At 44.9% G+C, this 72,089-nt stretch overlaps 1 protein-coding gene across 1 annotated transcript; it reads right to left on the reverse strand.

The window, feature by feature from the left end:
* Positions 1-12,208: 12,208 nt before the first annotated feature.
* Positions 12,209-55,982, reverse strand: RYBP (RING1 and YY1 binding protein). The gene is made up of 5 exons (XM_049827096.1): positions 55,750-55,982; positions 54,611-54,736; positions 17,216-17,392; positions 17,003-17,101; positions 12,209-12,831 (listed from the first exon to the last, which is right to left on the reverse strand). The coding sequence occupies exons 1-5, from the start codon at positions 55,779-55,781 to the stop codon at positions 12,579-12,581; spliced, it is 687 nt and encodes a 228-aa protein (XP_049683053.1). The 5' UTR covers positions 55,782-55,982; the 3' UTR covers positions 12,209-12,578.
* Positions 55,983-72,089: the final 16,107 nt, after the last annotated feature.

Genomic DNA, 72,089 nt, shown 5'->3' on the forward strand with positions numbered 1-72,089 from the left:
CACTCCGCAGACGTCCTTCCCCAAAGACCTTTTCCTTGGGCCCTCGGCATCCAGATGGATTGAACCAGATTTGCTGCACACGTGGCAACCAAATGAAATGGTTTCTTTGGCAACAATAATGAAAGCTCGGGGAAAAAAAAAATCTTGCTTTCTGTCTCATGCGACTTCGGCAGCCCAGGTAACGCAGACCGGGAAGCAGAGAAACTGCAAGCATCTGACTTGAATTACTGCCTCTGATAGGAATCAGACATGCACTCCAGCATGTCTGCTGCACGTTTATTTATTTATTTGGGGGCTGATTGATTTAAAGACTCCCTTTTGCCCGAGCAGCAGCATGGCACAATAATTCACTTGATCTCCAATTTATATTTCATGTTCAAATGAAGCATGATGCTTCTGCCCAGCACAAGACTAAGCTGTATAGGGCAATACCATCCTCGGCAGCTTCAGAGAACCTGGGCATGTACCGAAGTAAAAGCTGAGGCTGCAGAAGGGAGTAAGAACAAGATAAAAGCCCTGTTAAGCATCCAGACCGGCACAGCCAGGTCCACAAACCAAAACGGGGACTCACGGATCCCAGTCCCTATTCGTCCCCTTGCACGATGCTCAGTCCTGTGTTTTCCCAGTCAGGCTGTGTTTTCCAGCCAGGGTCCATCCCATCTCACCCTCTTCCCAAAAGTCTCCCCTCACCCCAGGGCTCCAACAGCAATCCAGAGGTCAGCGATGTCCAGCCCTGAGCTCTCCAGCCTTTTTGGGATGTTCTGCTGGAAGGTTTCAAGCCTTTTGCAGCTCAGCAGGAGAGAGCACGAGGGCTAAGTCATCCCCCACAACACCTACAATTTTGGCCCTGGTGGGCCATAGATTTCCTATTTGACCTTACGCCAACTACCCCAGCAGCTCTGGCTGCGGCGGGTGAGGTAATTGCACCTAATTAAGTCCCTCTGCGTTTCTGTCTCCCATATGGGGAAAGGATCAAAGCGCTCCCCACCGTACTGCAAAGCCGAGCGGGGCCCCACAAAGGGTGAGACAAGAGGGGTCTCCTGGGCTGGGGGGGGGGGGGGGCTGTCAGCCAGAGACCCCCCACTTTCCCCCTGCCAGCATCGCCCTTCCCCTGCGGTCCCTCAGAGACGTCCCCAGGTACTTGTGGCTCCAAGCAGAGAGACAGGACCCTGGGAATCCCATGGGAGAAATGGCCAGCAGTGACCCCCCCACACCATGTCCCATCACCCACAGGGTGCCAGGGGCTACAGGCACCTCCGGGCGCTTTGCTACCACACTGGTGATATGAAAAATAGATATAAACTATTTCAAATGTTTCTCCCTCCTTTTTACAGAAATTGTTACATGGAGCAGAGTTAAGATCTGCTATTCTCTGCTCTGCTTCCCACTTGGAAATACCTTCTAGAATTTAAGGAGGATAAAAATAATAGCATTCAACGGGAATAGGAGTGAGCTTTTCAGAAGGTGCCGTAATCACACAAAGCCAGAGCCCAAGCCCTTAGCCACTGTGAATAGCACTGCCAGTTGATCGCCTTCAAAGCGTTGTTGAATAAGGTCTTAGCCTCATAATTTAAGGGGATGAAGTCCTTCCTAAGGTTGTGAAGATTTGGGCTTTCCAGATCTATTATTTTATATTAACTTCTCCTGGACAGCCTAATTAGACAAGGGGGCAAGGGCTGTCTCCTCCTTCCCCCGTTATTCGGGGCCCTTTCTCCTCCCAGAAGAGATTTTATTTGTGCTGCACAAAAGATTTATCAACTGCCTTTATAGCCCTCCCTGCACTAAATCACACTCCTAATGGATAGCCTGAGGTAAGAGCACCACTGTTTATTTTATTATTTTTTTTAATCCATTGAATAGCACGGTTACATGCACACGGAGCTGGCAGGCTGAGCTCTGCCTCCCCCTCCTCTCCAGACAGCATGGTTTTAAGACTCCCAAGCGGTGTTACTTGCTCTGGCCAAAATCACAAGACGCAGCTCGTGAAAGCCTCAGCGGGAGCATCTCAAGGTCCAAACACTCATGACAGCCCAGGGATGGCTGGAGCGGAGAGGCAGCGTTCCCTGCTCACCTTCTGCTTTGGCGGGGGGAATTCACAGGGGTGTTACCAGCTCCGGGCTCCCAAGCCTCTGTCGCCGCAGCAACAGATGAACTCCGTCTTTCCCAGCGACTCCGAAATCATCCCAATGCAGAGGTTAAGTTAAAAAAACTCCACCATTTACCCCAGCCCAGATGTTAAGAGTATTGTTGTTAGTGCCAGATAAAGGTGAGAAAAAAAACCCCTAACCCTCACTTAAATCCAGTGATATTTGAGGTCTGCTCCACTATCCCAGCTTTCAGGAACGCCAACGCCCTTTTGGCAAATCCAGCTTGCAGGAGAACCCTTTAAGCACCAGAAGAGTCATTAATTCACTACAAATAAGCTGTTAATCTGCTGTTGGGAAAACATCTCCCGTTGTCCAGCAGGGCAAGGTGCAGGCCCCCTTCTTCCACAGAGACTCCTAACCCTGTGTAAAATACAACAGTCAACACATCAGCAAGAATAACTCGAGTGACTTGTTACAGGCTTTTCCCAAGACTAGGAGCGCTGCTGGTCCAGCTTCTCCTGGTTTCAGCCAGGAGAGCAGAGCTCTGGGAGCTGCATGTCCTGCTCCTTCCAGCTCCCGCTCCTCAGCCGGTGTACGGATTTGGGGTGGAAAGGGGCCACTCCGCTGCAGTCCTTCGGATAAAAAACTTTTCTCCACTGGTTACAGCTGTCTGGCAGAGCACGGTGAGCCCACGACACCCAGCTCAGGGGAATCATCAGCTCTACGAGAGCGCGTGTCAGTCGTCACGGCTCTCATCAGCATCCGTGCACGCTGCCCAGCCAGTCCTGACCCCCCTGGTACCGCAGCCTGCGCATCCCCCAGCCGCTGCACAGGCAGGGGAATCACGGAGTCACCACCCAGTTGTTCCAACTCATCTCCTTTAACTCAATCTTTTGATTGATGAAGTCTTTTGGCATATCAATCTGTGGGTTTTATAACTTCGCACAGAAGGAAAATGACGATTGGCATCTCTAATAGGACTTGCAAGAGGATAGATGGGCCCAAAAGCATAGCTGGTCCTGCCCGGTATGACAAATCGACGCAGAAAACAAGCGTAAAGGTTGGCAAATCTGTTGGCGAGGGGTGGCCATCTCCCCAAGCCTGCTCCGTGATTGCCGGAGCAACGCTGCAGCAGGGAGCTGCCGAATTCAGGCTCCTCTCCTGCCGCTTCAGAAGGTGCCCTGCTCGTGCTGCAAAGGCCAAGGGGACGGCAGACCCTCCTGGGAGCTGGAGAAGGTGGAGGCAGCCAAAAAAGACAGCAGCCAGGGCTGAGTCAGAGCCACCAGCCTGCACGCAATTCCCAAAACCTGGCACACACCCGGCAACCTCGCTGTGCACCCGCCTCTCTGGCTTTTTTTCCCCGCTCTGAGCATCGTCACAATTTCGGAGCGTTTGCAGTCAGGGGAGTTTCCCATCACTCATTTTTCCCGTGCCATTGTACTGCAGCGACTCCCAATGAGAAGAACACTGTCGGAGGCTGTCACACACCCATCGCACCCCACGTTGCGGCAACAATTCAACCCCTCAGGAATCGCCATATTCCTTTTCCAGGGAGCGTTTCTGCAGCTCCAGTCCACATTTTCCTTCCTTAACTTCGCACCAACAAAACTTCGGTTGAATAAGGAGAACAATAGGAGCAGCTAAATACATTTCCATCCCCTGCGTCTCCTGGTAGCAAGCACAAATCCTGGGCTTGCAGGGATGCTGCCAGGCTTTTCACCGGTTCTCTGCTATCAGGTTCGTTAATGTCTGGATGCAGCCCTAGCCCTCAGCCAAAGTCTCAACGTCTCACAAAGGCTGTGCAGAGAGATTTGGAGATTGCAGAGGATTCTCCCTGCTGGGAATGAAGATCAGGGACATGTGCATGTGAGAAACATTGAAAGATACAAGTCGTTTGCTCCTGGGCACAGGTACTCACTGGGCTTTCCCCGGCTGCGGGGCAGCTTCTCCGTCCAGGCTCCGCGAGCCTCTTCCAACAGCCATTGGGAAGTTTGAGGCTGACGGACATCTCTTCAAATCTGGGAAAAAATCTGGATGTGTAAATAAATTGACCCTCCCAGCGAGCAGCATCAGCCTCAAGCGCTAACCAGGTTCCTCCTGCCGCTCCGTAATTTTGTCTCTCTTGGATCAGAAGCAAATGAGTTTAATGGAAAGCTATGTTTTTCTTGCCCTTTCTTCATCTTAGTTTTATAAACCCCTTTGGGAAGTAAAGCATATGAACGGAGGGAGACAGCCTACTTGCTGCTGAAGTCAATTTGCAGAGTAAGACAGCAATAACCACCTAAAAGAGGTGGGAGAGATTGTTGGCCCTGTATATACTTGGCTCATGCTGGTGATTCCTCAAGAGAGTCAAAAGAGAGTAAACCCCTATTACAGACAACTTTTGACAAGTCACGCTTTTAAACTTCACCACATCTTTAGCCTGTCACATAGAATATCACTACAACCTATGTAAAATCCAGCATATATGTATATTTAAGATTATATATTACAGATTACATGTATTAGGTATTAATTTCTGGGTGAAGGCAGAATTAAAATCTCAGTGTCTCTCCTGTTTCTCTACACTATTCTGAGCTTTAATCCCTCCTAAAATACAAATACAAACATGGAAAACGCCTCCTGCCAACTCCATGCCAAACATCCCAGGCAACATGAATCATACAGCCCCGAGAGCACAGCCTGAGAAGGAACAAAAATCAGCTTTATTCATTCCCATTCTTCTTACCTGGGCAACCACGTGCTCTTTCTGCAGCGTGCCAGCTTCCTCCTGCTCACGGCGGTATTTTGTACCCAAATTCAGCTCCCAAACTTGTTTTTTCTAACACTTGAGAGCAACTTAGAGCAGCTTAAACACTTCAGACCTCCTCCCTCCAACTCCAGCCAGCTCCAGTAGCTGTGGCCAATTAATACTTCCTAAAAGCTTTTGATGTGCTGTTATCAAGTGTGTATTACACTAGGAATTTCATGGTATTTAAGTGAATGTTACCGGCATTACAGGCTTTGAACGCCTCTGCCTCACCTGCTGGCAGGAGGAAGGGAGGATTGCCAAAGCAGGGGAGGCAGAGCAACGGGGATTCTCACACCGTAACTTCCGAGGAGTTACTGTGCAGTTTATGTCCTTCTCAGAATGGTTTTGGAGAAGAGGCGATGTGCATGCTGGAACGGCCTCTCAAGTACGTCGGAACAGTTTTGACAACTCCCAATGCTGAAAAAAAGGAAGTTGGAAAAAGTTAGAGATGTTAGAAAGTCAGGAAACATTCAAGATCCTGGAAATAATAAATAGTCATGGTAGAGAGCAATTCCTCTCCCTCTCTTTTTTTTGTTCTTTTTTTTTTTTTTATGGAGACATAGAGAACAAAGAAGTATTTGTTTCTTGATTCCTCATCTAGGAAGCATAACTGGCTCGTGCCTTCTGTGTTTCCTGCGCAGCCAGGGCTGCCAGATCATTTACTGCTCCGCAAAGAGCGATCCCTGTTTGAGGAGCAACAGGGGACTTCAGGCAAGTACTGAGAGATTTGCAGTATGACAAGACCTGGCTGCAGGAAGACACTATTTTCTAGCGTCAGTATTAATATTAGGTGAAGACCAGAGTTAGGCATGGAGTGCTTTTCATTGTTATAGTCTTCCATGCCATAGGAAAGTTCTGCAAGTGGGATAATGGCGCTGGTGTGGCTTGAAAAGCTTTGATTAGGAATTTCTGAAACAGCCTTTTGATGTTATTGGCGATTTCTGCATGCAGCTTTTGCTTTGCTGGGACACTTAAATCAGCAACGAGAAAACACTGCTGAAGTTTCCGACGTCTTCCTATTAGACGGGTTCAGCTGGGATCAGCGTTAGCCTCAACCCTGTCTGGAAAAGGGCTCTGTACAAATACCAGGCAATCAGCCCTCAAGGTGGAAAACAGCAAACAAGCTTCACTGCCCCTACTGAGAGCTAGAGCAAAAAGACAAGCAAGACTTATGCACGTAAATATTCCAGAAAGTAACAGCTGAGAAAAAGAAAGGCAGAAAAGACCTGACATTTCCCTGTCCTTATTACAACTACAAAAGCCGTGAAGGAGTGCAGGTGTTGCAAATTGCGGCCATGCTCCCTCTTCCTTCCAGATCCTGCTGGTTTTCCACAAGCGATCAGGACATACCGGCTCCTCTGTGGCTCCCGGTCCTCCCTTTGAAAGGCTTTAAGCCACGCTCAGGCTCCCTGCTCAAGAGTTTGCACAGCCACGGCGTCTGCCCCACGAAACCCAGGCTGCCGGGGAGCATCGGGGTTTAAGAAAATAGTAAATGCATTAAATGCAGTCTCTACCATGCTTGTGTACTTAATTTTCTTTTTTTTTTTTTCTTTTTGGGGGGGTGGGGGGTGGAGGGAAAGAAGGGCAGGGAAAAAGAAGAAAAAAGGTCTGCGAAACAAGGATTCATGTGGGGAGACCTTTATATTAGTTTTTTAGGGGTTTGGTGGGGTTTTGTTTGGGGTTTTATTTTTACTTTTCAGCTTGTGAATCACAAGTGAAGTTTCACAGCTCTGCTCCCTTTGAAGTACTGCAGATTCAGGTTTACATTTCAACAACTCATTACACGGGGCTGCAGACACTTGCCTGAAGTCGAACATTTACACCCTGGAGGAGCACACTGCATCCCTTTCCTGCAGTAAGTGGTACCCAGTTTTCCAGCCAGGTTTTTGGGGGTTGGGTTTTTTTTTGGTCATGCAAACAAGGAAAGACAGGCAGTAGCTCTGCGATCACAAATGCAATTTCTTCTTGATGGAGCTGCCTCCATGAGATGGGAAGGAGTTTGCTCGCAGTCGGGATCCAAACACAAGCCCTGTCTCGGGGCACTTTGCTGACTCAGCACAACACTTGGCAGTCGCATTCCCATGGGATACAGCTGGACCAGGGCAGCCGTTCGTCACATCTGTCGTGTCTTTTGCAGACAACTTTTTGCTTCGGCCCCTGGAAACTCCCATTGCGACTTAAATGCAATAAAACGCTGCCGGTCATAGACAGCTCATCACTGCGAGGGCTGCGTGTCTGGTGGGTAAGGAACAGGCACAGCCGTGCCGTGGGTTCCTAAAGCTCCTTCCAGACCGCAGGGTGTTAGCATCTTCTCGTTTTAATCGCCCCCAAACTGCTGTGTGAAGGAGGTATGTCCAGATTTAACTAAAAATAGTTTAAAAAATTAGCTGACATGAGCCTTACAGCGGAGAGGGTTTTTTCTTCTCTCTCTCAGTTACGTGAGTGGGTGCTGATTTTTATAACGTCTATAAGTCTTAGAACAATTGACTGTTTGGCTCAGAAATAAGTTTACAAAGCCCTAAAGAGCCATGAACTAGAGCTCCCCAACCCCAGCTCCCCAGCTCCTTCTGTACTGCCTATAGGTACCAAACGCAAACTTTCCAACACAAGTCCAGTACATACCTTGAAGCAGCCCCGGGTGCCGTTATCCCTGCAGCCTTCGTCCTCCTTCCTCCACAGCTCCAGCACCGAACGTGGCTCTTGGCTCACGTGGCTCCAAGGGATGGGATTTCCAGGAGACCGGTCAACCAAAATCCCAGTGGAGCGGTAAGTGGGCAAGCTCGGCGGGTACCAGCGCTGCCACAAAAATAGTCGCTGGCTCCATTCAAGCCTCCACCTGGTGATGAAGGAGGCGGATTGCTGATGAAGACCATCGTCTCCGCTCCCCCCCAGCTCTTGCTGCTTTGTCCCGGCAGCTGCTCCGGCACCTTCGGCTGGTTGCAGGTTGAGGACCGGGGCCATACGCTCTTCGAGGCAAGGAGTGTTTCTCTACTCACTCGTCCGGCATGCCAAGCAAGTGCTTTTCGGGTCTGTAGAACAACCACTACCTTTCCTGTTTCTTCTTATTCTTGGCACAAAGAATTTTGAATCATTTCCCACTGAGGTTAAAAGCATTTAAGAGTCTGTTTGCACAGTGGTTTTTTTAAAGCGACCTCTAGTTGTAACACACGCTTCCCCTAGCATACACGAAAATATCCAAACGGCCTTTAGTTTAGGAACCGTCCTCATATTCCTGAGAAAAAGCTCTAGAGCAAGATTTTTTTTTTTTTCCCCTTTGCATTTTACCTGCTGCTTGGTTTTCAAATTTCAACTTCATATTTGAACAGTTACATCACACATTGCCCATCTCAGGTGGGGGGAGAAATATGAACTAGAAAGAGCACAGTAATTCACAACACTTTGTTTCCTAGGCAGAGGACCAAAATACTGCTTGCAAAATACCAGTATTTCTATGCTACAAAACTACAATTAGGCTCTCAATTAAATTTTATTAATTTTACTCATGGGAGTTTGTTAGCACAAGACAGCCGAAGGAACTCCCAAGGGCTCTCGCTAAAATCCTCTGCACTAAGCCTTGCCATTTCTGCAGCTATACAAAGGGGAAAAGTGAGTATTTTGAAGTACCAGAACCCAAATTCTGCAGACACATCCGCCACAAACTCTCTGTACATCGTTAGTCCCAGGGAACAAGCTGGATTTGCTCACTTGACTGAAGTTTTCTGTGTGCACAACCCTGTGTCTGCAGAAGTGGGGTGCTCAAGCAGTGGCTTACGGACAAGACGTACAGACTGGCAAACTGCTTCAACAACAGGATTCTTCGCTTTTTCTGAATGCTGGCATCTCCCAAAAAAGAGAGCTTTCAGATTTAATTAAATTTTACTATTTTATTTGTGAAAAAACTACAAGCAGAATTCATAAATAGACATTTCTATTTAAAGCAGGAAAATGATAAAGTGGCTTCTAATAACAGTCGTGCACATGCCAGTAACAGGAATATATTAACATCTTTTATTTGCTAGACAAAGAGCAGTGTCCAATATAAATTTCCCAAAAACATTTAAGACCTGTGAATTTCTGACCAGTTCACAAAACCACCATTGACACTTTAGCATGAAGATTAAAACAAACCTAACAGGACTGTCAGCTCTAAAGACTTTACAGAGCGGAAAAACTTTCAAAAGCGTTATACAAGCTGTCTTTCTGGGCAAATGAAAAATATAGCTCGTATAATACATTAACATAAAAATCCACAAGATAAGATTATGTTTTGACATACTTAAACAAGCATTCTATATTTGTCTCCAACAAACAAAGCTAAGGAAATAATGTAACCATCTTTACACAGTAAATTAAGGTTACAAGTCATACACAAGAACAGAACTGCTTGCGCATTAAAAACTGTTCAGCTCCATTGTCATACTCTAAATGTTGGCTCTTAAAACCATTCGGTTACATACAAGCAAAGGTTATTATATAGTCAGCAATTAATAAATTTTCAATAATTTAAGTTTATGGTAGAGCTTAAAAAAGTAGACTGAGAATGATCTTGGTAAGGCAGGTGAAAACATCTCAGTGGAAATAAACTCACGGAAGCTGCTGCCAAATTTTCAATCTGTCCAATTTGAAACAAGCAAAGTGTTCCAATTAAAATAAATAGCCTGGTGGTGTAAAATGCTGTCATTTTTCCTTTGCAGAACTACATCAAACTGAGCAAGTCAGGCAAGCTGTGTTGGTGTCTGTGTGTGTGTGTGTCTGTGTAAGAGTTGAAACTTCGCAAACGTAACACTGTGCTTTACTTACCTGCTTTCTGTGCCACTGAACACCATGAATCTGGTCCTTCCCCTACACTAGTGTTTTGGTTGGTTTGGTTCTTAAACACGCTCCCCACCAACAGCGGGATAACCCACGGACACCATGCGAAGGGAATCCCACCTGTGGACACATGCCGCGGGGATGCCAACTTCAGAAATTAAGTGTAAAAGCAAACGCTATCCTTCAAATCCACAACACAACAGCTACGGATGAGGCTGGGGAGGTTCAATGCTTAGCTAGCAATTTCTACTGAATGCAGAATTACAGGTCGCTTGTTCCAAAGAAATTTTCCCACTTATTTATAGCAAGCTACTTTATCAAGGAGGCACGGCCAGAGACAGATGTTACCGACTTTACCAGTAGCCATGAGTAGCTGGTCACAGCGTTAAAGCTTTTTCAACTGATCTACAGGTCCATTTTCACTTGAAAAAGAAGCAATTTCCTGGTACACACAATGCTTTTTTTTTTTTTTCTTTTTTGCACAAATTCCCAGATTCAACGAAGAAGGCAAGCGCACGGTTTGACTTGAAGCACCAGAATTAGCCCCACCGAAGCCAGAGGGACTCAGACCTCGCTCACATTCTTCGCTGGATCACGGCCGAGATGCACGCAAGCCTAATTGATAATGGATCATTTATAAAGCAGTGCAAAATATACAAGTTCAGGGGCATCTTCAAAAAATCTCTCTTAAAAAATTATTCCAATACATTTCAGTAAAATAAATAAATATGGCTGACCAGTTTACCCTCCCTGAGACCCTTAAAGGAATAGTAAAAACTGGAAAAAGGAATGTCTTTGCAATATCCCACTAATGTTAAAATGTGGATTGAGAAATTCATAGTATTTAAAACTATGTATAATAAATTGTCTTGATGCTCATAGGAAGCATCTGGTTTCCTTTGGTTCTTTAATAAATACTTTAAAAATGCTTAAAAAGGTAAATACAGCCTATACTGTGAATATAAGCAGAATTAAGTTGGGGTGCCCACGTTAACGTATTCGGAATAAAACCACTGCTGCAAAGGCACTGCCACTGCACATACCTTCGAGCAAGGGTTGCAATGGATCCCTTACACATTTCTGTCGCCAGTGTGAAAGGAACCTACGTCTGCTACTCAAAACCACACAGATTTTAAAAGAAATCTTAAATCAGTTGCCTCCACAAAGAGAAGTTACTCTTGCTAAGCAAATAATTCACAATACAACAAGCTGGCACAAAGTTGTTAAAATGTGGCCCTCTTTCATCATGCCCAAAAAGTTATGCATTTGATGTCAAATGAAGCCACAGCCTCTGCGCCCGAAATTACTGCAAAGCACCCTGGGGCCACTAAATAAAGATGAAAAGCCAAAGAGGTTTGGGTTTTGTTTGTTTGGTTTTTTTTTTAAAAAAGTTTTGTTCTACCTCTTCAGCCTAGTGTTTTAGCAGGATAATGCATGGAAGGTAAACTGTAAAGTAACACTAACAGGCCAGGAAAAGAAATTACAGTCTGAATAGCTTTAGAGCAAGAACGAAGGAGATGCTGGTCACGAGCATGAGCCACGCGCGTCGCTCACTTGCCAGCAGGAAAGCTTTTCCCTACTTTTGCTCCCACAGCAGGAGACCCAGAAGCGCCCAAACGCTGACAAGCCCAACGTTATCACTGGACAAAGTGCTGTTCGGAAACCACTCCTGGGCTACGGATGGACTTCAAGGAGAAGAGCCACCCCAACAGCACGGACGGGACAGACGGAAGGGGGCTGACGACCGACCCACGTGCCGCCGGCTGGAACAAGCACCGGCTTATTCCCTCAACCCGCGATCGCTCCCAGCCCTACGGCTCCCTGCTGCCTTCCAACCCAAAGCAAACCACTCCAGTTCTAAAGGTACCTCGGTCACTGGTTGCAGGTGGATGAAGTTCATTAAATCTAAGAACACCCAACATCTGTGGGATTGGCTATGCACGACATAGCGATGCTCATGTTACCAAAATACACGAATCCGTGGCATGCCAACACCAGTCTGGTTGTGAAGGCTTACGCTCCAGCTGGGCACGAACTGGCACATCACTGATCTGAGTTACCCTACTGGAAATACAAGCTACCTGGAGCAATCTTTTCTCATTTCAGATCCCAAGCTATAAAAATCAAAACCGTGTGTCCAGTACGTTTTAGCCATTGCTTAGGGAAGAAACGGGGAAGGAACGATAGAGAGAACGGGTCCCATCCAGGTTCGAACCTTCAGGAACACTTTTCACCTAAGACCAGTTCCATTTCAGTTTCAGTACTTTCACAGAAGGGGACTGTCCCAGATCTTGAACTGTTCGATTTTTTTTTTTTTTTTTTTTCACTTCACAGTGTTTCAAGCACCAGCGTTTCCATGTATTGGTTTCAAATAACCCTTTATATATATTTATTTATATATATATTTATATATAATTTATATCAAAACTGATAGTACACAGTATAACTGGAAGAAGAACTGAACTTAAAAAGGATATGTTGAAAGAGGATGGAGTTTGTGAATGCAATAAATAAAGCCCCCTTCCCTCCCCACCCACTCCCTACCCCAAAACAAAAAGTTGTAATGTTCATGGAAAATTGTGCACAGCAGATATTATAAAAAAGTAGATTCAGGAGCACATCCAATTATAAATGATTGTTAGGAAAATCATATAAAACAATGGAATACATAAAAGTGTCAAGAGTAATCGTTAGGGTGAGAAATTCCTTGGTGGCCAAATGCCCACGGCAAGCAGAAATTATCCTGGTTGCATCAGTAAGAGGTCGATGTCCGAGAAAGTGTGTGTTCAAGCACAGAAGAGGCTCTCCAGGATTTGAACAGCATGGGCAGGTGGAGTGTTTGAATTTCATACCCTGATTCATAGTTTCCACAACTCCATGTGCAATTTTCAGAAAGATTCGTCGTTGACTGCCGACATGTCCCCCTTTGGCGTGGAGGAACGGGACGAGCCCTTGTCTGTGCTCTCAGAGCCCGAGCTGCTCTGATTCTGTTGTTCTGATCCTGCACTGGAGGTCACTGTAGAAGACGACGTGGAAGAGGAGCGAGTCTTTTCTTTAAAGTCTGTGATGATTACTGTGACATTTCCCACTGTGACTGCCAGCTGCTGTGCGGTACTTCTGTCCACATTTTTCAGTCTGGGTCTAAAATAAATGAGAAAACATTTATAAAAAGGGTGAAAATAAATGAGAAAGGAAAAGCTTATTAGAAAAAGCCTTGGACAACAAACTCGGTGTGACTTGTCCTCCGCTCGCCTGCGCAGATGGCAATAACTGGGAGGAGAACCTAGGCAGCAGAGTACTGCACAGCGGAGGACGAAGGTTTGACCTTCTGCTCCCTGTGACAGCTCGGGCTGTGAGGGCTGCAGCAGCATGCTCAGCCCCAGAGGAAAGACCTGTCTTGCAGAGCTCTGCAAAGGGTGCTCTGCTGTAGACTTATCCCTAATCCAATTCTGCCAGAAAGGAGGACACTACAGCAGAGCCAAGGGGACAGGAGCCAAAAAGACCAAAGGATCTCCTCCCCAAGGGGCAGATGAAAGAGTTCTCTTATCTAAATTCACCATCTCATCATGTGCCCTGATGTTATGAGACAAGGCTGTGACTCTGCAATACAAAACCACATGAAAGCATTTGACCACGGCTCTTTCATTCCCATATTGGAACTCTGCAGCTGCAAACAACACAGGCACTGGGACAACTTGGCTTCTCTTTCAACTGCTTTGAGCTTATACAAATCAGATGCCCAATCAGCCCATGTATAAAATCGCTCAAAATGTTCCCTCTGGAACCAAGGCTATTGTAAATAAAATCCAGAATGTACAACAGTATTTCTTGCAGCTAGCACTTTTGGTTAGGGGAAGAAAAAAAATAAGAAGAAAAAAATCAAAATCATCAGAAAAGAACACACTGGTATTTATAGCTCAGGATTATCTCAGTAATTTGCATGCTGTGCTATCATTCAATTAGTAATGTAGCTAATAAGGGTCTAGACTCTAGGAAGCTGACATTCATGCACATTTCAGGGGCTGGTCCAAAGCTCTGATACAACAAACCTTGGACACTCCTCCAGCTACCAGCGAATTCTAAGTCAGCTGCAGCAACTGCTGCAATTTACAGCTTTTGCTCCTAATTAAGGGTCAGGCTTAAGCAGCAGAATATTCCCAACAGGGAAATTAAAAAGGAGAGTTTATACATCAGTGAAAAGTAGCTTGCTGAGAACTGCCTTATTCCAAGGGATGGAGGGAAGGTTAGTTTACTTTGGGATCAAGCTCCAGCTTTTAAACCAATCTGCCTTTCCTCCTCCTCGTCTGCAGCATGCTAGGCTAGTGCGGTCAAAATGAAAAAAAGAGGAAATTAAGTCAACTTTGTATTTGCCATGCATACTCAATGGCTTGCAGTGGTAACTTAACAAGGGGAAAGTCCTTAAGTAGTAGTTATCCAAATGGTATTCTAGAACTACACAGGAGAAAGTATTGAGGACGGCTGTACAGCTTCAAAAATAGAACAAATGCATTTCTGCAAACTTCCTTACCAAAAATGAAGTTACTCCACCAAAAATAGTATTTTGATATCTAACCTAGGAAGCTGCTTCAATTTTTAACAAGTACCACAGGAAAAGCATTTCTAATAGATAGAAAATACAATTAAAAACCTGCTGCATTGGGATAACAGTCAGTAAGACCTCCTACTTGAAACAGCCCCTTCGTTTACCGACTAGCCTATTCAAATCCATAGCTGTGCTCAGTGAATTCCCACAACAGTGAGACACACATGCCCACGCATATGCGTTGTACATACGTGCTTGCAGAAGTTGGCAAATTCAATGCGTAACCACAGGCTAGATTAAATGATGTCACCTTGTTTGTGGGTAACAAGAAAGGCCAGCTAGCTCAGCAAGTTTTGGGGTTTCCGTCAGCTTTCAGATAGCGTCTCGGCAGATGCAGGCTGCGCCCAAAGCATCAGCGGCAAACACAACAGCAAGCGTTCCCGGAAGCATAGTACGCGTACGTATTTTCCTCCCTAAGCCCCGAGTTCCTCTAGGAAACCCAGTTCTTCCTGTAATTTGCCTGGGTCATTTGTTTTCTCTTGTACTCAGAAACAGCCAAAAAAATGCTGGCCCAGATACTGAAACAGACCTTACTGCCTCCACCTTTCTACAGGGTTGAACATGCACTCCTGCTACTGCTCGTCAAAAAAGTCATATCTGGCGGGGTGGGGAATATTAAAAAAATTTTAAAAGAGTTCATATGGGCCTAAGCTGCACTACGTTCTGCCCAGGAAAAACTCAGTAACCTTAGATATAAGCCATGCACCAAGCACCTGAATGAAACTGCCCATACATCTTTAAGTGCCATGACAAATTAACATGGAGGGAAGCAGGGCCAAGGTGCAGAATTTCTTCACAGTCCTGCTCACAAACACATTCTCTACATCAGTTTTAGAACTGAGCCCTCCAACCATTTCTGCAGGGTGTTTTAGGGGTCTCTCCTGTGCAAAAAGAGCTGATGAAGCACAGATGGAAACCTCCAGACAACCTCTTCAGCACATACATACAATTTTTGCTTCCTATAGACGGCAAAGGGGTTGGCCCACTCAAGTAATTTTGCAAAATTAAACACACTGATGCTTCAACATTTATAGCTAAATAAGAAATGTGTTTCAAAACAATCAATCTGAAAGTGCACAGGAAGTGCATGGAATAAATGAAGATGCTTTGTCAGAAACAGGCATGGTATCCAAGAAGTTCAAACAGTATTTCTTAAAAATCCAGAGATCCTTAACAGACAACTAACAAAAAACCAGTTAAGAAATCTGGGCATGAAAAAAATCTGCACAGATAACTTGTGACTCCGTAAAAATCAGATCCTTTAAAAAGACTTTTGACAGCACTCCTAAGGTCAGTGAATTCCAAGAAAAGTCCCACTAAACACTTAAGATAGTTTAAGAACTGAAAGAGATGATGTATCCCTTAAAAATATCCAGATAGACCTGATGCCATTAAGGATTAATTAGGAATGACAAAAGCTTGCCACAAAACATGGACTAAAAGACTCTGCAGTAGACAGAGCGACTCCTTCAAGGAGTAAAAACAATTATTTGATGTAATCTATCAATTTAATATTATGTCATTAGTCAAGTGCATCAAGTCTCCTGCATCCTAAATCTCAAAATAAGTACCATTTCAAAAAACAGGACAAAAAAATTTTGCAATGAAGCCATATTTCTCTAATCAAATCAGGAATGGACACTTTGATCTTTGGGGGCTGAGGAAGAGTTAACAGCAGTCCCCGCAAACAGCTCAGTCTTCTAGCATAGCAAATCTCACACTGCTTTCACTACAATCAAGTCAGTTACCGTGTAAAGGATATTCACTCTTATTAAACATATTCATGTTATTATTTAAGAACTTCAAGACAACAGTCTTCTGCAGTCATGTCTTGCCAACCTTAATGCTAACAGCAGTGCAAACCATATTTTCCACGTGCTTTACAACTGTTTGCAGCTAACGAATATTACTTCGGTTCATGTGGCTTCACTATAAAATACTTATTATGGCACATTTTAAAAAGAGATGCAATTCTTATATAGTCCGCACAGGCAAAGTGCCCAGTTGAATTCTGCCTCTTGTAGCTCTCTAAGCTCATTAATATAAAAACTGCTTTTTGATGCTGAATTTTTGATTTAAGAAATAAAGCACAAGGCACCGCTTAAAGAAAAAACACCCATGGAGTATCAGTATAGGCAAGACTAGGAATAAACCTCTCTCCATAAACAGCTACCCATTTGAAACTAGACAAACATGAAACCAACCATTCATGCTTTTTGTTGATAGCAAGATTCTAGCAAATCTGTTCATGCAGTCTTTTAATTCCCGTATACTTGGAAAATTATCTTCACAATTAGGGTGACAGAATTGCAGATAAGGAAGTAAAAAAGTAACCTTTGTTACTGCTATCAAGCAACGATAAGAATTTGACAGACCACTACGATTGCTGGTTAATGTTTTTCCCCCACGGTGTTTTACAGCCAAAAGCATTACTGCCCAATTGACAATGTGATTATTTTAGCAGAGAACCAAAAACTTAGTGGACAACAGAACAAATATTTCCAGTGCCTGAGTATGTCCTCGCCAGCAGAGTGTTTGAGCGCTTGTACATGGAGAAGGCTCATAGCCACTGATGGTCTTGCCATACTGACACTGGCAGATCCTGTGGGTTAGACAGTACTCTGTCTCTGTCCATAAAAAAAAAATTAAAATGTCTGCTACTTAACACAGTTGTCAGATACTGAGAGCTTAACTTTATACTAAAGTTACCTTGAGGTGTGATTTGAGTCGCTGGTCTTTGTTGTAGTATTCCCAGACTGTATACTGTTCGCTTCACTAGGAGGATCTTTCACAATATCTGACTTTGGTCTGTAAGAATTGGAGGGAAGAGGGAGAGTATGATGTTAGTTTAACTGCACAATTAATCAACGCACAGTGCTACTGAAACCACTCAGCATTTGATAGTGCATCCTTCAAACTTACTTAGTCTTCTTGTTAGCGTTCTTCTTTGTAACACTTGGACTAATTTCCTTCTCTTTGTCAGGTTTTTCTTTGTCTTGTTTTTCCACTTTCTCCTTCTTCTCCTTTTTAGGCGGTGGTGGGGTTGCATATTGCTGGGCAACTTGTTGTGCCACCAACTGAGAGTTTATTCTAGGTTTTCTATAATGACAATAAAGAGAGAGATCTATAGTCAATTTTACACAGTAAAAATGACTTCACCAAAAGCAGTATGAAGATTTATTTCAGCAGCCAGGGAAGAATATTCCACTTATAAAGAACCAAATGGATGCCCTTATTTAATGTGAAGTACTACTGCTGCTACTGAACAAGACAGAAATTTTAAAATTAAGAAATACTCCAAACTGCTGTTTCATCAGTTTTAGCCTCATCTAACATTCTTAAATATAATGGTCCTTTTCTTCCATCCATGTCATGAAATCACAGCCAATTTGGGGGGGGGGACGATAGTGAAAAAGCAGCTTTCAATAAGTTGCCAGCCACGCACTGTGGCTACACCTTAAGAGAAGGAACAGAGAGAGTGATAAAAATAAGTTTCCTGATAAACATCAATCTCATTCACACCATTCAATTTAATTTTTCAAATGAGCTTCTGGTTCCCTGAAGCAGCAAACCTCGCACAAATAACAAAGAACAAGAGAAGGTAACTGAGATGACTTTGTCCCGAGGGCTGGGACCGAAGCTCACTGGCAGGAGCACAGAAGACAAGCGGGCATTCACGCTTCCACGGGGGAACGGCCGTGCCAGCCTCCGACACACCGTCTTCACACAATTGTCTGCAGTCCCCAGCGGTGCGTGGACAAATACACAAGAAAACTGTCCTTCAGAGACTATTTCCATTTCAAATTACGACTTACACAAAAAAAATAGCTTCACATGTAACTGATACCTTGGTTACTGATCCTCAGAGTCTCACAGAAATTTGTACCTTCCTCTCTTCTGCATTCCTCACCAAAACTCTCACCTCCTCTCAGCTTAACAAGTCAAAACCTCTCCCTCCTGGCCTAGCATATCACAAAGCAGTTTATACTCTGAATACTCCAACTATTTACAATCGATTCAGCCCCTTCGACATGCCAGAAAGATCTATGCTCCCTACATCCACACAGCTTAGAGGGGGGAAGAAAACCAGGTTATCAACTCCATTAGTCTTCCATTATGAGCTGAATACTAATTGCAACAGTTGCTCAAGCTTGCCCATAGATGTTCTATTGGTCATAAATACGATTCAAATTTTCTATTTAGATCAGACTACAACAGATTGTCAATGAAAGCAGTACACAAGTTTCATCAAGTCTACAACTAGAACACAGAAACCCAAGGGTTTCTGCTGCAGAGCTCTGTGCCTGCACCCAGTTTTTACTACAAACATCTAGAGACTTTAAGAAGCTACTCAGTGGTTTCATGTGTTTTAAAAAAAAAAAAAGTGCAAAACACTAACTGCTCACATGTAACATCCACATTTAGAGATGATACAAACAGAACACCCAGAAAAGTTCTGCTCCCTATCACAGGAAAATCCAAGTACCTAATAAGCCTCTCTTGGCACTGGTTTTCTGTACAATGGTACCAAGATGCTCTTAGTGAAGCCACATGTACCCAAATATTTCATTTCACTACCACAGCTTATTATTATAAAGTGTATGCAACAGGTTGTAATCAGGCCTCTGACCTGTCTCAACACCACTGGCATTTAGATTTTTCACCCAACATAGAAACTGTAACTCATTTTATGCTACCATCTGCATACATTTCCAAGTGAAAAAAGATGACCTGGTCTTCAGCCTTAAATAACTATGATGCTGAAATGTTTTGCAGATCAGATCAAGCAGTTACCTGTTCCACAGAACAGTGACGATATTTAGCATCCTTGCATTTAAAGTCCTGTACACAGCAATTTCTATCTGTATGGCTGAGAATAAACACACAAGTGTTTTGGTTACATGGAAAAAAGATTTTCAGATTGATACAACAACACTAAAAGGCAACAACAGTAGCTTGTCTCAAGCAACCTGCTAACCGCCTACTAAAAAAAAAAGGGGGGGGGGGGGGGGGGGGAGGGAAGAGATAAAGTGTCAAGAAATCTTCAAAGAGAGGGCAGATACCATCTCCCTACATGGTTATACATTATTAACCTCACTGCTTGAAGCTGCCACTTTTGCCCAGACTTACACCTATGTGCTGTTGACATAACCAGCTAAGTCAGAAACCCAAGCCATTCATGGGAAATCCCAATTCAAAAATCTGAGAGCACCTTCAAAGTTTTTCTACTTTGCACGACTGGCATGTTTGCTTGTGATGTTATTTCCAAGCCTTACGTCCAGCCTCCGCAGCTACCGAGCTGCCGCTCCTGTTGTAGGAGTGCTGTGCTGCTGGACTGAAGATACAAATTTTAAGATGGAAACTTCAGCTAAACTAAAATAAAAAAAATACATAAGTCAGTCACACTGCGTTTCCCTAGAGAAGGCTGGAATCCATAAGACCAGCCATAAAGTGCTCCTGCAGAGACACTTCGCCCCATGCTCTTCCGCTCCTTATCTGTGCCTGTGACGGCACACTACATTTTTTAAGTTTTATCATTTTCTGGCCAGCCACTGATGTAACTAGCACAACTTCTCCAAAACCCTTATTTACATATTCCTTCTTATACGCCACAATGGCTCGCTGGTAAGGGCAAACCCAAAACTGAAAGCAAAGAGAGCAGGCAGCAACATGCACAGGCAGCAGACCTGCGGGCAGGGGACCAGCGCTGCTGATGGGGCTTCTGCCGCAATGAGGAAGGGAGCAGAAAGCTGCTGAGGCTTCGGTCAACACCGAGCATCCTTCAAGATCTACTGTACTACTAGAACAGATTTCTTTTTTATTATTTTTTTTAAATAATGCAAATAACCCAAAAGCTTTCCAATTCCTACTTTGGCCATTTCACTCACACTAGCAGCAAGCTTAGGAAGGTTAAAAAATAGGCAAGTTAAGCAACTGGCATACTAATAGTGATAGTAATAAAATCCTTCATATAAGGCCCACGCTGCCACTACAGCCAGGATACACCGGTTACAAGCCCTGTACAAAAAAGCCAAGCAAAGCAAGTAGAGCAGCGCATTTTTAACCACAGCAAACTATAACCATAGTAACCACAATCGAGTAAAGTAGCTGCAATATCCAAAACTTGCTCCAAGCTTCCCTGCCTACCAAAAACACACTTCAAGGGCTAACACTGATTTTATCCAGCACCCCTAGCACAGACCATCCCTCCAGACACTGTTCCTGCCTCTACAGCCATCCGTGTCATATCCTAGTCATGCTGTTTGTCAAAGCAGCCCCCCTTCCTCATGAACATTGTAGATTCTTCTCCAGCTGTGGCAGCAGGTAGCTTGCATTGCCTTCTAGAAATAAGGAAAAAAGTAAATTCAGTAATACTTTGCAGTGGATACTAGTCATCCTCCCTTTCAGAATTTGAACAAGGAAGAAAACAGAAAATTTCAGTGCACAGAAACAAGCCTCATTCCCACTTGGGCTACAATGATTTAACATGCTCTGGCTTCTGCTGCAGAATTTGGAGTTACAAGAACAGAAAGACCCCTTTTTTCTTTTTCTGTTTTTTTTTTTTGAACACTACAATGTGTCTGAGACTCCCTGCCCCTAATTTTGTTCCAGCTGGCCTTTTTTTTTTTTAAAGGAGTTTTTTTGGCAATCTCCAAAGAGAATGCTTCAATCCAAATACACCACTATTACATTGAAATAAGTTACCACTTGAGCAGAATAACCTGAACAGTAAGTTGAAACCACTTCTGAATTATTTTTGTAAGAATAAACAGCTGCAGAAACAAGTATTGACCATTTTTTACCCCCAAATCTGCTCATCAGCTTACTTTCTGTAACATTAACCGGTTCACATAAATAAAGAATACATCTCAGTGACAAAAATCAAATCCCAACTCAGCCTCTTCCAAGCCTTCTAACCAGCACTTGAACTTAAGGAACAACTATAATGCCATTTACTATAAAGCTTAAAGGATCAACATTACACACAAACCACAGCTAGCATGTCTCAACATCCAAAAAATTATTTGAAGAAATGCAATACTTAGTATTATACTTGGTTCTTGATTTCCTAAGCAGACATCAAATGCGAAGACATGGTGCCATGCAGGCTACCAGGTCTTCTCAACCAGAGGAGGAAGATGCACATTTTCCATATCCATTCCCCGGTCCGTGCTGGGTCCCCTCTGACACCAGCAGCACCCAGCATCTGCTACAAGAGACTCTGCTTGATTCCCCCCCACCTGTGTCCCTACAAATCAAAATGTGCCATTACACCTTGGTGGCCACCATTACTTATGCCTACTCTGCACCTAGGATCAGGTGAGTGTTTTCAAAATCAGAGAAGCCAGTATTGTGTAATAACACATGCCAGCAGGTAATGCCAACAGATGAATATTCTAAGAACAAATTTTCAACACAAGTATCTGAAATAGGTATGTTTCCTTCTACCTGAACATTAAGATGAAGGTATGCTTTGCCTGGACAATTTTCCACTCATTTAAGCGACAGTCTGGTTGAAGACTCAACCATCAAGATCCAACACTGATGTGACAAATAAATGAACGCTATCCTTTTTCTTTTTTCAACATAAAGAGGATTGTCTTCTAGAGCAATTAAACTAAACTGTGCTTTCAAAGTTATGTTCAGCAAAATAGGTTGTTTCACATTAGCTAAACTGTAGTTTACATCACAGGAGCAGATACTTGCACAACAATCCACAATCTTTGCAGCACGAACATACTGACGCATGAAAAAGCTACTGCAGTTGTCTATTCCGCGCATGGTTTTGGCACCTAGGTCTTTACCATCAGCTATCGTAAATGATGTGCACAAATACTCTTTACTACCTTTTCGTAACAGACCTGCACAGAAATATTATGCCTGGAAATACTATACCCTCAGATTGTCATATGAAGCGACACTGGGATGTTTGGCTCATGGGAACTGGAATAAATGCAAGACCTTTCCTGAAGGTCTCAGTGCCTATGATACTGTGCTCTTGAAATAAAAAAAAAAAAAACAAAAACAAAAACAAAAGAAAACAAACAAAGCAAAACCAAAAAAAACCCAACAAACCAACCCCAAACCACACACACAAAAAAGCCAACTGTACTTTTAAGGTTCTGGCAAGCATCTCACAGTGTTTACTACTTGCACTTTCTTCTGTATCTCAAAGCCTCCCTTTAAAGCCTGTCTCAAGACCAAATCCAGAGCACTGACACCCAGGAATTCTGCTGCTCCACTCCTAACCCCTGCAACCGGGCTTAGGAGTAGAGCAGCACAGATCACCACACATCCAACCTGCGGTAGTTAGTTGGACCTGGATTTCAACAGGGATATAGGAGGATAAGTTGCACCACATTTTTCACGTGACCCTAATTTCTATATCTGTTTGGGATTTCTTTGGTCCCTCTGCCTTCAGAAAAGACAAACCGCCCACCTCCTGCAGAGGAGCAGAGAAAGCAGTTGGCTTTATACCCACAGCAACACACAGAGACCTTGAGGGACTCCGGCAATCCCCAGAAAGGTGGATCTAATTACAATTGCTCTTACTTTTCCTACAACTATGTTATCAGAAGAATGAAAGTGGCATTGAGTGGGATTTCAGAGTCAAAAGCCTCATGTAACATGAAGTAGTGAGGATTTGGATAATTTCATGCTGTTCTGGCTTTGATGCAAGCGGCGATACCAGCAGACCTCTGCGTGGCTCACCATTTCTTTGAGAAAATGTGTTTCATACGCTGTGTAATGTGAAGTACGTGATTATTTTAATAATCCTAGTCACAGGAGTATATCTTTGCTCAAAAGAAAAACAAGAAAACAAGACTAAAAGTATTTATGTGTTTATAAAACAGTCAGTGCCAGACCAATAATACAATAAACATACTTCTGAGTGATACTGTAAAGCAAGGCTAGAAACTAACCCATGAACACATTAAAAAAAATTAACATCTCCTTAAAAGATTTTTACATCCAGAAGAACCAAAGCTTTGGAGAAATTAAGCCATAAACGTGACAGGGTGAGCGCTCATTCTTGCATGCATATTTTCCAGCTCATTTGTGATGACCACACAGTCCTTTTTAGCAACAAGAAAAAGGATGAATGGACAAATTGTCCTTAGTGTACAACTGCAAAGCAGTATGGAAGTTGTATACGTTTATCTGAGAAGTTCTCTGTGTAATACAAGACCACAAGGCAACGATAAAAACAGTAAAAGAAGACTAGAAGGACAGATAGCAAGAAATAGGTGACTGAGCCATATTTCATTGAAAGAATGTAACTTTCTAACACTGATGTAATAATTCTGTGTTTTTATAAGACAGACGTTTAAAAATATAGAAGTTAATCTGAGGAGGAACAACCACTTCTAGCCTGCAGGTATTGGTTTTTCACAGGATCGCCAGCAGGACAGGGTTACCCTTCAGCTGAAGAAAATGGCATTTGCTACTAATCTTATACAGAAGGGCACAGCAACACGTTTGAAAGACTCGAATAGTTAAGTCTGAACATTTTGGAAAAACAGTGGAAAACAAATAACAGCTTCACATAAACTAAACAATTGTTCACCACAAAATAAACTAAGTACATTTAATAGTGTACGACCACCTCCAGAAAGCCTCCAACAAACTGTTCAACGTCCTCCTTGACTGTCCAGCCCACTGTCTGTTATCTCCTCAGAAAAGCCAAGAATAGGCAACACAGAGATAAAGGAGCCTCAGCTTTGTGATAAGTGTTCCTGGCCACGACAACAAACCTTGAGCTGTTCAGATTTCAGAAGAGTATTTTAAACTTTATGTTTGTCCACCAGAAGTTTTTAGACTTCAGGTAATTTCTCACAGTTTGAACACCCCCCTCAGTACTTATATTTTTAAACTTTAAGAAGTTTAAAATTATTTGCAGTACTTAATATTTAGTGGTCTCACAAAGCTGCCAGCGCCCTGCCTTTTAGGGTGAAAACCTGCTGAAGTTTTTCCCCCATTTTCCCTTTTTTTTTTTAAATCAAATTAAAAATGGGAAAGTTATTAAATGAAATGCAAGCTGTCACCTCCATTTACACAACATGACAGGCATTACTGTTTGCTGGAAAGCAGCTAGTCACTGCCTCTGTGCCACTACACATAGCTAAGGCTCTTTGAATGATGCCTGTAAAAAGAATACTCAATTTTTACTTGTTACAGGAGCCTTAGCTTATTTTTAATTATTTGGGCATATTTACAAATCAAAGCATATAAATCAAGGAGTTTTATTCCCAGGGTTGCCACTGCACTGATTCTGCAGCTCACATTTCTAATTTTTTTTAGTGAAAATTTTCTAAAAATCACAAATCCAGTACGAAGAGTCCAAGAATTGATCTGTGAAACTATGTCAATATGACTGCTCAACAGCATAGTGCAATAGGTTGTTCAATACTTTTACAGTTCTTTTTTAATATTCATTGTTTCATACAATACCATTACAAAACAGTCTAAAGTCAGGGCTGTAAGGTGGTTTTGGAAGCAGCTTGACCAGAATGTTGCCATCCCAAAGCTGAATATTCATATAATTCCTCAAAACACCCGTTCCAATACAGTACAGAACCAGAAACAGCAAATGCCATTTGCAGGCACTACCACAAATCCAAATGTAGAAAGTCAGGACCATTCGCCTATCAAATTATGTAAAAAAACATCTCGCATGGTATTCTTGCACAGCTGGACTTAGGACCTGGTGGGCTGCCAGCAAGAAAGCAGCCCCAAGCCAGAGAACGGAGCTATTTGGGATTTTGTTGGAAAATTCTCAGTGGAAAGCAACAGTGTTTGCATTTTTGCCAGTATATGGAACTTGCAGAAAACTACTCTCTCTTGGTTTGTGTTTTGTTGGGTTTTTTTCCCCAAGGGAAACTGATAAACCACAGACTGGGCTTTCTGGTTTAAAAGCACTGAGCCTGAGGCCGATTGTAAACCTGTGCCTTTTCCATCCAGTCTCATGGGCTCTGCTTACCTTACTGCCCTGGCTCTTTGTCCTTCTCTACCCCACAATCCTATAAAAATAATTTTAAGAGAGATGTCTAACATTGTATGGTGCACGTTTCGGACTACAGGTTCATTGTGATATGCCTCTGTGGAGGGTTTGTGATATCAAGTCGTGTACAACAGCAGCAAACAAAAGCTCTTGCACACTCTGGAGAATGAAGAGCCATCCCTACAAGGTCTCCTGCAAAACAGCACTTCTCAAGAGCAACAACTCTTCCCTTTTGCAGCTATTTAATTTGAAATCACAAGATGGCAAGAGGAAGAGTTAAACACAAGTTGTTCTTCAGGCTTCTTTGATACCAGAGCATGGACAGAAAAGAGCAGTGATGGTGAATAACAACACTAGTATCAAGTTATTGGAAGAGAGCTTGAGGTTTACTGAACCGCCAACACTGTAAAATTTAACTTACTATGTCTGCAGGAGGCAAAACAAAAGCCATGCTGAAGTTTTGGAAGAAATACTGCTCTGTTTCTCCTTTTAGAGCAAGAGTCTGCCTGGAAGCTCGCGTGGTGCTGGCAGTCTCGCCCATCTTCTCATCTGTAGCACCTATCTAAACTGCAACAGGAGATAATTTCATATCTAATATGCAGCAGCTAACGAGCACCAGCAAAAGCCCTGAGGCTGTTCAGCAGATGCTCACCCTGCAGTTGCTTTCTCTGCCTAGTCCAAATACCTGGAAGAGGTCCGCTCCAGCGACAGCAACTGCTCCCGGCCGGTTTCGGCTCCGTCCCTGGAGCTGCAGGCAGAGGCTGCAGCCCCCACGGCTGTCCTTGCTGGCTGTGGGCTGCTGACCTGCATGGCTCTCCATCAGAGAGCACTGCAGGAGCTCGGCGGGGCACAGGGGTGTTCGTGTGTGTATATATATATACACATATATATACACACCACACACACAAACACCAGCAAGACAGCATTGAAGAGCTGTGCACTCCGAGTAAAGATTGTGCCTGTGTTCATCTGCCAGAATTATTTCCAATAGGAACATCTTTTAAGGACTAGAATGGGAAGAAGTCTGATTTAGCTTTTTCCGCTTTCATTAAAAAATAAAGCATGTTCCCTTAAATAAGGAGTTCAATACACTTCTAAAGAAATGTAAAATTAGTAAAGAATTGGCAAGACACCAAATTTACCACATTTTAAGCACATTTTGTCTTGTTTGATGGGGAGGCAGAACTGTCCAAATGATCACAACAACTTCATTATGCTTACAAGTATAAAGCTACTTCTGATTCATCATTATATATAAAATCTAAGACAAAAATACATAGCCAGAATTACAGTTTTTCAGATGCTTTCTTGCTCCACTATTTTATATAAAAAATAATTTTCTACTAAGATTTTTTTAATGGCCCATTTAAAAAAATAAACTGAAATTAAAAATAAAGAGCACAATACATCTCTCCTGCTTAAAACGGAATTTGCAATATGTAATAGACTAAAATAGCATCAATTCCCAATTGCAACATCACCCTAAATTCCAGCTGAACAAGAGCAACTTTACAACTGCCCTTTTTGCTCTCTGGCTAATCATTTGCTTACCACCAGCAGTAGTTAGGCCCATAGCTAAGCATTCAGAAAAAAAAGCATTGCCTCCTATTCATTTATTGCATTTGCAGGGAAGAAGGTCTGCAACAGTAGAAAAATTGCACTAATATATACAAAATCCACAGCTGAGTGTTTACTATATGAGATGCAACTGTAAATGCAAAGATCACACCAAGCCCGAACTTGAAAAGATGGCCTTGAGATTACTAAATCATTTTTCTTAGATATTCAAATTTCTTTCGTCACCAATTATTTTAGACGTACGTTGCAAGTGCTGCACAAGCTTCATTTCTAGAAACTTACTGCAACCTCCTTCATCATGCTATTGACCCATTCACTGATCCACTCGGAGCTTCAGTTTAATCCATCACTGAAAATTCAAATCAGTACTTCAGCAGGTTGCACACCAAAACGGTAAAATTTGTTGTGCGGCTGCTTCTGGTGTTTTCATCTATGGACACACCTTACTGCAAAATACCAAATGTTCCATGATTTACACGGACTTACAAAATTCACTGATCTCAGCACAAAATTTACTTTCTTACTACCACCAGGACGATGATAAAACTAAGGCCATTTTACTTGCTTGTCAAAAATAAGCTGCTCTCACTAGCAAAAATTTGAAAACAGTTCATAAAGCTGGCAGCAACCAGGATGTGTGTAATAAAGTAGTCAGATTTACAACAAAACCAATTACTTAAATACTTCTTCCTATTTGACTGTTTATTAAGCTATGTATAATCCTGAGGAAAGCGAGCAGGCTCAAAACTTCCTGTTGAGTAACAAGGTGCAGTTGGCAGCGTGAGGGTATGGATGAGTCTGATGAAAATGCAACATGTAGATTCCCCAAAGCAACTGCTCATGGTTATTGCGTTATAAATTAAAAAATGGAGGAAAAGAACAGTTTTAGCAACTCTAACCAAAGCTAAAAACTAGGAACACCAGACTTGGTGTTAGAGAAGTGCTTTATCACTGCTGCTAATACACGTATTTCCATTTCAGACACTGTTATCTTGAGTAGTAGCGGAAACTGTCATGTATACGCCATCCTTTAACTCAGCTTGACATATCCCATCCAGGGGCATCTGCCTCCAGGTTTTGGGATATACTACTTTCACGCTTCAAAATCATAGCAGGAGAGGGACCCAACTTGGAAAAAAGCAAGAAAAAGGAGAGATGCTGAGAAAATGAGCTCCCTACCAAAAAAGAGATGTCAGTTAAACTCCGAAGTTGATCCCCTCCCCCAAAAGTTTGTACTAAAACTAAAAAGTAAAATACGTTTCTGAAAGCATCCTTCTTAAAAGTGTGCTATTGGGTAAGCACAAAGAAAAGCCTGTACTTTTCTCTTATAGGAAGATGAGTTATAAGAGCATTCTCTCTTTTAACAAACTTGAGCATCTCCAAATTTGAGCACATCGACATACATGCCTAATAATGTGGCATAGCATATACAGTACCATTCTGAAGAAGCCTGTCATTTTAAAATTTTTATTTTAAAGAGAAAATTTAATATGGTCTAATCTATGTCTACAAAAAAATCAACATTTAAATAATATGTCTAAAACACCACCTGTTGTACAGCTAGAGTTGAATGAGATTCTAGGGTTTTGAAGCTGCACACCAGTACCATCAGTCCAGAACTTGTGTTTTGACAACACATTTCCAACACCCGTAATTTTTATTAGCAAATGGAAGGTAAATTTTAACTTTGAAACAAGGTGATTTCTATAAACTTGGAGTCTGACATTTTAAAACTTAGAGCCTAAGTTTTAAAAATCAGGTCTGATGCAGAGAGAGATCAAGGGTCTTTTTTTTTTTCCAGTTGCTGTCACCCTTTCGAACACTGTCCTAAGATCAGTACTGACAGGACTGAAACAGCCTACAAATCTGTGAGCGATTGTCACTCGCAAGAACTACATAGCAGGGTTTCCAGTCACTTAAGCATGATGCTTACATTTACGTAACACTTTTGAGAAATGCAGATAACCCGAGTATCTAACCTGCATCCAGAGAGACATGATGGCTTTGCTTAAAAACAACTAAGAAATTTCTACTGACCAACTCTTTTGTGGAGTGCCCTCGCAATGCAGGGGTGGGCTGATTTATCAGAGTAAAATTTCATTGTGCTTGCATGACACTGGAACACTGTACACTCAGGGAGGGAAAAAAACCAAAAACAAAACAACAAAAAACCAAAACAACCTTCTCTATCATTTACCAACCAGGTTAAGTTCACATAGAAGCACAATGAGAAACTACCATTTCTACAACAGATGCTGAATAGTCTCGGTAGGCCCTAAATCTCTAGGGATGTCATAAAAAAAAAAAAAAAAAAAGCCAGTTGAGCAAGGCAGTAATTTTAATTTGGCTACATCAGACACTGCAGGCTTTACCTAAATGAAACAAACAGAGTTTTTCCAGCAAGCAAAACCTCCTTTTTGTAAAAGAAAAACCAAAACAACAAAAAAAACAAACAAAACCAAAGCGCCCCCCCCCTCCCCCAAACAAACAAACAAAACCATCAATGATAGGTTTTCCTTTCATATGAAAGCGACAGTCAAGAGTCCTTGAACAACCAGGAACGTGGCTTTGATGAAAAAGCTCCAGCCTGCACCAGCTATGCAATTTAAGAGACACATCAGGGCTGCTACAAGGTGGAGCGGACGCTACTCTGCTGCTCCCCAGCACTGTCCGGGAAGCCAACACAGCACCAGGCAGCAGCACGGGGAGCTGGTACCCCCTGGTACTGGTAAGTGGTAGCCCACCTACTCCTTCATGCCTCTGCCCCAGCACAACCTGTGGTGAAACAGTCACTGTCAGTGGTTTAAGAGGAAACCTTACTGTTCAATAAATCAGTTTGCTTTTCGAAACATGACAAGAAATAAAAGACATTCTGAAGGACGATGAGGCAGGCAGGCATGCGTTTTCAAAAGGCCACCATGCACTCAGAGGAGGGTTTTCCCCCCACATTGTGTCCTCTGAACAAAATTGGAGAACTGAACACAGACATGCAAGAGACATTTTGGGATGTCCGGTTCCATCTGGGCAGCACGACGCACAGCAATCCTGTGCACGAATGCTGCTGTCTGGGAAAGCCGGAGGAGAAGTCTGGGCTGCCATCAGTAGCTGCTGTTCAAGCACCGTGGGAAGAGGACAGTCTGCGAGCACAGAAACTTTTGCTTTCAGAATTATTACTCCTGGGCATGAGGAACTGACCCAGATGGTTTCAAAATTTGCCAGGAAACAATATTACAATACTCAGTTCGGAAGCTCTTCCTCTCCCTAACTAGCCTCAGAAGAAACCTACTTGGTAAACTGTTGGATCCCCACTTGGAGTACCGGTGCGAGTTATCTACGTGTGCCTAGCACACTGTAGGACAGGGAAACTCAACTACCTTTATAAACAAAACTAGCAGAGAGCACTACCCTACGTAACAAAAAGCCAGCAATAATTACTTAAAACAGAAATATTTCTGAGTCCTCTACAAGCCAACTTCTGATCTGCAGATAACAATGATAACTACTTGTCCAGACAAAACTATCATTTTTCAAGAAAGTTCTCAGATAAGGTAATCTTAAGCCTAAAATGCTCACTTTATTGTATTCTTGAGTGTCCTACCACTGTTACCATCCTGATGAATACTATTTTGCAGCTTTGCATATGCTCACATGGCATGCATTTATTCGTACACACATAGACACACACGAACATACACAACCAACGCCCTGAATTGCCATCATTCTGGTACAAGCCCCAAGGAAGGAAAGCAAAGCAAGCAAATTCAGTTAAAACTTTTTTTTTTCCTTTCCTTAATTCTTCAAAACAATTCTGGTGCTCCATCCTAAAGAAATGGTTAGTCTCACTGAAAACTACCAGTTACACTGTGAACCTGTGCCAGCTGCAAATCACTCCAACTGCCCTGGCACCATCATTTAAAGTCATTTTCCATTTAAAGAGTCTCACATCAGCGCCAGCACAGCCTTTCATTACCCATCCCACTTAATACCCACAATCTCTCCACAGCTCACTCGCTCGGTCTCCACTGACCAAGCAGCACACGGAGACTGATGTGCGGATTATTGGGATTCCTAATGCCTTTTCTCCCCGCTGGCTGAGTGCTGAGCGCTTGGCAGCCTGCCTGACCCGCAACACGTGTGGGTTTGTCAGCCTAATGCACTTTGTCATCTGGAGCGTCTCAGGACGAAGCGGGACCCAGCAGCATCTGCATAGCAACGGCTGACGGCTCCCAAAACTTCCAGCTACTGCACTTCCCAGCACTGGTGGAGAAAGAGGTACAGAAGTGAGTGGGTGTTTGCCACTGCTTGCTTTCCGAGAGGCAAATACATAAGGCAAGAGCAACAGCATTCAGCACGATCCTTTAACTGAAGACTGGAGAGTCAACACAAGGGGTTTCCCATACAAAACATCCGTCCTCACTTGCTTGTTGTCTTGCAATGACTCAAAATCTGCACATCAAGATTCTGGATTTGAGTAACTTCCCGCCCCCCCAACGCACCTTCTGTTAACTAAATAATGACGGTGAAAATTCAGAGATATGGGCTCAAAAATGAGTTGTGACCACGTCAATTGTCACTCACCAGTTTAAGAGGTTGCCATTGATCTGTACCTATGCCCAGCATTTAGGCAGGGCAGAAAGAAATGAGATTTGGGCATTTTTCTACACAAAAGATAAACTGAGGTATTTTCAAGTGTGAGGCAATACATCAGCCCTGTAAATCCCACTGTAAATTTTTACAGGATGACTATACAAAAGGAAATACCACACAAAATGCAAACAGCAAATAAATGCAAATTTAACATCATGTCGAATTAAAAAGTGTAATGAAAGTGAAACTGGTTTGTAGATGAATGAAACACAGAAGCCGACAGAGATCTTACTTGGAAATGGAAGAAAAGAATATGCAAAATACAGCTGAAGTTTCACTTCCTCTCTACAATAAAATACAACAGAAAGCTCAAGCACACCACAGGGCACATCCTTCACAACCTCCTCCAACAAAACACACTGTCCATACACACCAAGATTTTCTACTTTATATCTGATGTCAGATGACAGATTTTTTGTGAATTATCTGAGCAGAGAAAGATAAAGATTATCAACTATATAACAAAATACAGGGATTTTTAGACAACATATTATAAACTTATGTTTTCTGCTAATAAACACATACTAATTATTTTATAATAGCAAATTCAGTAACAGAACAACTAAAGGAAACTCCTGAAAAGCACTACTAAGCTTTCCAACCGTGCTGCATTTGGTTCCCATTTAAGCACATCAACCAGCTCTCAGCATCACAATATTCAGGGCACCTCAGTCTCGGGTGTATTTGTCAAGACACCCCTTGTTTAGGTTTATTTTCATGTAACTACGGGGAAACTCTGACAAACAGTGAATTGCTTGCTTTAGGATGACTACAGCAGGAGAAAATAAATGAAGTTTTTCTGAGCCCCAGGACTACACCACCTTGGCGATACACATCTACCAGATTAGAGAAATTACTTGCTTCTAGAGATTTACAAAATGACTCAGTGAGATTCGACTATGTTATGTTGCTTCCTCCTCTAATTTCTTCCTGGATTTGTGCAGCTAATTGCTTATCACCAGAATTTCCAAGTTAAAGCAAGCTAAAAACAGAACCCTGTTTTTACTAAAACGCATTGCGGAAAACAGCGTAGACTGAGTTGAGCAACCACTTCCTAAGGAGCTTGTACCCTTGCTCTGCACCAAAACTGGGGAGTGAAAAGAGCAAAAGCTTTCAGGGCTAGCATAACTTTGTGAGCAATGACACACATACAAACCATCTAGAGGAAAAAAACAGAAAATATTTCCTCCTCATCATCTCTTTTCATAATCTCTGGGGTCACTTGCAGCAGCAGCACATGCCAGGATGCAAACCAACAGAAAACTTTGCCGTCCGACTGCACTACCCACGTGAGACAGCCCTGCCGGCTCCTGCCACCAGTTTTTCAAACCCAACTATTCCCCCTCGCCAGCTCTCGACGCAGCCACAAAGCCAGTCAGGTCGACACCAGTGCAGCGGCAGCTCCCATGCTCATGGTGAACTGCAGGGAGGAAGGTCGTGAGCGCTCAAGCCCCAGCACGGGTATTTGTAGCCTGATCTGGAATGCCAAAAGTTTATTTAACATCTTTAAAGACTGAGCGGCAACTTAGAAAATCACGTAGGCTTAAGTTCACTACCTGAAAATGGTCACTTCTGCTAAAAAACCTGGGGGTACACAAGGTAGGAAAGGTTGAAGCAACCACCTTAATGCTGCAGTAACACAGCTGCTCACTTTTCAAATAAGTTTCCTCAGAAGAAACTGGAAGCAAACAAATAACACAGAAAAGCGTATGGAAATTATCATTATGGCACAAAAACAAAAGCAGAAAAGCTTTTATGTGCCTCCTTTTAACAAAAGAAAGTCTAATTTTGAAACAGCTGCTTCACTGACCAAGCCCACGCCCTGAGGCAGGGGCTAGGTTTGGTTTTGTTTCTGTTTATTTCACAGTTTCCCTGTTTATTCAACTTCTTTCCTCTGCCAGTGGCAGCCAGGGCAGTGTGGGGCAAGTGGCTTCATCCAAAACCAACAAGCAGTCCTTGACTCCAACAGCTGCTCCAAGCTGCTCTTTGAAACACAGGTAGCTACGTCCTTCTGAACTTAGAAGTAAGTTTCAAGTCTTTTCTAAAGGAAAAGGTAGCAAATCACCTCAGAGCTTGCTTAAAAAAAAAATAAATATTTTTTTCCAAGTGTCTTATTAAACTCGAAGAGGGAAGCGAAGGTGAAGAAGGAAAAGCCAACAAGTTACACAGTCTAAGCTGGATGTAGCTTAAATACTACTTGCACAACTGTTAAAAAACTATCAGCACAAGTTGGAAGAGAAGTGTCTGCTCCTTCCCTGAAGGCTGCAGACATTTCCCAGAGATACTGGTATGGTCACCAAATGCTTAGTAAGCATCAGACCTCTCTGCTACGGACAAATGCATTTCGGTGGCGTTTTCAGACTATCCATCTACACTGAAGTTTAACCTCAGTGATACCAGTTCCACCAAATTCAAGCCAACTACTTTTGCCTTATGCAGGCAAAGGACTGACTTACAGAGGGATCAGGGCTGAAGAAAAAGTAACAACATGAACCTTTTAAACACATACTGGGAGCAGGAAACCTGGATACTGAACACCCTTTGCAAATATGCTCATTTTGACATCAACAGTAGAGCTCTTCTACAGGGATTTCCACAGAAAGCCAGCGTTTTGACAGAGCACAAGTCTTGCTCTACTTCCTTTGGGAACGGTGTGCTTGCATTAAGGTGTAAATTCAGGTCTCTCATTCCCCTAATCTCAGGTACACCTAGTCAGCAAAAAAAAGGAATGTGACTGCAATGTATGTAAAACACCACGCTCCTTGTGATCCTGTAACGTGGCTAACAGTACCAGTGCTGGGATCTAACATATCTGACATAAGGACAGGACTTCAAAGTCCCACGCTGACCACAGCAGAGCCTGTTCCAGCATGTGTTCCCACCGGCGCTAGCAGTGGTGGCCATAGCCAGAGTGCAGGCGAGCAGTCACACCGGCTGGCTGAGCACCTCCGACACTCTCAGCAGGCTGTAACCCACATTCACGGTTGTGCTTTACGCAGCAAAATAAAGCAGTAATTGTCCCACGGATCAAAATGAGCAGCAAAGACTTGATGGTCGGGGACACAGCATGAACTGAAACAGGAATCACGCTGGTAGGAGGGCATACAGGTCCTGTGGCACTTCGCCTTTAGCATCGTCATGAATTGTTCTACAGCCACACGTGCATTCACTGTGTGGATACACCTTCAGCCTGAACAGCGCTTTTCCATCACCATGCTGCACCAACAGTCCCCCTGCTCCTCTTGAGTAAAGGCCTTTTTACAGGAGCAGCTTAAACAAGAGTTTCACCAAAACAGACTGCTATCAAAGTATTTGGTAAGAGGTCACCAAGAGAAAGTGTTTTTCAGAAAAGTGGATTTTTAATTTAAACAGATTGTGTTGTGTCTTAAAGGCTACCATTTCAATGACTGACATATAGTGACATAAAATACCTGATAAGCTTATAAAAAGAACCTTGAATCATCAAGTCTAATGAAGCTGGCCCATTAATGAGCAGCAGACAAAGCATGCCCACGCACAGTACCCACTGCAAAACCAGGACTCAGGCCTTTCACAATTTATTTCTTCCCTACTTCAAAAACAAATAAAACCGCCACAGCAGCTTTAGAGGCACGCTCATCCACCACTTTTAGAAGACAGGTTCCAGCAACAAAATCCTCTTTCGTATTTCTTTTTTTTTTTTTAATATTAGCAAGAACTTCAGGTCACTTACTCCCCTCTTATCCATTCACAAGAGAAAAATAATTCTCGTAACACACTCGTTAAGGTTTTTTTCAGAATTTTACAGACCAGCAAAGCTCTCCGTGCAGTTAAACTATTTTAATCCTATATGTACACACCCTCCACACTGTACACAGGTGCACAAACAACTTGCCTGGGTTACAAGTGTTCAGCGATGAGTAAACCTTTTGGATACTGCAATACCTACAACTGCATTTTACAGAAAGCAGCAGCAACAGCAGTACTAGGGTCATGACGGTCTGCTGGTTTAAGTTCAACAATTTCTACAGGAAGATATAAGCTTAGTCTAAACCAGCCTCATGTAGTTAAAAAAACCCAGACCCTCAGACTTGCAAGCCTGCTTTCAGGGCAACCACACAAAACTGAACAACTTATTCTAAATGCTTCACACATTACTGCAATCACAGCATCTCTTTCAATCTGGGTAAGATATTTTTACATCAGCTGGACTGATTTTCATACTTACTAAACTTCCCCCCTTTTCACAATTGTTAGGAGTAGCCCACCCATTACAGCGGATACGGATCATCCCTGATGCCTCGGGACAGAGGCAATGGCAGGAGACTGGTAGGCAAACACTCCTGGAAAAGTAAGGGACAGTGAAAGAGACTGAATAACTAACACCTGCCTACCCACTGAAGTACAGTAATTATAGAGAATAACTGAATGACTGCTTTCCTTAGGGAGGTACAGATAAGACATGTGGGTCTTCTCATACCTTGGACATGAGTTTAAAGTGCTCTCAGTTGGCAGCAACGCACAGAAAAAAGTCACTGGCTGTGACAATTAACAGCTTCATTTTAAGTCCCTTTTGTTTGAGCAAGTAACTCTTCCACTCAGACATACTACATGAAACAACACTTTCTCAACTAAACAGATATATTCAAGGCACACAGCTAAAACCTGAATGTAAAAACCTGTAAGGCCCCTGACACTGGGAAGCAGCCAGACCATATTTTAATGTGGTGGAGTCCGAGCCTTGCCTGTCCTGCCTGCACGCACAGAATGTGCAAAGGGGATGAGGGCTTGTGTCCTCCTACAAGCCCAACAATACTCCACTGTATCAACTCCTGCTTTTTTAAAACCAGACTCTCAGGGAAACTCAAAAACAAGACCATGCACCAGCCTGCAAAGGAAAAGGAGAGATTTCTACAACATGAGTTATTTGAGGACATGCACAGACTTGTGAAAAAGGACCTAGAACTCAGTGTAAGCAGTAAATCCTTAAATGAGATGATGTAAAGTAAGGTATGGATAGATTTCACGTAAAACATAGTTTACTATAAATATTCCAGGAAAAATGTGTTCCAATTTAATAGACCTATGTTGATTTTATCCACAAGACAGTCTGTCCACTCAATCACCATTTCTCAGAATCAGATGCATGGTGGGAATCAAATTTCTTTGTGGAAACAGGTGTGAACATTTGTTGGAGCCATGTTCAGTTCTGCCTTGCCTCTGTTATAAACAGAATACAACCATTATTAAAACCTCTCTTCATTAAACCATCTCACTTGTGGGATTTATTTTGTGGCACTTGCTGCCTGAATTTAAAAGAAAAGAAATTACACTTTTTTCTGTAATACACTTTACACAGTGGCTGAAAAGAGACTGCTTACATAATAAGTATTATGCAATTTCCCCAAATAAATACTACCTGGGGGGTGTGGGGGTGAATTACAAAGTCCCCAAGATTTTCAAGGCTGCAGATTTGGCTTCAAAAGCAAAGAGTCTGTAAAAACCACATGCCATCCCAAATCTTCCTGATAATTATTGACATTGCATCAGCACCCAAAGATCCCATCAGGAACAGTGCTCCATTATGTATTAACAGAAGACAACCTGGTAAAATACACAATTTACCACCACAGTACCATCTCTTAAAGAAAGCGAAGAGGCTGACACCAGCTATAACAAAGAAAGCAAAAACCCCCCAACACAAGACAGCATTGATGCAGTTACGCTTATAAAGCTGTGATTTGGTTTGGATACCTTCTAGTCCTAAGACAGTTTTAGTAAATCAGTTCTTAAAAAAAACCAACACCAAACAAACAAAAAGCCCCACCCAAAATGCAACTTTATTAGCCATCTTCAGCCCAGAGTACTTTGCCAGCACAAATATAGCAGTAGAGCATCTCAACTGGCAAAGCTAACCTTAGAAAAAAAGGCACACCAAAATACCATGCAATTGACTGATCATCATGGAGATCTTTTAAAAACAAACAGCCCTCGCACTGTAAACAAGCATGTATTTTAAGTCACAAATGGTCCAAGTAACTCATGAAGAGCAAACACAGAAGTCAAAACCAAAGCCCAAGTGGCAGCACAGAGAAAAATAAAAGAGCAAGGCATTCAACAAGCAGACCCCAGTGCCCACCTATCCCCTACCTTCAAATTTTGACAAGTAATTTTCACAAGCCTGAAAAAATTTTGCTTCTCCTTAGTTTTTTTCTTGCTTTTACGATTTGGCCTTTCCTCTCCACTGGTGTTTCTCTAATCCCTGCTCAGCCCACAGCACACAGTGCTGGCGGCCACGGTGTGCTCCAGCTCTCAACAACCAACACTTGACACCAACCCTGTCTTGGAAGAGCAAAGTCCACGTGCACCAACCCCTGCTCCAGCCACCCCACCGGCCAGGAATCAAAAACCCCCAGCCAGTGCACTCCTGCAGCCTTGTATTTGCACTGGAAATAGGCTGAAAGTGAAAAAATGATTCCGTAGGTAAAAGAAGCCCATATTAGTTTAAATTCATTTTCATTGAACATTGAAGAGGTCCTTTGCAAGTTTCAGATCTTGGAGTCCTGGGAAATTTTCACCAGTAACTTCAACTGGGTATCAGGGAGCAGAAAAGAGGGACATCAAGTTTTGCAAAGGCAGCATCCATCCTGCCAGAAACTACAGACATAAAATCACACTTTCACAACTGAGCTAATCAGCCACATTCCAAACATAAGCTGCATTTATCTCCTCAGAACAGCACACTTTTTTCTTAATTATCGAAGGTCAATGGCATTGAGAATATTGAGTAAACTGACACTCAGATACAAAACTTGATGGCAGGCAGTCTTACATTTGCTTAGCAGTAATACCACATTTCAATATAAAAGTTGCTCTTTTTAGACATAAGACTTACTTTCTAATTAATCACCAATCAATACATTTGATAAGGTACCTTTTTAGAAACAGAAATAACAAGTTCTGTACCAGCATAATTCTCCCTTTTTCATAGAATCATTTAGGTTGGAAAAGACCTTTGAGATAGATCATGGAGTCCAACCATAAACCTATTGCTGCCACGTCCATCACTAAACTATGTCCCCAAGTGCTACATCTACAAGCCAACTAAGAGAAAAAAAAAATTTTAAATGTTGGAGTGTAAGGGTTTAAGACAACTGAAGCATTCAGTCAGCCAAGGGAATAATAATTACATTAATTACATTTTTACATTAATAATTACATTTTTAATCAAACTCACACGGAATTACAGCAACACCTCAGAATTTTGATCACCGTGTCTGTGTGCTTAAGGTATTCACGGAAGTTAATATAAACAACTTGAAGGCATTACACCTCCAGTTCAATACCTACAAGATGGGAGGTCTCGGGCGCACAGTCTCATCTGCTGCCTTGCTGAAATACACAGCTTTTCCAGACAAGTTCAAGCTTGTCACAAAACAGAAACTACTTTGGAAATCTCAACAACCATTTCAGCTCCCCTAAAAAAACACAAGTGGTAAAGGGCTGACAGAGTTTTACTAGTACTGTATAACAGAAAGGTATTGCATAATTTCCCTGAAATTTCTTTTCAAAAAAAATCAACAACAAAAATGCATATTATTCTCATGAGCTGAAGAGTTATTTCATGCAGCATCCACAATTACACAGTAATTGAAGATTTCTGCCATCACAGAAGCAAAGAATAGCTCCAGTAAGCAGCATTCTTGGTTTGACCAGGTCCTGATGAGAAACACATCAAAGAAAGAGAAAGGAAGGGGAAAGGCAGAGAAAGGTGCTTCCATACGTCTTGTGATGGAACCAACACAACAGCAACAAACCTGCCCTGACCATAATGGCCCCAAGAAGAAAGACATCATCCTTTAAATGCATGGTGGTCCTTAGGCGATACAGGGATTGCATGGGGCTGTATTTCTTTCCAGGTTACATTCTAGTTCCCTAAGCTTGTTGATGACATTATATAACTATTAATTGCACCGCTGTTCAGCATGCTTTTAACTGCAGTGATTCAAACTGATTCCAGTAGCTCACTAATCCAAAGTACAATCCTCTTGACAGCAACTGACAGATTCAGAGTATTCCGTTCTAGCTGAAAGGAGGAAAAAATCAAAACCCTCATCTGTCCACTGACAAAACAGCCAATATTCCTGCTGACCAGACTCACAGCTCGGTCAGGGGCTGGGACACGCTGCCGATGGGACTCCGAGCCTCGCATTAATGTGCTAAGCAGCTCTCTCGGCCCAATGAACGGCAGACGAGGAGCAGCCCAGACCTATAGAGCAGTAACACACAGAATGTAGGTGAAATACAGCGAAGTTAAGAGCGGTGGACCAGGTGAGGCAGCAAGCCACTGGGATCAGCACCCTGAGGCAGTGCTGTCTTGGGAATTTCCCACCCTTTGCAAGCTCTCCAGGGAAGGCAGCAGCACAGCTGGACCCTGCCAGGTGCCCGCTCCGCTACCCCGAAAGGCAATCCCCCAAAGGATGGCTGTGCTGGCACCCCAAAGCCAAACATCCACCCATCCAAGACCGGGCGGGCAGCTCCAAGAAGCAGCAGGAGTCAAGCTGTACTAACACAGCAAAGGAAGATTTCTTCCCAAAGGCCACCTTGAAATTGTAAGAAAAGCAGAAAATCAGGTTTCTTGAGCATCTTTTTTTTTAATCACAGGCACTGAAAGGTTTCAGTCATCAGCTAACGAACCCAGCAGACCCCCTCCTCGGATATGTGCTCTGCCTTCACCCTTCCCATCCACTCTGCCAGCATGAATCTTCCTTGCAAGCTCCAACACAATTCTACATGCATTATTTATCCTCTTGCTAAGTCATGCAGTGGGATAATTACTTAACTATTGTAATGATATTTTGCAATGGCTGTACTCTATTATTCTGATTTTCATGGGATTGCTTTTGCTGCGTGTTTTCAGCACAAGAGCATGTTTTCCTGGAGTATAAAAAGCAAAGTTTCACATTCATTTTAAGCCTAAGAGCTGGATGTTAAAAGTGAATTTTTAGGTGAATATCAATGTATTCTTTATTAAAACAACATTGATACATTACTCAGATGTTTGCCATCTCTGTTAACAACCATTGAAAACATGTTTTTTCATAAATCTAATGAAATATAAAAATAGTAATTAACTATTTGTAAGTGTTAATCACAAAGTTTTTTCCTTCCAATAGGATGTTGTTTTCCTTATAAGACTTTAGTTAGCATAATTACCAAACATTTGAAAGGTGAGAGATCTGCAACATTTTTATTTACAAATTAAAAGCTTAAGTCAAAACACATTTGCATGTCTTCCTTAACACCGCATTCAATTTTACTAAGATAAATGCTAAGCTTAGGACTCAGAGAATTGTTACAGTAAAACACTAAATAAAATCAGTCCTTTCCAAATACTCAACATGATATAAGCTATGGAGCAGAGCAGCCCAATTAAACAATTATTTATGTCTCCCTACCCCCAGGATATTCTTCAGGCTACGCATGATTCAAGATGTACTAGTAACAGTTTTGTGAAGCGATGAATAGGATTTCAAAAAAGACAATAGTCCCAGTAGTTCAGAACTGGTAAGAAAACTTCTGCCTTGAGCCAGAAATTCCTCCAGGAGGAACCTTACTTTAAAAGCTGCTAACAATAATACTCCAAACTAGAGCAGGGAAGAAAAGCAGCAAGACACTGATAATCGACCCGTCTTACCTACTAATAATCCGCTGGCTATATAAGCAGAGGCATAGATACAACTCCATGGAAAAGGAATATAATCTTTTTGATCCAAGTGAGCACGTAAGTATATGAGACTAGCGTATTTGTACACCAACATCAAAACCAAGATTTTTATACAGTTGGCAGTAGAAAGACTAAACTTTAGACAGATGAGACTCACTGAGAACTATAACCCTGCAAAATTTGGTGAATATGTTTGGACTTTCTGGGTATTTTGTTTCTTTCTGCTTAAAAACAAGAAAATGTTTGTTCACCATCTATGACACTTTAAAAAAAAAACAAAACAACCAAATCCAAAGTTTTATCAGTCTCAGCCCCTGTTCAAACTTCAGAGGCTTGAGGATGACTGAGCAACAAGTGGTCTGAGTCCTCCACTTATACAGACAGACCAAGTTCTTCCCCCGAGTGTCATTTAGGGCTTTCTACAATACAACCCATTTCTCAATTCTTTTTTATCTATTAAAAACATCTCCCTGCAAAAAAATAGTCTTGGAACAAAGCAAGATCACAGAGGATAACCATGTTAAGTTTCATGTCAACTTATTCCTTTCTTCTCAAGGCATTGGTCTCTGAGGCCTGATCCAGCCCTTGCAGCTGACAAAACTGCTGCACTGACTTCTGCAGCCTCTGGACACGATTCAGAAAAATCAATGCAAAGAGCAAAAGGTCACATTCTCCACATGCGTCAACTACCTGTCAAACCAAGACGGAATTGCAAATGCTAGCACACCCAGAAATAAAGCAACCAATTGCTATTAAGCTAATTTCTTAGCATAGCGTCCATATGCCCACACCCGTGACTAAGTAAACCTGTTCCGTACACTGTATGCCTTCGTGTAAAAACAAAAAAAAAAAAAAGCCACTCATGCTTCCAACAAGCTTTTAAAAAAACAAGTAAGTGTAGTACATAGCTGTACAATTTCATCGCTTTGAATTCAGAGTGCCAGTGGGAAAGTCAGTCTGGCTTACAACGCAAAAAAAAAAAGCATGAGGGGAAAAACTAGAGATGGAAATAAAAACAAACTACTGCTAGGTGTTATCCCTCACTCTCCCTGCACATTAGGAAAAACCCTGAGAACTGGCACAGAATTGTAACAGGTACCTTATTACAGACCATTTTCCATAACTTGCTTGACATGCCTGGCCGTTGGCAGACGTAATGCCTCTTCCAAGCACAAGCAGTGAGACTATCCTCACATTTTACATCTTTATAAACGTGTACGCTGAACACGAAGGTGTGATCTCCCATGCATCTGCAGGCTAGGTAGGCGGCATACAGGCACGATGTTGCACTGCCCTGTTCATTGTTGATTTTTGTATCAATTAATTTGTAATTGGAAAAAAGTCATCCTCTTCATACAGATAGAGAAGCTTTTGTTTATCATAAAGTTTCACTATCGCCTCTTTGAATGCTGGTTGAATAATAGTGACTCTCAGCACAGCAGCATAAATTCCCAGCACACAACTTGGACATTCCCAGCCAATGCAACCTAGAAGCTTTAACAAACCCTTCACAGGTCTAAACTTCTGAATGCACATGCACGGTTCCCAGCTTGTAGAGGTGCTGCAAAATGGTCACTGTCAGTAAGTCATTTAATGAACCTCAAAATTTCACAGTTTGAGCTCTGGTATTACAGACTGTCCCTGTGGATAGCCCCATAGTCCCACGGACACTTATAATGCACGTCTCAGATGCATTAAATCTTCTTGACCTCAGAAGTTAAGCAACTTACAACTAACTTGAGTCACATCCGGTAATAAGTACTTCTAATTAATGACTCTTAATTGCTGCCAGAGTACTGTATTCCCACACCCATGATTAAGCATGTTCCTCACTCTGCTAACCCACACGTCAAATTGTGCAACTCTTCACAATCCCATGCCTTTAGTACCCATACAGCACACAGCTGTGCCATTCCTCTGGTGCTTTAGGAGCGAAGACATCGCTGTACGTGACAGAGAAACAAAGTGTACGAAGCCTACCCACCAGGCCGTTCCAGCAGTTGTATCATCATTTACTTTCTTGCTGCCCTTGCTCTTATTTTTAAACGATTATCTATACAGTTCAGAGAAAGGAAGATAAACATTGTTTTTTAAGTCTGACTTCATGTGCAGTTTTTAAGAAGACATTTCAGAACTTCCAAGTGTTTTCCAAAAATTAACTTAACCTCCTATAAGCCATATGTGGTAGGGACTTTGCCCTGGGTGCCACCTCCCCCTCGCAGCACTGGCAGGTACACAGAAACACCCACCAGCCATCCAGAATAACGCTTCCCTGCCAACATTCACAGTTTCATTACGTGTCACGTGGGAATTAACTATCTCTGGACACCAAGATACTGCTTATACAAGGTTTGCAGCCCTGTATGCCGTAAACAGAGCGCTCCTGCCCACCCTGGGGCAAGCCCATGCTCGTTCCCGATGGGACCACCACTATACCACCTCCACAGAGAGAAAAGAGCCCAGAAAGGAGCAAAGCAGCCATGGAGGAAGAGCCACTGGCAGGTTAACTCACCCTCCCTGGTCAAAGCTGGATGATGCCCACCAGCTGGAGCACACCAAGCTACCTTTGAGCTGACTTATTACTGTCACCGCACAACAGCATGGCACCCAGCCGTCCCTCGGACGAGCCACCCGCCGTCGCTACCACGTGCTTTGCCCTTTGCTTTGACGGAAACCCGATGCCGTGAGACACTATTAGAGTAACTTCTGCAACCCACCAGCTTCGCTTTCAACGTTTCTCCTCCAATTAAGACATACCGTCCTTCAAATCCCACGCTGGCATCAGGCAGCTGCCAATCTTTCCTACACAAGTCAAGCTACTTGCGTGTAAAACCAACAATATGTACATACTTCCCCCAAAATAATTCACCCTTTTTACGACAAGCAATTTTAGGCAATATAGGTTTACAAATTGCTAATACCACACTGAACTGGAAACAATTCCTAGAGCTTATTAAGTATTTTTGTTAAATTGATCCACACCCATGACTGTTACAGGTAACAAATGAAAACAGTTTTCTTTCTCCACAAGGCACCTGTAATAACTCAGCAATAGCAGCAAACAGGCACCAACCAGAGCTTCCTCACCCTATTAGCATTACAGAGAAAAGCCTCCCTTTCTGCTGCTAATGATGTGCTCTACCCTGTATCCCCAGGAGACAAATGACTGCACTGGCTGATTGACTCCATCACAGGGCCATCGTCCATCAATGTATTACCTCTCTTATTGAAATCTCATCTCAGGGAAGAGAAAGTGCTCAGTACCACTTCCGAAAAAACAGTGAAAGCACTTTCAGAATAAGAGCTCCAAGACATATAATTAGAGCCAAATGTTTCAGCAGAAACACACATTTCCAACAACCTGAACATATATGCATGCTTCGTCAAACCAGGACAAGTAAGATTTATGTCCTTCTGCTAACCTAGGTGATTATTTTTTTAAACAAAGGAATGAAACACCTACCATAGACATAAATTTCTTGATCAAATTAAAACAGACAATCCACAGTGGATACAATCATACAGATTTAAAAATGGCAACCTGAGGATATTTAGGTAACTGATTTGCTAAATTGCTAAAGGGTGAATTCCAGCCTCTTTTACACAGGCTCAAATCACACAAACATCATACTATCCCCATTGACACCTACAGATACAAGAAAATACAAATCCTTCCATGTATTTATTTAGCACACAGATAATAAAAAATTTAAAAGGGAGCAATGGTATTCAATTAAGAACTACCCCTATAATTTAAAAAAGGCTGTACATTTGGGACCGGGGTGCAGGGGGTAACCCACGCTCACTTATCAGGCAGCATTCTGATTAATTTACAACATCACTGAAGTCAACAAATCCTAGTATTTCTACATCCTCGGTCCACCTCCCCAATCCGACCACGTTAAGTTCCAGATGAATTACCTGGACATAGTTCCACATGCACAAAAATAATTTAGTTCAGGAAAAATATTTCAGATTATGATCAGTCTCATCTCTGTCTACTCAACAATATAAATCTGAAGGCAGCTTTATCTCAGGCAAAATATTTTGTCTCACTTAGCACCTCTGCACATTACGAGCAATGCATCCCAAACAACAATCTGCTTGAGAAAACATGTCTAAACATTTATTCCTTGTTTAGCCCTAAACAGAATCCAAAACTGACTTGTTTTGCTTCCATTTAAAGATAACCAACCTGGTAAGATCCTCAAACTGAAGTTTCTAGAACTCCTGAACATAGAATCATAGAATGGTCTGGTTGGAAGGGACCTTAAAGATCATCAAGCTCCAACCCCCCCTGCCATGGTCAGGGACACCTTCCACTGGACCAGGTTGCTCAAAGTCCCATCCAACCTGGCCTTGAACACTTCCAGGGATGGGGCAGCCACAGCTTCTCTGGGAAACCTGTTCCAGTGCCTCACCACCCGCACAGGGAAGAACTTCTTCCTTACATCTAATCTAAATCTACCCTCTATCAGTTTAAAGCCATTGCCTCGTCCTATCACTACATGCCCTTGTAAAAAGTCGCTCTCCAGGTTTCTTGTAGGTACCCTTTAGGTACTGGAAGGCTGCCCTAAAGAGAGGTGCTCCAGCCCTCTGATCATCTTCGTGGCCCTCCCCTGGACTTGCTCCAACAGGTCCACATCCTCCTAACGTTGGGGGACCCAGATCTGGATGCAGTACTGCAGGTGGGGTCTCACCAGAGCGGAGCAGAGGGGGAGAATCCCCTCCCTCGACCTGCTGTCACGCTTCTTTTGATGCAGCCCGGGATGCGGTTGGCTTTTTGGGCTGCAAGTGCACATCGCTGCGTCATGTTGAGTTTCTTGTCAATCAACACCCCCAAGTCCTTCTCCTCAAGGCTGCTCTCAATCCATTCTCCGCCCAGCCTGTATTTGTGTTTGGGATTATCCTGACCCATGTGCAGGACCTTGCACTTGGCCTTGTTGAACTCCATGAGGTTTGCACAGGCAAACCTCTCCAGCCTGTCAAGGCCCCTCTGGATGGCATCCCTTCCCTCCAGCCTGTCGACCACACCACACAGCTTGGTGTCAGTGGCAAACTTGCTGAGGGTGCACTCAATCCCACTGTCCGTGTCGCCACATCCATAATCCTACATAAATTGTAAATATAGTTTCTCGAAGTCTGCACCTCCATATAGCAACTGACAGAAAGCATACACTGTGCTTACCTAATTTTCAGCTCTCAGGAAATTGCCATAAAATGTATGGTACAAAATGTTTATCAGTTAGAAGGTTAACATCAATTCGACTATTACAAGACTTCTGCTTCTGCAGTAAAGAACATAATTACAAATTTAGTACTTTGATCCTTGTAGTATAGGGGGTTATTCCACAATCCCAGGCCAGCGTCTCAAGTAAGACCACATACGGTTCAAAATCAGGCCTCCTGGTTTCACAATCCGTACTTTAGATCCCTATAACCCTTTTTTCTCATGCATTTCCAGTATTACTTAACAGAAAATTGGCTGTGGGTGTACTTTTAACTTTCAGAAACACAGGCAGCACTTCAATAACAAAATACTATCAAAACAAAGCCCAGTTTTAGCCGGTTCATTTTGTTTTTTTCTGGGAAGGAGCTAACATTCACCTGACTCTGAAGATACCAAGTTAGTGAACAGTCAAACAAAATCTACCAGGCCAGCAAGGAGAAGTGGTGCTTTTCTCTCTCATTTATATTTGAGCCAGTCAGAATTACAATCTTTCGCATGTTTAACAGGCAGTGAATTTGTTGATGTACCAATTAGCACTCTGCTACAAAGAACACGCTCCTAATTAATAGCTGGCTTATGGGAAGAGCAATGTTAAGGATTTGGTCGTACCTCCAGATGTACCAAAGAAGTGTGAAAGGAGTTCTGGTTGATGTAAAAAAAATCTGTATGCACAAAGAGACAATCAATGTATTTAGCATGTGTCAGCTGTAAAAGGAACTTACATAAATGTAATGGAGGCATTTCCACATTATTTCTGTCGTATTGTGTAATCCTGGACATCTGCTTAGGGTAGCATGTACGAGTTACTCAGTATTCACAGTCTGCTTTTTTTGCTGTGTCCTTAATAAATACGAAATGGCAATAACGATAATTTGCCCTTACCTGCCTGAAACAAGCACACTTTCAATAAATACTCACACACCCACCTGCAAGACCCCTTCCCCTCTGGAAACGCCCAGGTTTCTCCTACTACCTTGTGAAGAAGGCGGCCAGTCCAAAGAGAGACATAAAGTACAGCTGCAACACACAGCCACAGAGAGAGTCTGTATGAATCTTATTTCAGGTCAGAGCTATGCATTACGAAACTCCAGTGCACCTTGCAAGTGACCTACATTGCGGGACTGGAACCCACTAACCTACAGAACCACCCGAAATCCCACAAAATAGGTCAGTGGGTTTCCTCTTAAGAAGAATTACGCAGACAAGGAGAGTTGCACGTAATAGAGGACAAGCAGAGCGCATCCTTTGCCCAACACAGGAGCACTCTGCAAGCCGTATCTCTCGCCCCGCTGCCATATTCCTGCACACCGACAGGACTCCCCAGAAGTGCCGTGAACTTCTGTGTTTCTCACTGAGGGACCCTGGAAGAACCTGTGTGCTCGTTCAAGCCTGATGGAGCAGGAAGAAAAGGAGCAGCAGCACAGCAAAGAACAGCGAGCCTACCAACAGCAAAGCCATTTAATTCACTTTGCTAACGCAAAGTGGGTCTCGCAGCAGCCAGAGTACAAGTGACACCTGATTCATCAGCAGCAGTGAAACAGCCTGGAGTTACGGCAGGGGTATCCAAGCTACAGCACAAAACCTGGATGTCACCAGCCAAAACAATCCACCTAGCCCACAGCACATTTCTTAATTCTTCATCCCTCTTGGGTCTCATGCATTTTTTTGCAGGGACCTAACAGTTCAGCCAAAAAAGAGCCCCGCAGCACTACAAGCTGCTGGGGAACACCAACATGCAGCAGAGGACAGTCAGCCAAGATCCTGCAGGAGCCGAGGGTGGCTGCAGAGAACCATGCTTCGCATCCAACGCTTCCCTCCTCTCAACTATTACTCCAGGCAACACTGCACACTTTCTTACTTCCAGTTCATGCAAGGTTCCACTTACAAGATGAACCCACATCAGTGTGCAATTACACACACCAATCGTGCAAATGCAGCAGTCCCCCCGCAGCCAGCTGATGGGAACATGAAACAATCAGGGCAATTAAGAAAGGCACGCAGAGAAAGTTGCTCCACATTCCTCTGCCTACCAGTTCCCCACGAGGACCTGCTCAGAGCCAGGGGTCAGTATCCCAGTGGATACAACGCCTGTTTACAGCAATAAAAGAAAGTTGCACGCCCTCTCCTCCTACACACACATAAATACTTTGACTTAGATTCCCGTCTCCCAAAAAAGCAGTCTATGGAGGAAGGGAAAAATTAATAATATCCACACTGCATATTACCAGTGATAGATTGACACGCTCAGTGTCACAGTTCATCTATTAGATCTTTATACAGTCTCCAGAAGAAATCAGAGATGAATATTAAACCCTACCACCCACAATTATTTAACCCAAATGGGTAATCTACATAAAAATTGTAACACCTTATCCACACTAAAGATTTTACTATTTATTTTAACAATATTATTTATCAACTTATTTTTTCCCTAATAAAAAAAGCACAACAGGTATAGCTATTATTCTGTAACAGGACCTACAGAAACAAGAAGTGCTAGAAGCCAAGTGAGTCACAGCAGCCACCACACTACCCACTGTGTTTGTCACCTACAGCATTTCAGGCACCCAAATTTGACAACTATAGCAAAGGGGTATTGTCTCGGTGTTGCACATCAATACTGAGGATCCTCCCTGTTGAGAATGATTTCCCAGAGGTGCCGAGACCCAAGAGAAATCCTGGGGTGATGGCAATGAGATAATTAATGCCAGAGCCAAACACCAGCAAAGAGCAAATCAGGACACAACTCTTACTTCTTTCAAACAGACAAAGTACAAGACAGATCTTATGCCAGGGTTATGCTTGCACCAGGATGACAGATAATAGCTGACCTGAAGCTGAACAGCCTCATCTGCTCAGATGAAGTCTCACAGACTAACTCTATGCTAGTTAAAAAGAAGTGTAGCATGAATCCATACCAGTAGTCAGTTTATAATGGATCAATACTCCAAGGCACGTGGCTGAGACACCTGGGGTCCGCAACACAAGCGATGAAGTCAAACTTAGTGTAGTGTCAAACCACAGCTCCAGAATTTGGGGCTTGCTGCGAACCATCAGCACTGTCTGCTTGAAAAATGCTAGGTTCACAAAAGGCTCCTCCTGACCTTAGCTCCTATGCCCTAGTGGGTTTGCCAGACTTAGCAAAAGTACTCATCTACAAATTCAGAAAGTAACAGCTAATTACTTTTAGACAGTGCTGGTAAATGACGTCTGAGACAACAGAGGTCTCAGGAACTCCTTGCATGTGGGCAAACATTTTGCAAATAGGTATCGGGCATTCCAGCGCTTAAAACTACCTAGACAGAATTACACTGTTCCCATCCATTACCAACAAAGCAGTCCCCGAGGGGGTACGTCCTCGGGATCTGGATGGCCCCATGGAGCACTGGCACAACTCCAGGCTGGTACAGATCACACTTTGCTCCACATGATCCAACTGCCATTTAAATTCAGCGATCAATGGGGAAAATAGGGATGATTTAACCATAGATCTAAATGGCCAATTAGTAAAACAAATATTCCAGAGTAAAGGCACCAACATCTCTTCCACAACAGCTTTTTCCGGACTAGTCACATACTCAATTTTTATAGAAAATAACCCACTTAAAGGCCAGCTATGATGTTAAATAAAACCCACCTTAATGCAGGTGAAGCTATTTAACTTGAAAGAACTGAATGAAACCACTTTGCTTCCAACCTACACCACAGCTACACACCATAGCAAGCATTTTTAGAACAGTCCTGCAAATAAATACATGGCAAATAAGCAGGGCATATATTGGTTGTATGGAGGTCAGGATCACGAGCCTGATTCCCCATTCCAGGAATAGCAGGACTATCTGGTGTCTATTCTGGTCAGCTCAGCTTGGATGCAGAACAAGAGAATGCTTTTCAATGGTGACATGGACAGTAGTTTATGTCCTTCAAGGTGCTAACTTAGATCCTGCAAACACGCAAAGGAATTTCTTGGAGAATTGAAGGGGAACAAAGGGCATTATCTATCTGAGACACCTGTTCCACACAAGAAAAAATTAATTTTAAAATTATGATGAATAGTTTCAGCTTGGGCCTCCCCTCAAAAATAAGGATGGCAGAAGAGTGAAGCACTAGGGCCATACACTCCTTGAGCACTCCACAATGAAAGTATGTTCAAATCACTCAATGCAAACTCCAAATCCTGCACTTTAGGCATACAGGTATTAGCAACAGATACAACAGAAATGCTTACTAAGTGCATGCCTTGCAGAGGACATACACACTACAACTTGTTAATTTTGTACTAAAACATCCCATTGTTTTGTTAATCTGCATGTCAGACATCCAGCTGTTGCTCTGGCATCTTCCACTGACTTTTTTTAGTGCACTTCTCTCTAATCAAGGCACATTCATGACAGAGGATGTGAAGTTCGGACAAGGAAAGCACTTATCCTAAAGTTAGAGAAAAATTAACATCAGGAAAGCTCCATCGCATCGCACCACTTGCCTATTTATCCAAAACAAAAGCTTCAGGAAACAGTAACTACCTCTGAAATCAGAGGGAGGGGGAAAACACTCTCCTTCACAACATTGTCCGAAAGCAATCCCGTGTAGAAACACTCTGCACAGCCATGCCTGAGAGAAGAGAGGAATCTACAAGAAGATGTGTACAAGAACACAACATACGGAAACCATCAGAGAACCAAAGGGGAAGAGGAGAAAGAATACCATTAAGAAAAACAAATGGAAGCGGGGAGCCATCATCTACCCTCAAAAAGGAGCACAGAGCTCCCCATAACGGGAAATACCAAGGCCAAATTCTGCCCTTGCGTTCCTAGGAAATCCAAAGTAAACCTTCCTTCTGCATTTGAAGGAGTAATGGATGGGAACACGCATCTGTGGAGCAACTTCCCAGCAGAAGTTTTAATTCAAGCCTTCTCTTGTGTGCAGGAGCTGGTGGACTACACCAGAGCAAACCACCAGAAGAGCCACAGAACGCAAGTGGAACTGGTGGCCAGCACCAGGTCCCTGTGCCATTACACCAATACAAAAAACTCCAGGAAAGAAAGAAAAAAAAAAAAGTATCACACATTACCCTTGCTCACTTCCAAGCTAGCCAGTTAAATCATTGTCTCGCCCAACTGAACGTTGTGTTGAACATCACTTATCTTTGCCATGATCCTCACAGAAGGAAAACCATAGAAAAACGCAACATACTTGCCTAAATAGAGCATAATAAAGTCTAACCATAAAATAGCAAGAATAAAGTTGTGGAAAGGGAGTTAGTGACATACAGTAACAAATCCAGTATTCAAGCAAGTACTACAGGTTTAATGTAATCTTTGCACGACAACTCCCAATTCTCTTGAGATGCATTTGACCTCATTTTTATTTAAAAGTGCAACTGAAATATTTATAAACAGCCCCTTGAAAAGTATTCAGGTGCAATTTAACTGTTTAGCATATACAGCGATTTTGACTTGGCAGGTCAACTCTAAAACTCACTGCGTTTGAAACTCCTTTTATGAGATCCTAGGGAAAGGGGGATAGTTGGATCTGAGAAAGTAAAACTTCTAACCGCTGCCAGCCACCCCTCCCACACACCAACAGATTACATCGAGTCTGAAAAAATATACACACAGTGAGAATTAGCCAGCGTCCTAACTAGCTCTCAAATAAGAGAATATCTATCAGCCAAAGTAAGTTCTACAGAAAAAAACTGGCTTCACAGTGGAGGGGGAGGGGGAAGTAGGTCATGCCAGATCTTAATAAAAAAACTGGGCATACTGTAATTGCACGTGATAATTTGATGAAAATCAGTTGCCTCACGATGTTTGTGATGTCTTTCACTACTTTGTTGAGTTTTTTAAAAAGTGAGTTTGACAAATTTCCGATAAGTGTTATTGAAGTAAGCCTTAATGAAGCATGGCAGTTTTAAATGTGGAAAAGTGTCATCAACTTGTCAAATTGCAACTTAAAAGTCAAGCTCATCAGACACCTTATATTTCAAGTAATAAATTATCAATCATAACTCGTTAAGTGTCTTTACATCAGTCATTTATTTAAAAAATTCTGAAGAATTTCCCCGGCATTGACTCGTACGTCACATACTGTAACACTCAAAGCAATACCACAACAAAGAACTCTGACCTCCCAGGTCTTCTCAACATACAGCGCTCCCTCACAACGCTCAATCACTCCTGCTTTCGGTTATATTTATTCATAAATTATGTAAATATGCAAGAAGACATGATGGTCCATTGAATATTTTAAATACTTTCTCAAATTCCACAAACAAAAGCAATTTAAAAAGCAGAAAAAAATGAATAGAAAGCTGATGAATTAAATGAATTAAAATTAGAAGCCATTCATAAGGGTCCATTAAAAGCTAAACAGAAGTACAATGTTCTAGACCCGAGAATCCCATCTGCAAGTAAGGCTACAGCTCTTAACCTGAAATCAGCAACTGCTATCCCTCTTAATGGCCCTTTAAAAGACAAAACATCTTACTACCTCAACAAACAGTTTGAAAATTATCATGTATATATATATATAATAAAATAAAAAAAAAAGCCATGCAAGAGAAAGCTGCTGCTCTCAGAAGGAACATCAGCATGGTGGCCAAATGAAAACGATCGAGTCTGATACAAGATACAACCCATATGGGCTTCTACATCTTATTAAGGCTTTCCTCCTACAAACACCCATGCACATGCCTGACGTGACACTGCGAGAACTTGCAGTGACTGCAAGGCTACGCACTGTAGTAGCACAGTTAAAGACCAGGCAACTGCAGGATCAACGTGTTTCACCTGAGCCAACAGGGAAGCCCAGGAAACAGAAACCCACAGAAATCAAGCATGCTGTGAAGGTTTAGTTGCATGACAAAATGAGACTGAACAAAAGGAGTGAAGAATCAGCTCTAGGTGCATACAGAACACTACTGTCCCAAAAGCTCGACCTTATTCAATGCTCTAACTACACTATTTAAAATTGTTTTAAGTTCAACACCTCTGTATATTTTGTAAAAAGGGTAGAGATACTTGTAACCGACATGCATCATAAAACACAGAGTGAAGCACTACAGCACTCTGTTGCTGTAACTCGGAGAGTTTCAATGGCCCAAAAGCATGCTCCCATTAAAAATGTAGGCACTTCATATTGTCTAAAGCACTGTGCGAACAATAACCGACCGAACACGCTTTCACCTCCTTTGTCAATCAAGTCAAGACAGCCAAGTCATGCAAACAGCCTGCTGATGAGAGCATCTCAATACACTGCTTCACTCAAAGGAGGAAAACGATGCCTTTCGCAACGGAAACCTTACGGACTACTTCCTTGGCAGGGCAAAGCAACGGGAACTCAAATTTGGAGGGCACAATATGAACAAAATCAGAAGTCAACGTGGTAGAACAAATCAGAAAAAAAGAAAAAGCAGAGCGCCACATGTCTGGTTTAGCGCCAACTGATATTTCCAGGACAAACTTTCTGAACCCATTAACAGGGAGAGTGCAAGTTGGGGGGGGGTGGGGGTGGTGGTGGTGTCTGAGATTAAATTAACTACTGTATGTCAGCTTCACCATCTCATGAAGACTTCCACAGTTACTCAGCACAGGGCATTCAGAGAGACCTGACAGCTAAAGCTTTCAGAAATCCGCACCATTCCCACACTGTGCACAAAGCCGATTCCTTTCAGATGACAACAGACACCGAGAGATCAACATCTCGGGAAGGGGGGTGTTGTTCCCGTGGCATCTTTAGTTTCAGCCGTTTCCTTTCTCGCTCCCTAATCCTCAATCATTTCTACGCTTGTAGAAACACAGGTAAATCTCCACCCAAACCACAGAAAACCGTCTGCCCCAAACCACAGTCAGAACGTTTCTGGCTGGCTGTGGATCTCCAAGAGGTCCCGTACCTCAGTGACAAAAAAAGCACCGAACAACAAAAAGATTCAGGTCGCTACCACAGCCACGAAACATGTCTTCCAACTCCAATTAAACGCTTGAAAGAGAATTTTCAAAATCCACAAGCTTTTGAACGGGGACAGAAGGGACTGCATCAGGGGGGAAAGGGGGATGTAACCAGCCGATGATATCCAGGGGCGGGGGGGGGGAATAAATCAACAAGTCGGCGCAGCCCAGCGCGGGGCGAAAGCCGCGTCGAAAGGTGCGGACGTACCTTGTGGAGGTGCCTTTCCTGACATCGCAGATGCTGCATTTGAAGGCTTCGGCGCTGTTCCTGAAGGTGCACACGCTACAATCCCAAAAGCCTTCGTCGGCTGCAGGTTTGGCTTGCCTTTTCGGCCTTGAGGAGGGGGAGGGAGAGGGGAAGCGTGTGTGTGTGTGTACGTGTGTGTTTGGGGAGGAGGAGAGGAGGCGGCGGGAGGAGGAGGAGGAGGGAGAGGAGGAGAGAAAGAAAACACACACATGAGAAACCATGTTACAGAGCCCCGAAACCCAGCGCCTGCTCTCACCGCCGCTCTCCCCCCGCGCCCGGGAACAGCCGACAAACACCTACCGGGGCCGGCGCCCGGAGAGGTGCGGGGAGGCGCCGCGCTCCGCCCCCGGCCCCGGCCCCGCGCCGCGGGAGGGCCCAGCCGGGCCGGGCCGGGCCGAACCCAGCCGAGCCGGGCCGGGCCGGCCGCGTCCCCCGGCGGCCCCCCGCACCGCGTCGGGGGCCGCCCCCCTCCCTCGGAGGGAAGGGTGGGAGGGTGGGTGGGAGAGTTTGAAGGCTGGGAGGCGCGTTCCCTCCTCCTCCACCTTGTTAAACCTCCCTTTGTCTGGGAGCAGCGAGTGCGCGGAGCGGGAGTGCGAGCGAGCGGAGCCGCCATGGCTGCTCTCACACCAGACCAGCCCTGGCACCGGCGGCAGGCAGGGAGACACCGGCACTCCTCCTCCTCCTGCTGCCCTTCCACGCTCCCTCCATCTTAGGAGCCTGCCTCCCCCCCCTCCTCCCGCCTCCTCCTCCTCCTCCTCCCCACCCGCAGCCCCCCGCCCCGGCCCCCCGCGTACCTGGCGGGGCGGCGCGGGCACGCCGCCCCCCTCCCCGCTCTCTCCCTCCATCTTGGGAGCCCCTCACCGCCACCCCCCCACCACCACCCCCCTCCTCCCCGCTTCCCCCGCGGCGGAGCACACGCACGCAACTACCAGCCAGGGGCCTACCCACCGCCATCCCCTCCCGCCGCGCTCAGCGCCGAGCCGAGCCGAGCCGAGCCGGGCCGGGCCCGGCGGCGGGGCAGGGGCGGGCTCGCCCCCCCCCCAACCCCGCCACCGCGCTTCCCTCCATCTTAGGTGCCTCTCCCCCGCGCCCCCGCTCACCTGGTCGGGCTCTTCTTGTCGCCCATGACCATGGATCGGGGCCGCCCCTGCCCTGCGCACAAAGAAAGAGGCGAGGGGGAGGGGAGGGGGACGGGGCTGCCTCCGTCCAGCAGGCTCCGGCTGCTCCTCCTCACCCCCGCGCCGCCGCCACCGCCGCTCCTGCCGCTGCCAGGCTCCGCTCCAGACTAGCAGCGCAGCGCAGCCCGGCGCCCTCCCTCCTCCTTCTTTCCTCCTCCTCCTCCTCCTCCCTCTTCTCCCTCCCCGCGCCGCGCCGCTCCGGCGGGCGGAGCTCGCCGCCGCGCCGCGGCCAATGGGGGCGGCCCCGCCGCCAGCGCCGACGGGGAGGAGAACGGGGAGGAGAACGGGGAGCGCCCCCCGCGCCGCCTCCCCGGCGGGTCCCACCCGCCCCCGGCCGGGAGCAAACACCACCCCCACCCCCCACCCCCCCGAAACCCTTCGGGCCGCCTCCCTCCCTCTTTTCCCTCAGCGCCGCGGGCGCTGCCCCCCGCACCGGGAGGGCTGGCTCCTCTCAGCCGGCGGTGGCCCCTTTCCTTTCCCGTCCCTTCCCCCTCGGAGGGCTCCGTCGCCTGCTCGTCCCCGGGGCAGGGCTGGGGGGGGTGGGTGTGTGTGGTTGGAGGGAAGCCGGGGTTGGAGGCCCCCGGGGCCTGCTGCGGGCGGCGGCCCCTGAGGGGAGAGCGTGGCCCGTGTGGCCCCGTCCCGACCGCGGGGCGGGAGCGGGGCTCCGGGCGGCAGGTTACCGGCGGGGGACGGGGGATGCGTAGGCCTAGTCCGTGAGGGGAAGGGCGGCCGAAGGCTGCCTCGCCCCGCCGGGCGGCCGAAGCCTGGAAGTTACCCGGTAGGGCTGGGCAGGCGGGAGCAGGCTCCTGCGCCGTGCCCGTTGCTCGGGCACGGGGCTCCCTCAGCCTTCACGAACACCTCGGCTGCCGCCTGTGTGAATTCCTTGTCAGGTCGGTAGCCCGCCCAGAGCCGAAGGTGTTTCGACAGCGCTGCCCTCGTCTTCCGCAAACGTTCCCATCCATCCCTCCATGATCTATCGACTCCGCCGAAAGCGTGAGCTGAGGTTCTGCGAAACTCCCGAGGTGGCAAGAAGCGGCGTTTCCCAAAAAGCTTTGGTCCTGCCCAGAGTTTCCCCCCCTGCCCCTTCGGGCCTGCGGAAGGGCTGGCGTGGTGGGCTGGACGGCAGCGGGCCGAGGACGAGCCCTCAGCCGTCTTTGCTGGGCCGCTTCTTGGGTGGGTTCCTCAGGCAGGAGGAGATGGGGACAAGGAACAGCTAAGGAGGGGGTAACGAGCGATGAGTAGAGACAAAAGTTGGTTCAACCTCTCCTAGCCCTGTGAGCACAAGCCTTGCAGGGCAGACATTTTTTTCACCGTGCTTTCACAGTTTCTCAGTGGCGACTAAGCCAGGCTAACAGCTCCGGAGAGGGAAGAGCAAACTTCCATCCCCAGGCGAAAAACAGCGCAGACAGGAGGGATCGTCTGTGGGGCTGTACGGGGCTGTGCCTGAGAACGTGACGAGTGGGGCTGCAGGGCGAGGGTGAAGGCAGTCTGAGTAAAATTAACCTATGGCTGAACACAAGGAAAAAATACAGAAAATCGTTACCTAAAAAGCAAACCAATTTAAGTGGCTTAAGGCAGGATATGCTCCTGCCATGGCAGGAGGCAAGCATAACCATGTCCTGCGCTTTAAAGCTTTAGTGATCTGGACTCACTCACAAGCCACAGAGGTTTTTTTCCCTTCCACCGGTGCCCATCTTAACGGTCAAATCATGCTGACAGAGTCACCTCCCCGTATTTAATAGCTGCACGTAATCCACTTATCCTACCCAGTCCCCTCATCCCCACACAGGTAATTTAACCCATGCTGGCACCTCCACCAACCGCTTTAGCTGCAATTTGCACAGACAAAGATTTCCAATGGCTTTTTTCTATGCCACGCAAGTTCCCGAACAATACAGCGAGAAGCAGACATACTCCAAGGGCAGAGTTAAGGTTGCGCAATTATCACATGTAGGAAGTGTCATTTTCCCATTGCATCTGCTGTTTTCCAAACATTTTTGCTCTTTTAGATTACGGCAGTAACGTTTGCTTTGGGAATCTGTGTGGGAACAGTAACTCGGCAGTGCTCACGGGGTCTGGTAAGCACAGAGTCCTGGTGTGCAATCGCTTCATGGCAGAACGATGCTTATGGGGACAACAAGAACACTGTGTTTGGGGAAAAGCTTAGTGGAAAACCTGAGAAGCAGCACAGAAAGGCAGAAAGTGCTGAAATTTTTACTCGGGAAGAGATCTAGGCACGGTCTGACTCCCATTTTCTGTGACAGCTACTTCCCTTAGCTCCCCATTGCTGCGTTAAGCAGAGTGACAGCCATCACAGGCACAGAGTGAGTTATTGTGGAAACACCAAGGAGCTGCGGCCCATTTTTAGAAAGCAATTTATCTCCTCAAAAAAGTTTCAGGGTGGTTGTTTTCTTTTCATAGCAAAAGTTGTTTTCTTTCCAAAAACCTACTGCATCCTTTATTATCAATTCCCCTGGAAACCTTCCTTCCTCAGTAAATAACACTTTCAAAGTCACATGTTAAAAGCTTGGCAACCCAAGTATAGCGTGACTTCATTCAATCATGTACATGCAATGGGAGGTGATCATTCCCAGTTTGTTAAACACCCTTCAAGCCCCAGGTGGGTGTTTTCTGCCTTCACGGACCGTTCCTGGAGGAGTGCTGTGGGTGCTGGTGGGTTCACGTGTTGATCCAGCCAGAGTTTTTCGGATGCTGCATCCCACAGCTAGCACTTCCCTGTTGACCGCTCCAGACGCTGATGCACCAAGACAGGAACCATTGGCAGAAATCAGGGCTGAAAATACAGTCAAATTAAATGACAGCTGCCTTGGTGGGGTATTTCTTTCACACCATGGTGTTAGCACAGTGAGTTATCCTGCTGGCCTCAAAATTCACCGAGGTGGCATGGGCAGTGCACCCCACTGAGCATTTGGGGATTTTTAACAGAGTTTGGACTCTCCCGTGCTCACAAGGCAGCTTTGGGCAAGTCATTGAGCACTTCTCATTAACAACAGCAGTCTGGATTTGAAAAGTGAAAGGAGTCAATTTCTAGGCTCACACATGAATCTGTGGCACAAGTTTTCAACCCAAACTCATTCCAGCTAAACTTTTTGGACTCCACGGTGCTGTTCAGCTGATGGTAAATCCACCTGAAGAAATTCCCACCTGAAGAAATTGCCTCCAGAAAATGCTGCTTTCTCTTCGGTGCCAACTGTGTGCAACTGCTTGTTTGAGAGCACTCTCCACTGCGAGAGGATCCTGTTAATCCACTTCTTTCCACCTCTCCCCTTCCCCCACCACGTGTATTTTTAACGACAAAAAACCTGTAAAGAGAGACTGTTTGCAGATGCTTCCAGGACATGACAAGAGACGTGGCACTGGGGCAGGCACGCTCACAGCAACTGGGAGAGAAGGGCACAAACCTCTCAGGCGAACCTGTCTGCCACAGCCTATGCTGGAAGCTCACGTGCAAATGGCTTTGCCCAGCAAAGCTTTGGCTGTGCGTCAGTACATCCTTCGCGCCAGGTACGGAGATGTTGGGATGAGACAGATGGAGCATCGTTACCTCTCTGCACCGGCTCGGCATCCCCATCCTCATCCCCCTTGCCCGAAACATCCCTCACCCCAGCAGCATCACAGCTGCTCCTGCTTCCTTGCTTCAGCCCTGAAAACAGGTGACAGTCCAAACCGATGGTCCGTACCCTCCACAGAGCAGCTGGCCAGGGATGCTCGAAGGCAAACCCTCGAGCTAAGCACCCTGTTAATACCCTCTTCAGCGCAGTGAGGCCTCCAAAACCTGGGGTGCCAAGACAGCAGGGATAACTCCCTGTACCTGGACCATCGGTATAAACAGATTTAAAAACAAACCGGGACGCTACACATGCAGCCAAAGTCAGTATTTGTGCATAGCGTTCAATGCCAGATATAAATATTAACTTGAGCTTCTCAGCCCCTTTGCTCACGGTGGTAAATATGCATTTTTGTAATTTTGCATCAGATGTGCGTAACTTCTCAGAAGTGACTGCCGTCCTGAACAGCCCAAAGTCTAACCACTAGTAAATGACTTTTCTGTGGATTTAATAAGGAATTTGTTACACAGGAGTTGGAATCAGGCTCAGGACACAGGTCTCTCTATTAGTTTAGCCAGAGCTAGAAGGATCAGAACTGAAGCTGCTGCTCTCTGGGGCAGGGAAGTTGTGTATCACCACACGATTAGCACCTTTTAGTAGAAGTGGGTGGAAAGGGAAATTAGCAATTGAGGGTAGAAATGGTGAACCAGCTACACTAGAACATCTTAACAGCCAGCATTCATTTCACTTCGTCCTGCTAAAGGGGATTAAATGTGTTTGGCCTCCCCAGGTTTCCAGGATGAGGAGAAGATATCAAGGGGTGGAAGAAAAAGAGACTGTGTGAAAGGCGGCGGACTTCACACAAAGTTGCGTAATGTTTGCCATACCATAAGAGCATCCTTGGCAAGGGAAGCAGGAGCCTACATTCAGGAGCCTGGAAGTCTTCACCACAAAACAAAATACCTAACCGGAAAGCATGTGTTGGCCAGAGATGCTGGTGGCCGACTAACCGCACCCTCTCTTGCTTTCAAAGCACAACATTAACTGCCATCGGCTTCAGGTGCTGATGCCAGCGAGAAGTCCGGAGGGAACTACTCTTGGAAGTCTCACTTAGCACTTGACAGCGTCTGTGAAAATGTGGCTCAGGCTGAGTTTGTAAGCTTTTGGGGAAAAGCGTTATGCTAGGGATTGTGTAAACACAGAACTGGCTGATAGATGGTCCTGGTGCACCACAGAGATCTACGCATGCTCCAGCAAAATGTACTGAATTAACAAGCATCCCGGATTAATACAGGGACACTAAGAAACTTTACTGATAATTGCGGGAGAGAAACAAATGGTAAGGGTTACCACACAGTGTGCCATTTTCCAGACTTCAGTAAAGACTCGGATGCATGGTCAGATGGGATATTTTTAGCTGCACTGGGTGCACAAGCGTGGCAAAAGTAGGCAAGGGATGAAGCAAGGAGAACCACAGGGCTGGAGGAAGACCTTTGGGAGAGCTCCTCCAAAAAACTGCCTTGGGATGAACATTACTTGATATTTTCCTCAGTGACCCCATTAGGAAAAGGAGGGATTGTGCTAATAAGCTGCAGATGAGAAGCAGAATGTCACAGTGGAAGAAGACAATAACTTCGAGAGAGAGGAAAATGGGATGAAATATAGTGTTACTGACTTAGGCAGCTGGGTGCTTGTAATAAAACTTTCTGACTTAGAGCAGAAGCTTGTTGGTTTGGCACACAGGAGGGAGAAGACCCTTCCCAGGTGTTTGTGTGCCACTGGTGTGACTTAGCTCCTGAAAAGGCCAATGTCAAGCAGAGGGTATCAGAAGTAGTACCAACAAATAGAGACAGGGAAACATATAATGGCAATGTACGGTGCACAGGCGAGATCTTGTTGGAATTACCATTCTCCAGACAATTCTCCAGTTGAAGAAAGAAAACACATGCAAGCTGGGACAAGCATGGAGAAGAGTCACTAGGATGGCCAGAGGAATGGAAAGCCTATTTTATAAGAGAAGTCTCTACAAACTCAACTTATTAGCCTGGGGAAACAAAGACTGGGAGGAGATATGACCACTCCTTAAAACACACTGGCAAAGGAGGCAGCACGTTGCAGCAATAAAAGAGCTAGTAGACAAGAATGAAGAGCACAGCTGATCTATGCTGGACATGTAGGCTGGAAACTAGACATCTGTTTCTAACCTTCAGAGGAGCAAAGAACAGAAGCAGCTTTGCAATGGGAGGACAAAAGGCACTCAATGTAAAGATGGACCTTGATCACTTACAGAAGGAATCACATAGCGGAGCAGTTCACGCGGTCCCTTCTGCCCCTGTGATCACGCTGAGGTCAGACCCTGCTGCTGTCATCAGGGTCTTGTCTCTCCTTCCTCACCCACCCATGCCAAATAATCTCGTCTGACTTGTTTCCAGCCAACAGTTTTCAGTGGATGCTCTCTCGAGGGAAAGGGAGAGGCATAGGGAGAAGAAAGCTCTTCCTCCAGCTTTTGTGCCTAGAAAAGGATTTCTCAAACACCCAGGGATTTCCGATTTGCTTCTAAATTTGGGATGTGTTTTTTTCCTCCCAGAAAACTTAAAACCTCCTCTATTCAGCAAAATAAGGTTATTCTTAAAGTTTTCTTTCTTTTTTTTCTTTTAATATAATCTATTTATAGATAGTCTTTCATGGGTTCTTTGGAAAATAGTTTTAGAACTGAATTAGCAAGTGATCAAATGCCGACTATCAGGAACTTCAAACAGCAAGCCAAAAACTTTCTATCAGAAACAGCCTGCTGAAGAACAACGTAGTAGAAAAAGGATCTGAAAGATGAGGAGCAATATGCAAGCAACAGCCAGCGCCAAGAATCTCCAGGGTCTGCAAACCCTTAAAATGCCAGACAGAGGGGACTAGAAAACAGCCTGAAAAGGTAGAGAGGCATAAAAAACTCTGCGTGCAACAGCATTAAATATAAAACTTGGCTGAGTAGAAAAGAAAGCCAACAAAAACTAGAGGCTCTAGCTAAGCATCCTGCATGCTGTATTCTACAGATAGCAAAGGCTGTGCAATTTAAATCTGTAATCCCTTCCCGAGCAAAGAGGCTTTTGCAATAGTGCAATCTGGATGTCACCAGCATATGAATAGGCATCTTGGGACTGCCCTGGAGAGCAGAGGTCAAAGTTTAGTGATGTATGTAGTTGTCTCCCTAATGGGTCTTATTGATTATTATCCATAGAAACAAGCAACGTCTCCAAATCTGCCTCCCGCTTAGTGCTAGATGCTGGCAACCAAGAAAAAGCACCTTGATCTTCTAGCTCCATGCAGTTCGTAGAAAAACGAGGAAAGACACAAAGTTGCTGAATACTCTAATGAAACAGGGCAGGTAGAAAATGGTAGATAGATCGTGTAACATCTGCATAGCAGGGATACATGGGAGCACAGTATCAAAAAGTAGTATCTAATAAAATAATAAAAAAATTAGGTTAACATGAATAACATGAAGCGGGGGGGGGAAGTCAACATTGCAATTCAATCACCTAAGTAAATTATCTGTTGTGAAAGGGGCTGAAAAACCCAGTACAGATAAAGCCAAATTCACATTTGTCTGACCACAGGTATTCCAGCAAGGTATCTTAAATACTGCAGTGAAATTGTGATAGCTGCAATACAAAATGGTGGCAATAGGTTGGTATCTTCACAGCACAAGCACAACTCTCTTGTGGCAGCTTCAACAGGAGAGCAAAAATAGAAAAAGCACCAGAAGGACTGGACCAAAAGTACCGATGCTATTTTTTCCTATTCTAGTAAGCACTGCTGTGGCAGCCAGCCAGCACGGTCATGCAAGCAGAGCCATCTCAGGTGGGGCACTGGGAACCCCCTCGGGTGGAGACTAAGCTGATAAATAAGCAAGGGTAAGGGTGATTATGAGACCTCTTCAAACTTCCTGAGTTTGCAAGATAGAGCCAGAGAAAGCAGGCTCACTCTCGAGACTTTGGTACTTCCACTTGTGGCTGCTGCTACAAATGAGAAGAGGAAAAAAACCCAAACCCAATCCTGTCTACGATATTTCAGAATCTCAGAAGACATCCCAGTTGGGTTCAGGGTTAGGAACCATCTCAGGCAGCAGGGAGGTCCTGGCTCTCTCTAGAGATGTTTCCCTGCCTCCATATGGAGACACAAGGCCATTAAGGCTGGCCCTACTGATGCGCTGCCTGCGATCTGGCTGTCTGCTCTATCCATCCTCATCCTCACCCATCTCACAGCTTGCAGGCTGAAGAGGGGCAGAGGAGGTTGGCAGTGCCGCTGGGCTCCCCTGGGCAGCCAGACACCCAACACTAATCAACAGCAGACATTTCCCACCAGTGACGGACACCAGTTCCCACGCTGTTCCTCGCACACCCACGCCGACACACACAAACACGGGATGTGGAAGAGCCTCCCCGCAAGAGCTGTACGTGCGCACTCCTGCTGCCTCGTAGCGAGTCCTCCATGCAGGGCAGGGATGAAGCAATGTCTGCTACCCAACAGAGGACCACGTAGGTGACTCCTGGTCCTGGCTCTGCGGGACATGCAGCTTGCCAGCACAGGTTATATAAATCTGGTTATCTACCCGCATGTCCTCACATTGAAAAAGATGGGCCTGCACACCTGAAAAAGGAGGAAAGCACGTGAGTATAAAGCAAAGTATAGACTGTGTCGTCGATATTGAGGCCATAGCACAGACCAGATCAGCAATAACTGCATTTACTCCAGTGGAACCGTAACAACATGATACCAGCTCCTGCCAGGTGTGTCATTATTCAATACACATCTAAGTCATAGAACAGCAACAAGCCTGCCGCACACTCGATTTTCTTACAGGTACAACAAATCTGGCTTGTTCTGGGGCACGTGAAGGGACCAGCTCCAGGCAATCAGAGATGCTGTGGTCTGTGCAGCTGGCATTAGGATCACCAGCATCTGGTGGGAGTGCAGCTACTCAGGACTCACCAAAAGAACAACAACAAAAAAGCCTCTTTTCTCATAGAGTACAGCTGAATTCTCTTCCTCCCATTCCCTTAACAGATGTCAGAAAAAAGCATGAATGGCTGCAGCTCTGTGCTTGACTCGCAGCTTTCACACTTGCTGCAGAGCTGGCCTACTGCTTCTGAACCCAGTTCTGGAAGGTGTTGCTTTTTGAAAAGCAAAATAGAGAGAAAGGAAAAAAAACCCTTAAACACTTAATAGTAAACTCCTTCAAAAGAAAACTTGCTTCAAGCCAAAACACATTTGCCAAGTTTCAACTAAATGTGAATTTTCAGAGTGCTGTAATAAACACCTCAATATGGGGGTTTCAAAATGAGAATGCGGAGACAACTTTGCTCCAAGCAGTTCAGAAATATATATATATAATATATAACTTTTTTTTTTTCTCCTAAAGAAAAATCAAAGTACCCCAAGGAGCCATTTTATGGTGCCTCAGTTATATACACACACACACATATATATATATATAAACCCCAACGAAGACACAGAGAAAGCAAAATGAAAAGCCATGGATTCATCTGTTGCCCATCAGTCGTGCAGGAAGATGTAAGCAGGAGAAGGACTCTCTCCCCAGAACCACATCACAGGTCTGGATGCTATTGCAGCAGATTAACCTGGGAGCACTACGGGAAGGAAGCGTTTCCAGGAGAGAGAAGTGGTCTACCACAGAAATCCTCTTGCAGAACCTCCCTGGCCATTTTACCCGTCCAGACACCAGCCAGGCTTCCCGTGGACTTTGTGACACCCTGCACTGATTTCTGAGCCCAGCGCCTTCTTCCCCAAGCACCGCACCGAGTGGTGCCCGCCATGGCTGTCAGCATCAGAGGGGCTCCAGCGAGGTTCTCCAGCAACGGATAGCGACGGTGTGAGCCATTAAACACTCCTAGGACTGGAAGAGTCTAAATTCTTGACTGCTCAGATGCTGAATGGCTTTTCTTGTGCTTAGGCTGCTGCGTAAAGTGGGATCCCGAGACGGCAGAGCTCTGGGTGAGAAGCGTGAGCACATCGATCTTTTCTCAGGGCCAAGTTCGGCTGCCTGTTCTGCAGACAGCTGCTGATTTGTTTTGGAATGTACAAAAATACCCTTAAATCCAATTTAGGCATTAATGGGAAAAAAAAAAAAAGAGTGCCGTATGGTAGCTTTGCAGCCCCAAAGGTGTCCACAACTCCCGAGGGGACAGCAGTGCTTCTGTCACCGGTCCAAAACTAGTGTCGTGGTGCTGCCAGCTACAGCATCCCTGCAGAGACAAGCAGTGGGACTCTGCTGCCAGGGTGACCGACAGCCTTAGGCTGGTTTTAATTCTGGCCAGCTCCCTCGCGCCGTCACACATAGGACGGATTGGGAAAGCTGCAGTGAGAGAACAACCCGCGTTCCTGCAGGGGAAGAGACCGTGTTTGGGACCACAGCCATGAGTTCACTAAACTTGTCCAAATAAAGTGGTGGTGGTGGGGGGGGAGGTTACTTACATTGTTTCCCCAGCCTTGGAGCAACATGTTTCCCTAGGATCAATTCAGAACAGGTTGCTGTATTCAGAGCTAAAATTAATCTTACACTAGTAGAATGAATTAAAAAAATGAAGAGCTTCCTACATTCATTGCTAAATATTAATCTTCTGCTGAGAGCTTCCTTTTCTACTTTCCAACTGGCCACCTTACGTTCATTCAAGGGAAGCCCAAGTAAAAATGTAAAGCTGTTTCCAGGTGGTTTTGGTTAAAGCAAACAAAGAGCTGTGAATTGTGTCAGAGCCTGGTTTTAGGCATGGCAGAAGGTGGAGGGTTAGCCAGAAAGAGAGAACTGCTGCTGCTGAGATACAGCCACTGGCCTAATTAGGTGGAATAGCTATTAGCAATTCCACCTAATTAGATAATTAGATTAATTATCTAATTAACTGAGATTGTTGTTAGACAAAGGCAGGTAGAGCCTCAGAGGTGATAAGGAAGATATCAGGGCAAGGTTACTCTGTGATTTATATTGATTTCTTTAACAGTTCAAGAACTCCCCTGGTTCCCACATTTATTTAGCCTAGTCTCGCTCCTCCAGGATAGTTTTAAAGTGATTAAAGCAAGGAGAAAGGGGGGCTGTTTTTTTTAAAAATAAAAAAGGAAAATTTCAGTGCAACTTGCCCCTGTGCTACTGAAAATTCAGGACTCGGTGGAGGGGAGAAAACAGACTGGACAGGGGGATGCCTAGGGGACAAGGACCACCTGTGTCCCCCCACTTCTCGTGCTTGGATTTTGCTGCACATCCTCGCCGCAGATGTTTTTAGCTACCCGGCTTGTTTGGCTTTGGGGAGAGAGATGACATGTGACCTAATGATGCATCAACACCGAATGGTAGCTGTGGTGCTGGCAGATTTTTCTCCACCGCTTATTCTTTGCTTGCAGTGCTGGTGGGAACCACAAGCCAATTAAGGAGGCCTCATTGCAGTAGACGTGGCGTAAAAGTAGCATTAGAGCATCCTGCCCCAGAGACCCGGCAGTCCTAAATACCCAAGGGCTAGCGCAAGGCAGGTTTGCAAGTTTAATAAGCTAAGTCCTCCTCGCTCAGGCGTGAAGCTAATATTATGCCAGGCCCGGGTGGAGGAGGCACAGCCGGAGTGTCTGGCTTCCATGATTTCAGCCACCTGCTTTGAATTTCACCACGACGGAGTCAGGCCCACAGTGGAGCCCAGATTTCAAGCAGCGCAGGAGGGTATACAGCCACATCGACCCTGCCTTTCCCATCCTACATCTATTGTTAGCTGCATCAAGGAATTTGACCCACTTTGGGAGTTTCTGGTGGTTTTTCACATTCCATTTGTCCTTTCTGACTAACGTTTTGCGCTCATGTGTCACAGCGCTGGCTTCGCTCCCTGTGGTGGATGCTCAGATTGCCAGAAAAAGATCCAGCTGCTGCATCCCACTGTGTTTAGAGTTTCTAAGCTCTGAGCGGATCCAAGATGCTACCCACACTGGGTTTTGAGGCATCCTCTCCACGTGCCAGCTCCACCTAGCATCCTCCCTTTTCACTGAGCTTCCCTCCTCCAGCCGGCCGATTGAACTCAGACCTTACAGGTGTTGCACACTCGCTCACACCGAATACACGACCTTTGCAGACTACAACATAATTTTTGCAAAGGCCCATAAGAAGTGCAATCCCGGGTGGGCTCTTCCCTGAGTTTCGGAGCTCGGCTGGTCTCTGGTCACGCCGCAGAGCACAATGGCATTTAGCGGTCTGGTGAGTAGGATGTCCTCGGCACAGGACCGGCTCTTTTGCTCGCCTCACTGCAGATATCCTCACAAATCAACCATATGGCAGAAGAAAATGGCTTATACACCTTGTCAAGAGCTCAAAGGTGACTCACGCTTTACCTTCTCTAGCTTTGGTTGGTCCCACACCTAAACCAGCCCTTTCCCACTACAGATGCCTCACCATTGCTTCCCCTAACTTCTCCTGTGCACCTCTGAGGTTTCTCTTTCATACGCCCTCATAACACTCGACTTCCTCGTTCAGCCTTAATACCTGTGTATGATAATAGCTTAATAACTTTATAATAGCTTCAGCCTGTCTCCTGGGAGGTACAGAAATAATCCTGTCTTTCCTAGTTGCAGAGACTACGTTAAAAGATCCATTATTGGTCGAACCAGAATCATTAAAATTCCTAGCACCCTTTGCCCCTGCTCCGGTGAGTGTGCCTTGGCATCCTTTTCAGCAAGATGCTCCACCCAGGCCTTAAGCAGCATCCCCTGGAAGAGCTGCAGAGTATAAATGTCACGCCGGTGCCGCAGGTACCGCGTGGGGCTGGGCAGGCTGTGCCCTGCCAGGTGTGGGGCATTGGGCTCCCACTCTCCTGCCTTCACCCCCATGCCCCAGAGGCCACAGCCACAATCTCAGGGAGAACTTGCTCTTTCCTAACAAAACATTTATGTCTCCATGGGAGCTAAAGGGTTGCAAGCACAGACCAGCCACATCGCTGCAAGCAGCCGTCCATCTGTTAAGAGTATTGGAGCAAACGACTTTCAAAGCCAACAGACACTTTTTTGCAGAGTTTTTCCACTGTAGAGAATATGACAAAAACTTCTATTTTGTTGTGTCATAATACTGGTAACTAAGAGAGATTTTTACCCTTTTCAACAAACTGTGAAACCCGTCCCAAGGCCTTGGGGAGGGAGCTCTCTCCAACCAGCCGCGGGATGCACTGCCCAGGGAGGAGGAGACTGGTCCCCAGCAAGCCCGGAGAGTCTCCTCGCCTCCAGAAAAACTTCCCCCAACGGTTTTGGTCTCCTTGGAAATCTGTCACCAGTGTGCCAAGGCTGTCTCCCATTAGCCGGCAGGATGGAGGGAGAGCACAGGCCGAGAGGAATGAATTTAAATCATGCCCAGCAGCAGACTTCTAACCCCTATCGCAAATTCTAACTGTTCTGCTACTATTTTCATCCGGTTCAAGAAGTTTGCAGGAATAGGGCTGCAAGAAATCAGGCGACTTATAGCTGGAGGCTGATCATCCACAGAATCTAGCAGCATTAATGTGCTGATCACATTTGGTGCTGAAGGGCCCGAGTGGGCAGTTAGTTCATTTTGGGGGCTTGGAAATGAAGCAGTGCATCTCATTGCAGCCCCAGAGTTCAAACCCCAGAGGACAGTAAATCAGGGAACGGTGCACAGGCAGCACATTGACACTCCTCAGCATAAATATCAATTTTCACACTGTGGTCAGGTTCTGTAAGTGTGGGGAATTGGTGTGGCAACGGGATTTTAACGAGGTCTGGTTGCGATTAATCCCTTTCTAGGCAGTTCCTCTAAACGTCTCGATTCCTTGCGATCACTCGGTAATTACAAGACTAAAGCAAACTGTAAGGGACCACAATGGACATGCGCGTGAAACTATCCAAGGCTGGAAGACAAACGTACTTGCTGGGAATTATTAAAACAGCACAAAAGCATGGAACTTGCCCAACATGGAAGGAATATTAGAATGGGTAAGAAATATTGTATTGCAATTAATGCTGTACAGGACACTACAGCAGGATGGGGGCTACCTATGAAAGAGAATTGCAACACCAAAGCAAAACCCACGGCCGAGCCTGGCCGATGCAGTGCAGCTTGTGCTGGGTTGCTCCCGGCCACGCTGCTGTTCGGCGGGGGACACCCGTCCTGGGCAGGGGGAGGTAGGAAGCAACAGCAGCCCCGACAGGGTGAGATAAAGCAGAAGTCTGCAAATAAACTGAAATCGGTCACTCCAGTTCCTGCTCTTACATCATCCATCCTCTTGCTTTTACCGCTGTGGCAGAGAAGATTCCCTGCCCAGAAGGCAGCCCGGCCGTTGCCAGAGAACGCTGGGAAAAGGGAGCGAGAGTTGGCTTTGCAGGGGAAGCGAACGCCTTTCTCCAGCCGATCTCCATCGCTCTTTATCTGCCCACAGCTGCTCGCAATCTGGCCCCGCAGATAAGGAAGGCAGCACTCCCCATCCTTCCCGTTCCTCCAGCCGGCAAGGTCTGGCAGCTCCGCGTTTTCTGGAGCTGGGGACAGCAGCACCGCACGGCGGACGAGCGCCTGGCCAAGACCCGCGGCTTTAGCCGGGAGGTGCCGCGGTGTGGCAGCCGGCCGTGGGGATGGCGGGCACGGCAGAGCGGGCACAGGGGCTCAGCACACATCTGCTCCCACCCCGCAGCCCTCCCCGTGCTCCAGGAGGGTGGAGAGGGCAGGGGCTGGTCTGGATCCCTCCTAGATCCATCCCTCCTCGCCATCCTTCTTGCCACCCCCTCCCCAGCTGTAGCAGTCACTGGGTACCTTCCTTTCTTCCAGCTTAGCAGTACGGCTCTGTCAAATGCATCCACTGTAAAAGGGCCAAATTCATCCCAGGTGTCCACGCAGAGGCTTAACCAGAGGGACACTTGGGATGGATTTAGCCCATTACACAGCGTGTTAATCATATTACTGCAGAAACCTGACGCAGTTCCCAAAGCGCGAGCTGATGAATCCTCCTGGAGCCCGGCGGGCCTTGGAGCCTCGTTCCAGCGTGCCAGAGGTTCTTTTATTCATTAATCATATTTGCTTAATAACCTTGTATCTCTCCAGCGGAGGGAACTGCCAGGCTCACATAAGGTAATTGTGGATGGCTCTTCTAGAGAGCTGGAAGCACCGGCATTTTCAGCCGGTGCGTGTGGCACAGCTCCGTGGTAATTTCCTTTTCCCATCCTCAGCCGCAAGGGCACAGGGAGGGACGCAAAGCCCTGAGGATGCTACATACCCTTCTGACAGCGCTTCTCCCTCAATCTTGCAGCAAAGTTTATGACAGTGAATTTATGATATTCCAGGTCTGAGCTGCCTCTTGATTGACAAGCCCATGCGCAGCAGCAGCATGTTTAGTGCAGGTAATTACTGATGATGTCAAGGAAAAAATTGCAGAGAAGATCCTGTACGCAGCCAGTTAATTGTACCTGTTCCTCCCGCTAAAAGTTTTGATAGGTGTAATCCATCAAATATGCTTTATGCAACTTTGCAGTTGTTGACTAAAGGCCAATTTTATTGCTTCAGAAATCAATGGGAGCAGCGCTGTTGGGAGCAGAAGATCCCGTTGGCATTTCTCATCTCCTGTAACAGCACCCGGAGTGCAAGAGGAAGGTGCTGATTGCAGAGCCTGCTTCTCTCTGCTGCTCGCTCCTCCGCGCGGTGTCTGCTCTTGCTGTCCCAGGAGCACTTTTGGTTCTTGTGGTCTATTGAAGCCCCTGAGATTAGCGCTCGTGTTGTTGCAGTATGGGGTCTCACTTTGTAACTGAGGTTCAGGAACTTCACTTTGATTGGACTCATTGAGAATCAAGCTTTTTAAATATCCTGTAATTATATCACTGAACATCTCTTAACTGGCACATTTTCCAGACTCTCTGCTGTTTGTGTGATGTTTACCAACCAGCCCGGGCTTCTCCACCCCCCAATACACCCATTTCTGTACAACATCGCCTGGGTGTCAGTCCCAAAGCAAGGCAGAGTGACACCCCGCTACAATCCCCAATGTATTCTTTTCCCCACTGTTATTAGGGAATGGATTCCCAGGTGGCAAATATTGTGGCCAGAGCATGGATCATAGAATCATTTAGGCTGGAAAAGACCTTTAAGATCATCAAGTCCAACCATTAACCTAGCACTGCCAAGTCCACCACTAGACCATGTCCCTCCCTAAGCACCACATCTGCATGTCTTTTGAATACCTCCAGGGATGGTGACACCAGCACTTCCCTGGGCAGCCTGTTCCAATGCCTGACAAACCTTTCAGTAAAGCGATTTTTCCTAATATCCAATCTAAACCTCCCCAACACAACTTGAGGCCATTTCCTCTGATGCTATCACTAGTTACTTGATAGAAGAGACCAGCACCCACCTCACTACAACCTCCTTTCAGGTAGTTGTAAAGAGCGATCAGGTCTCCCCCCAGCCTCCTTTTCTCCAGGCTAAACAACCCCAGTTCCCTCAGCCGCTCCTTGTAAGACTTGTGCTCCAGACCCTTCACCAGCTTTGTTGCTCTTCTCCGGACACGCTCCAGCACCTCACTGTCTTTTTTGCAGTGAAGAGCCCAAAACTGAACACAGCATTCGAGGTGCAGCCTCACCACTGCCCAGTACAGGGGGATGATCACTGCCCTAGTCCTGCTGGCCACGCTGTTCCTGGTACAAAGAAGTGGTATATCTGATTGC

The sequence above is a fragment of the Accipiter gentilis genome, chromosome 23 (assembly GCF_929443795.1).
Source record: "Accipiter gentilis chromosome 23, bAccGen1.1, whole genome shotgun sequence".
Taxonomy (NCBI): Eukaryota; Metazoa; Chordata; class Aves; order Accipitriformes; family Accipitridae; genus Astur; species Astur gentilis.

Bases quoted from the DNA above. Each gene is read 5' to 3' on its own strand.
- RYBP (XM_049827096.1), bottom strand. From the start codon at position 55,781: ATGGTCATGGGCGACAAGAAGAGCCCGACCAG. The intron at 54,737-55,749 runs GTGAGCGGGGGC...CCCCTCCTCAAG, and splicing joins GACAAGAAGAGCCCGACCAG to GCCGAAAAGGCAAGCCAAAC. The intron at 12,832-17,002 runs GTAACTTTAGTA...CATTTATTTTAG, and splicing joins GACTCAAATCACACCTCAAG to ACCCAGACTGAAAAATGTGG.